At 32.0% G+C, this 72,089-nt stretch overlaps 3 protein-coding genes across 4 annotated transcripts; 2 read left to right on the plus strand and 1 right to left on the minus strand.

Annotated features, from left to right (window-relative positions):
• The first annotated feature begins 40,540 nt into the window (after positions 1 to 40,540).
• Positions 40,541 to 43,168, plus strand: LOC139875977 (carbonic anhydrase Nec1-like). Its single transcript, XM_071863275.1, has 7 exons — positions 40,541 to 40,637; positions 40,733 to 40,950; positions 41,384 to 41,490; positions 42,035 to 42,137; positions 42,551 to 42,718; positions 42,934 to 42,987; positions 43,097 to 43,168. Exons 1-7 carry the CDS (start codon positions 40,541 to 40,543, stop codon positions 43,166 to 43,168), a joined length of 819 nt encoding a protein of 272 aa, XP_071719376.1.
• A 3,564-nt stretch (positions 43,169 to 46,732) lies between these two features.
• Positions 46,733 to 50,731, plus strand: LOC139875978 (carbonic anhydrase Nec1-like). The gene is made up of 6 exons (XM_071863276.1): positions 46,733 to 46,805; positions 47,449 to 47,666; positions 48,392 to 48,613; positions 49,109 to 49,276; positions 49,661 to 49,714; positions 50,651 to 50,731. Exons 1-6 carry the CDS (start codon positions 46,733 to 46,735, stop codon positions 50,729 to 50,731), a joined length of 816 nt encoding a protein of 271 aa, XP_071719377.1.
• Positions 50,732 to 51,546: 815 nt separating this feature from the next.
• Positions 51,547 to 52,633, minus strand: LOC139876263 (aquaporin TIP1-1-like). Of its 2 annotated transcripts, none has more exons than XM_071863565.1 (3): positions 52,483 to 52,633; positions 52,176 to 52,402; positions 51,547 to 51,915 (listed from the first exon to the last, which is right to left on the minus strand). In XM_071863565.1, the coding sequence occupies exons 1-3, from the start codon at positions 52,631 to 52,633 to the stop codon at positions 51,547 to 51,549; spliced, it is 747 nt and encodes a 248-aa protein (XP_071719666.1). The 2 variants fall into 2 exon arrangements, with proteins under 2 accessions (XP_071719666.1, XP_071719665.1); XM_071863564.1 differs by having other exon boundaries at positions 52,465 to 52,633.
• Positions 52,634 to 72,089: the final 19,456 nt, after the last annotated feature.

Consider the following 72,089-nt stretch of genomic DNA (forward strand, 5'->3'; position numbering starts at 1 on the left):
TTGGCATAATTGATAATAAAGTATTAAAACCTTGGGTTACACGCAGTCGATAACCTGGTGTAATTATTAAACAAAGTATTAAAATCTTGTTACAGTTTAAGTCCCCAATTAGTTGAAATATTTAACTTCGGGTATAAGGATAATTTGACTAGGATACTCGCACTTTATATTTAGGACTGATGGACTGTTATGGACAAAAACCAGATGGACATATTAAATAATCCAGGACAAAGGACAATTAACCCATGGGCATAAAACTAAAATCAACACGTCAAACATCATGATTACGGAAGTTTAAATAAGCATAATTCTTTTATTTCATATTTAATTTCCTTTATTTTATATTTAATTGCACTTTTAATTATCGCACTTTTATTTATTGTTATTGTATTTAATTGCACTTTTAATTATCGTACTTTTTAATTATTGCAATTTTATTTTATCGCACTTTTATTTATCGCAATTTCATTATCGTTATTTACTTTACGCTTTAAATTAAGTCTTTTATTTATTTAATATTTTACATTAGGTTTTAACTGCGACTAAAGTTTTAAAATCGACAAACCGGTCATTAAACGGTAAAAACCCCCCTTTATAATAATAATATTACTTATATATTTTTGTTTTTTTATAAATTAAAACTAATATAGCGTTAAGCTTTGTTTAAAAGATTTTCCCTGTGGAACGAACCGGACTTACTAAAAACTACACTACTGTACGATTAGGTACACTACCTATAAGTGTTGTAGCAAGGTTTAAGTATATCCATTCTATAAATAAATAAATATCTTGTGTAAAATTGTATCGTATTTAATAGTTTTTCCTAGTAAAATATAAGCTATTTCATATACACCTCTGCGCACATCACAAGCCATCCAAGATCCTTTGAAGCTAGATCATTTCTTGTCACTTCCAGTAGGTTTACCTACTAAACTTGAGGTAGTAATGATGTTCATAACATCATTCAATTCATATATATAAAACTATCTTATTCGAAGGTTTAAACTCGTAATCACTAGAACATAGTTTAGTAAATTCTAAACTTGTTCGCAAACAAAAGTTAATCCTTCTAACTTGACTTTTAAAATCAACTAAACACATGTTCTATATCTATATGATATGATAACTTAATGATTTAAAACCTGAAAACACGAAAAACACCGTAAAACAGGATATACGCCGTCGTAGTAACATCGCGGGCTGTTTGGGTTTGATAATTAAAAACTATGATACACTTTGATTTAAAAGTTGTTCTTTTGAGAAAATGATTTTTCTTATGAACATGAAACTATATCCAAAAATCATGGTTAAACCCAAAGTGGAAGTATGTTTTTCAAAATGGTCATCAAGACGTCGTTCTTTCGACTGAAATGACTACCTCTTACAAAAATGACTTGTAACTTATATTTCTGACTATAAACCTATACTTTTTCTTTTTAGATTCATAAAATAGAGTTCAATATGAAACCATAGCAATTTCATTCACTCAAAACGGATTTAAAACGAAGAAGTTATGGGTAAAACAAGATTGGATTTTTTTTTATTGTTGTAGCTACGGGAAATATTGTAACAATTCTATACAAATCATAACTTAACAAACTTATATTGTATTATTCATATATTCTAATATATATTATGTAATCTTGGGATACCATAGACACGTATACAATGTTTTGACATATCATATCGACCCATCTATATAATATATTTTGGAACAACCATAGACACTCTATATGCAGTAATGTTGGAGTTAGCTATACAGGGTTGAGGTTGATTCCAAAATAATATATATAGTTTGAGTTGTGATCTAGCCTGAGGCTTGTATACACTGGGTCGTGGATTGATCCAAGATAATATTTTATTTATTTATTTCTGTACATCTAACTGTGGACAACTAGCTGTAGGTTACTAACGAGGACTGCTGACTTAACAAACTCAAATCATTAAAACGTAATAAAAAATGTTGTAAATATATTTTGATCATACTTTGATATATATGTACATATTTGTATAGGTTTGTGAATCGACCAGTGGCCAAGTCTTACTTCCCGACGAAGTAAAAATCTGTGAAAGTGAGTTATAGTCCCACTTTTAAAATCTAATATTTTGGGATGAGAATACATGCAATTTTATAAATGTTTTATGAAATAGACACAAGTAAATGAAACTACATTATATGGGTGAATGATTGAAGCCGAATATGCCCCTTTTTAGCTTGGTAGCCTAAGAATTTGGGAACAGACCCCCAAATTGACGCGGATCCTAAAGATAGATCTATCGGGCCCAACAAGCCCCATTCTGGAATTTGGAATGCTTTAGTACTTCGAAATTATCATGTCCGATGGGTGTCCCGGAATGATGGGGATATTCTATATGCATCTTGTTAATGTCGGTTAACAGGTGTTCACCATATAAATGGATTTTATCTCTATGTATGGGATGTATATTGAAATATGAAATCTTGTGGTCTATTATTATGATTTGATAATATATAGGTTAAACCTATAACTCACCAACATTTTTGTTGACATTTTAAGCATGTTTATTCTCAGGTGATTATTAAGAGCTTTCGATGTTGCATACTAAAATAAGGACAAGATTTGGAGTCCATGCTTGTATGATATTGTGTAAAAACTGCATTCAAGAAACTTATTTTTGATGTAATATATTCTTATTGTAAACCATTATGTAATGGTCGTGTGTAAACAGTATCTTTTAGATTATCATTATTTAATAATCTACGTAATGCTTTTTAAACCTTTATCGATAAAATAAAGGTTATGCTTGTTTTAAAAATGAATGCAGTCTTTGAAAAACGTCTCATATAGAGGTCAAAACCACGCGACGAAATCAATTAATATGGAACGTTTATAATCAATATGAACGGGACATTTCAATCATAGCATATTATTCCATCATTAAAATATATCACTACCATCTATCCATTATACATCATACGATTTCCGTTCAAGTATGGGATTTATAGCGGACGGTATGCGTCTTTTTGAAGTATGTAATAAACTTGAGACATATAACATTACTAATATCCACCTGGACGAAGTCATCAACATTTGGTCCCATTACGATGATCGACTCCAAGTAATGTCCTTAAAATGAGTAAATGCACAGCGGAAGACTTAATTCGTACCTGAGAATAAACATGCTTTAAAACGTCAACATAAAGTTAGTGGGATATAGGTTTGATGCTAGCAGCGTTATAACTATGGACCACAAGATTTCATATTCATAAACATAATACACTCGCAAGTGTATGTAAAGTATTCTAAGTGGTTGAGCACTTGGTAACCATACTTAACATTTAATCAACGTCACATATTCCCTTTATTATGAAATCTCACTACATCGTACCAAGCGTAGTCTACAAAACGAAGTACTGTGCAACCGTTGAATACTGGTCGTCCAGTCCGGTTAGGGTTGTCAGGCCCGATAGATCTATCAACAGGATTCGCGTTTACCATACCTCATGTAAATAGTAGTTACCAAGTTACAGGGAAATATGCCAGTGGTACAACTCAACGTAGAATATATATTTTTAATCACTTATGTCCATGACGTAAATCATAAAATGCATGTATTCTCATCCCGAAATATTTAGAGTTTAAAAGTGGGACTATATACTCACCATACTGTATTTTGTAGTAAAAATACATATAACATCATTGAACAAGTGTAAGGTTGGCCTCGGATTCACGAACCTATCATTCAATCATGTATATTAATACATGTAATGGTAATCGAACAAATACATATTTTATATCCTTAAATTATATACTATGTATATATTTATTTGATTAATATTATATTAAGCACACCTAATTCATTATATCTAATTATTTATACAAAATTTGATAATATTATTAATACATACTTATGTGTAATATAAATATATTCTCACATGTATATTATTCACTTGTCATAAAATTAATAATGATAATAAAATAATTTTTAAATAAAAGGATAGTTTTAATATCATGATAATTTTAGTAATACCAATAATATAAATAATACTACAAATAATAAATTTATTAATGATAATAAAAATGACGATTTTAATACAGTCAGTAAAATGATAAAAATGATATTTGTAAAGATATTAGTAATGTTAATAATAATTATAGTTTTAATAGTAATTTTTAGTAATCGTATTAGTAACAATACTAATAATGGTGTTTAGACGATAATTCTATTACTAGTATTAACAATAATAATAAAAATAATCAATTATGAAACTACCTCATATAAATGGGGTTTAAAAAGAAATGCCACCAGCGGGTCTCGAACTCGAGACCTCTCGATAACCCGACCAACCTCCTAACCATTGATTTGTCACACTTCTTCTTCATCATAACAAGGATTCAAATCAATTTAGAAACTATCCAATTGAGTTACCAGATAACTTTTGATTCTAAAATAGAAACAGAGACATTTAAAACACGTTTAAATAGATTAACAAAAGAGAAAAAAATATAAGAAAATAGATCAAAACAGCCTCCTGCTATGTTCGTCGTGAGTGAATAAAAAAAAATTTGATTTTGTAAATGGTAACGTTATAGATGAAAGCTATAACACGAAAAAGTTTTCTAATCGTATATAGAAACTATTAGGTTCGTTAATTTAACTTAAATCATATCAGAAACTTCAAATTTTTGGATGAACATATTAGTTGACTTTTAAAAACCAAAGTTTGACTCACAAATTGATAACTAATTTGAGGAATTAAAGGTTGTAAATTTGCAGATAGATCGATAGAATAATTCCTAACACTTCTGCAATTATAGATTTCTAAAATTGAAACGAATTCGAGTCTCTGCAAAGCAAATACGCGTATAGAGAAGTTATCTTGTTTTCTCCCTTTTTCAATTACAGATACAATGAATTGTTGTGTATATAATCGACTAATGTTGTTGTTTAGTGAATAAAGTGAAACCGACTGGTGACTAATTCCGACCGAAAACAAAATTTACAACAGGTTGAATGATACGTGAACTTGGATGGATCTCCTTTTTCTGATTTTTAATTAATTAAATACGATTGTGATATATCCTAATCCAAATAAATATATCTGTCATTATATATTTAATTTTATTAATAACAAATAAATATAAATATATTAATAATTAATAATAATAATAGAGTTATTAATATTAGAATTAATAAAGGTACTAAAAATGATAATAATGATAGTAATAGAATTAATAATACTTATAATCAAAATAATATTTAATAATAATATTAATATTAATGATATTAAAAAAAATGATAATTAAATTTTTATTAATGATACTAATAATAATACTGATTATAATAATGATAACAATTTTGTTAGTAATATTAATAATATAACAATTTATATATATCAAATTCCTTATCTATATATTATATATTAAATATTAATATTAATAATACATTGAAGTAATGCCAATAATGATAATGATATTTACTAACAATAAATTTGAAAGTTACAACTAATAACTTTGGTAAAGTTATAAAATCTTAATTTTTAATAATAATAATGTAAGTAATTAATATAGCAACTATATTTTTTTTTACTTATAATAAAATTTAATATATTAATGTTACCTTTTATTAATTATGTATTACTTAATTTATAATAATCTATTTGAATACTTATATATTTATGTATATATATATTACAATTTTACATATAATATTAATTATTTATAGCAGTTATATATATATGAATTCATTTCATCTATAGTTTAATTATTTTGTATATTACTTTATATATTCAATTCAAATGATTATTTTGTATCTTATTAAATCAAATTAATATATATATATATATATATATATATATATATATATATATATACTTATATATATATATATATATATACATATTTATTTACACAATGATTCGTGAATCGTCGGGAATAGTCACAGGTCAAATGAATCCATCTAAACAATTCAAAAATTTTAAGACTCATCATTACAGATTTTGCTTATCGTATCGGAAACATATTAAGATTAAAGTTTAAATTTGGTCGAAAATTTGCGGGTCATTACAGTACCTACCCGTTAAAGAAATTTCGTCCCCGAAATTTGATAGAGGTCGTCATGGATAACAATAAGAATGTTTTCATGACGAATATGAGGTGATAATGGAGTTTTATCATCATTGAGTAATATAGATAAAACAATTTGATTATGCGAAGAGTATAAGTGAAGCTATTGCAAGAGAGTGAGATAGGTAAATGTAAAATCGTTTTAACTGATGACGTAGTTATGATTGATTTCCGGAATTCACGGGATTAAAGCAAATCTTCGAAATCTAAAAGATTTGATTCTTCGGCGAGTAAGGAAATTAAGATTTCTATAATTAAATACGGTGATCTGCTTCGATTACTCCGTCTGATATTTCCATTATAAATTAAACTCTTCTTTCCCATTTTCTCACCATTCCTATACTTTCTTTCTCAGTTCGCATATCCAAAAGATTGTAAAAATGCTTAATCCAGTTCAAATCCTTGTCCTTCTTTTGTCAATCACTTCTGTCTTCCTCATTTTTTTCTACCACCGGAGGAATCTGCTTTCTTCTACTTCGCCCTCGGGGTTATAGTGTTCTTAATTCTCCCGTATCTTTATGTTGCGATAAACATTGATATACACGGTTTGTAATTTATGTGTTGTTATTGGGTTTTATATCTTCTCTTATACTTCAAAGTCCTTGCTTCTGTTTTCTATAATCATTGTCATCCCCAGTTAATACTCCCCCCCCCTATTTGCTGCGATTTATACTCCAATTTCTATTTTGGAGCTTTGTCCCTTCGTTTCTTCTTCTTGCAATTGGCATCTCTTGTAATGGTCCAAAATTCGTAGATATAAGTTTCAGAATGAACATTGTTAATATTCTAAGAAAGAAATGGTAATAGTACAATTTGACTTGTCAAATTACCAGAATATCCGGGAAAAGACCGAATCATCAAGAAAAATATTTTCTTGAAATGTTTAGAGGTTAAATAGAATACAAGAGTCGTGTAACATGGTACATGATGACGGTATTGTGAATCATCACGTTCCATTAGAAACTCAGCATGAATTACTGTAATATAATCACGTTGATCAAGTGTCATTATATTATACTAACTCATGCTTCAGTTCCCAACACTACTTCAAAAGCATTCATATTTTAAATTCGAAGGTTTGCAGAATATAGAAACTAATAGTTTCTCATATGATGTAACACTGATAGCTCAAGAGATAAATGATTTCAGATAAGATTAGTTATGAAAATATATTCAGATATATCGAGGATATTTATAATGAAAGATACGATAATATCTTTGAATATCTAAGATCAGAGGATGATGGAGACTATTGTCCACAAGGGTTTAGAGTAAGGAGTAAGATATTCGCTAAAGACTTTAGCAAGCATTGAATTATTTGGATTCTTTGAAGTCAAACTTATTCTTAGTGATTTGTCCACGGCTTTCTTCATAGTATCGCATAATTCGCTTTTCGGTACTAAATTTTCTATCGAGCGTTCCTAATACTCCTTTCTTTATCAACAAACTTTTGGCCATTAAGATCATCTACAACATGCTGCTTCATCAGCATTTTCAAAGTTAACTGATCTGAGTCATCGGTTATCAAACCGAGGTAGTTTCAGGAGAATTATGTTTTTAGATGATTAAACGCTGATGGTAATATCGGGAAATATAAAAGGTTTCTCAGTAACAATAAAGAGTACGCATATATATCGAGGTTATAATAAGGTTGTTTCGGATGAAAAGTCGGAGTTGACTTGCTGGAGCTGTGACAAAATTGGCTACTTTGGAAAGGGATTGCAAAACGATCTTCGGTAATAATAATGTCAAAGGAACTAGAACAGATATGTGTTAAACGTTTACTCAGGTTTTCAAGTGTTTTCAGGTGCATGACTATATGCATCAATCTTTTCTTCCGTAGATGAAGGTTGGTTCATTCTCTCGATTGAGGTGTTTTCAAGGATCATGAAAGGTTCGAACGCAGATTGTAATCGTCAAGACATAAATGAGGTTTAAGATGAAAACAAGTGGCAAACTTGAAGAATTGTTTAGTTTCATATGTTATAATCAATATTTTAATTTATTTTAATTGTCCAATGTTGATAGTCCAATAATCGATTTATATATATATAATCTTAGAATTACCCAACGACGTATTGTATACGTATTGTCTTTGCATTAACCCAGAGACGTATTGTAGACGTATTGTCTTAGAATTAACTAAGACGTATTGTGTACGTATTGTCTTAAGATTTATCAAAACATATTGTATACTTATTTTGTTAAGATGTACTAAATATTCGAATTAATAAATACGTATCATGACCCGTGTACAACTTATTGTCTCAGAATTAATCTGACGTATTGTGTACATGTGTCCCGATTTATCCGACGATATGTAAAGTACGAAAAATAAATAACAGTATTTAAATGACGGTAAATAAAATTACGAGAATATAAATTGCGATAATTAGATTGCGATAAATTAAATGTAACCAGTTAGCTAGGAACAGTTAGCGTGGATTCTTAACAAAATTCTTTATAATTAATTTGTTGGTTTCTAACAAATTTTATTTTGTCCAATGTTTTCTTCATTATGCCACTTGTTGGATTCTGATAGGTCAAAATCCAAATATAAAAATTGAATTTGAATGAAAATAATTGTTCTTTGGTGAACGGATACGTATATATGTAGATTTGAGCAGTATTGTTAACGACTGCTGAATCTGAATTGAAGAATGTACAGTGTAGCTTATTAATGTGAAATCTAAATATTCCTCGGGTATTACCTACCCGTTAAAATATTTTCACCATTAACAGTTTGTACAAAAGAATTTTTAATCACAATCTTTATGAAAATATATATACATATATATTTTCTTCAGATGTAATTATGGATTTAACGAGTTAATATGCTATTAATCTCATTTGCTTTTCGGTTTGTGCTAGAATAAGTAATCTCTAAAACTATTAGGAACCACATATTCTTCACAGAATATCAATGAAGTTATGGATCAATACTTCATCGTTCATTGTTGCTGGTACTCCTGGGTATCTATGGTGCGTATGACATTGATGTTCAGGGTATAGATTGTGAAATTGAGGTTTGCGGTGCGGATGTGGTTGTTGTGGAAGGTGATACTGGTTATGCTGCTGGTGCTGCTTCTGGCGTTTGTAACCTTTGCACCATATTTTCTAAAGCCACTACCCGAGCGCGAAGCTCGTTGACTTCTTCTATTACACCGGGGTGACTGTCGGTTCGGACGAGCGGATAAATAAAATCTAAAATTTGATGTAATATATAATCGTGATGAGATACTCTAGAAATAAGAGAGAAAATAGTTTCTCGAACAGGTTCGCCGGTAAGTGCTTCAGGTTCATCGCCAAGAGGGCAATTTGGTAGATGGAAGGGATCACCTTCTTCTTGTCTCCAATAATTAAGTAAACTACGAACCCATCCCCAATTCATCCAGAATTGGTGATGGCTAATTGGTTGATCTATTCCGGTTACACTGTCTTCGGAGCTTGAGTCGAAATCCATATCGGAATAGCTGTCGGAATCTAAGGAATTTGAACTGGTTGCGAGTTCCGTCTTGTACGGTTAGATAAAGGATTTTTGGATATGAAATGATTTTCGGATATCGGATGATATTCTAATTGCATAGAATACCTAAATATAGTACAGAAGATCCCGTAAATTACGGAGAAAATTAAGGAAATGTGTCAGACAAGATTTAATGTGATGGGATATGAATTTGTCTGTACACCATCTATGCACTAATTGCAATAAGACGTGTCGAGACTGTAAATGATAAGTAGATATTTTTCGACAAATGGTGGTAAGCAAACACTTTTAACATGCAGACCAGGTTCAAGTCTAGACTCATAAATATAACCTAACAACTACTAGGTCGAAGTCCAGACTCATTAATGTATCCTAACAACTACTAGTTAGACACACTAATGCAAGACCTGGTTCGCTACGACCACCGCTCTGATGCCACCTGTGAGAACCCATCCTAATCCACCTGGACGAAGTCATCAACATTTGGTCCCATTGCGATGATCGACTCCAAGTAATGTCCTTAAAATGAGCAAATGCACAGCGGAAGACTTAATTCGTACCTAAGAATAAACATGCTTTAAAACGTCAACATAAAGTTGGTGAGATATAGGTTTGATGCTAGCAGCGTTATAACTATGGACCACAAGATTTCATATTCATAAACATAATACACTCGCAAGTGTATGTAAAGCATTCTAAGTGGTTGAGCACTTGGTAACCATACTTAACATTTAATCAACGTCGCATATTCCCTTTATTATGAAATCTCACTACACCGTACCAAGTGTAGTCTACAAAATGAAGTACTGTGTAACCGTTGAATACTGGTCGTCCAGTCCGGTTAGGGTTGTCAGGCCCGATAGATCTATCAACAGGATTCGCGTTTACCATACCTCATGTAAATAGTAGTTACCAAGTCACAGGGAAATATGCCAGTGGTACAACTCAACGTAGAATATATGTTTTTAATCACTTGTGTCCATAACGTAAATCATAAAATGCATGTATTCTCATCCCGAAATATTTAGAGTTTAAAAGTGGGACTATATACTCACCATACTGTATTTTGTAGTAAAAATACATATAACATCATTGAACAAGTGTAAGGTTGGCCTCGGATTCATGAACCTATCATTCAATCATGTATATTAATACATGTAATGGTAATCGAACAAATACATATTTTATATCCTTAAATTATATATTATGTATATATTTATTTGATTAATATTATATTAAGATCACCTAATTCATTATATCTAATTATTTATACAAAATTTGATAATATTATTAATACATACTTATGTGTAATATAAATATATTCTCACATGTATATTATTCACTTGTCATAAAATTAATAATGATAATAAAATAATTTTTAAATAAAAGGATAGTTTTAATATCATGATAATTTTAGTAATACCAATAATATAAATAATACTACAAATAATAAATTTATTAATGATAATAAAAATAACGATTTTAATACAGTCGGTAAAATGATGAAAATAATATTTGTAAAGCTATTAGTAATGTTAATAATAATTATAGTTTTAATAGTAATTTTTAGTAATCGTATTAGTAACAATACTAATAATGGTGTTTAGACGATAATTCTATTACTAGTATTAACAATAATAATAATAATAATCAATTATGACACTACCTCATATAAATGGGGTTTAAAAAGAAATGCCACCAGCGGGTCTCGAACTCGAGACCTCTCGATAACCCGACCAACCTCCTAACCATTGATCTGTCACTGCTTTTCTATTTTAAATCGATACCTACTATTCTTATACGGTTTTTCTGTTTCACTCTTCTTCTTCATCATAACAAGGATTCAAATCAATTCAGCAACTATCCAATTGAGTTACCAGATAACTTTTGATTCTAAAATAGAAACAGAGACATTTAAAACACGTTTAAATAGATTAACAAAAGAGAAAAAAATATAAGAAAATAGATCAAAACAGCCTCCTGCTGTGTTCGTCGTGAGTGAATAAAAAAAAATTTAATATTGTAAATGGTAACATTATAGATGAAAGCTATAACACGAAAAAGTTTTCTAATCGTATATAGAAACTATTGGGTTCATTAATTTAACTTAAATCATATCAGAAACTTCAATTTTTTAGATGAACATATTAGTTGACTTTTAAAAACCAAAGTTTGACTCACAAATTGATAACTAATTTGAGGAATTAAAGGTTGTAAATTTGCAGATAGATCGATAGAATAATTCCTAACACTTCTGCAATTATAGATTTCTAAAATTGAAACGAATTCGAGTCTCTGCAAAGCAAATACGCGTATAGAGAAGTTATCTTGTTTCCTCCCTTTTTCAATTACAGATACAATGAATTGTTGTGTATATAATCGACTAATGTTGTTGTTTAGTGAATAAAGTGAAACCGACTGGTGACTAATTCCGACCGAAAACAAAATTTACAACAGGTTGAATGATACGTGAACTTGGATGGATCTCCTTTTTCTGATTTTTAATTAATTAAATACAATTGTGATATATCCTAATCCAAATAAATATATCTGCCATTATATATTTAATTTTATTAATAACAAATAAATATAAATATATTAATAATTAATAATAATAATAATAGAGTTATTAATATTAGAATTAATAAAGGTACTAATAATGATAATAATGATAGTAATAGAATTAATAATACTTATAATCAAAATAATATTTAATAATAATATTAATATTAATGATATTAAAAAAAATGATAATTAAATTTTTATTAATGATACTAATAATAATACTAATTATAATAATGATAACAATTTTGTTAGTAATATTAATAATATAACAATTTATATATATCAAATTCCTTATCTATATATTATATATTAAATATTAATATTAATAATACATCAAAGTAATGCCAATAATGATAATGATATTTACTAACAATAAATTTGAAAGTTACAACTAATAACTTTGGTAAAGTTATAAAATCTTAATTTTTAATAATAATAATGTAAGGAATTAATATAGCAACTATATATATTTTTTTTACTTATAATAAAATTTAATATATTAATGTTACCTTTTATTAATTATGTATTACTTAATTTATAATAATCTATTTGAATACTTATATATTTATGTATATATATATATTACAATTTTACATATAATATTAATTATTTATAGCAGTTATATATATATGAATTCATTTCAATTATAGTTTAATTATTTTGTATATTACTTTATATTCAATTCAAATGATTATTTTGTATCTTATTAATTCAAATTAATATATATATATATATATATATATATATATATACATATTTATTTACACAATGATTCGTGAATCATCGGGAATAGTCACAGGTCAAATGAATCCATCTAAACAATTCAAAAATTTTAAGACTCATCATTACAGATTTTGCTTATCGTATCGGAAACATATAAAGATTAAAGTTTAAATTTGGTCAAAAATTTTCAGGTCATTACAACAGGGTTGCTAGAAACATCGTGAGATGGTTCTGTTCAATCAAATCGAAAGCACATTGATGTGATAACAAACAGCGTCAATATATTTGTGCTCAATTGTTCTACCTGAAAAATCGTGCGATCTCAAATGAGGACTGATTCTATGATCAAAATCTAACATTGAAAAATGTTAAAGTAATTAATTTAACGTGATCATCAAAGTCTAGGATGAAAGTTGGTGAATGTTTGTTAATATGTTTGAAAGTTGTCATGTATATGCTTTACTGAAATGAATTCTGAAATGGCATGTCAAAATAGTTCAGTTCTGATCCCTGAAACAATAGTTGAAACAGTGTGATAATTTAACTCGCAAAAACATGTGAATTGTTATGTTTGTGTTGTTTTTGATAAATGATGACATCTTTGCTTATTGTGATAACGTTTAATTCCTGATTCTCTTAACGGTTAATGAATTAGATGTTGAAAGTTGCATGTGAAGGAATGTTGACACTTTATGTTGAAGCCTAACTGAATATGCTTGATATAATATTGTTTATCATGACACACTGAATCTTGTACAGCATTTTGCTTTGTAGCTTTGCATGTTTATATTTGAAAAATCCAAAAATATCTGCATCATAGTTACTTTGCATTTAGTTACGGTTATATAGCTTCACAGCTCAGTTTTTGAAATGTTCACTGTGTAAGGAACCTTGATAATCTAGATCTGAAATTTAGTTGTTTGAAGCTTAATGGAACTAAGTGTGATTAAATGATACTGGAGAGATCAGTCCCAGGGGGAGTTGTGACGACCCGGAAATTTCCGAACAAATTTAAACTTGATCTTTATATGTTTCTGACACGATAAGCAAAGTGTGTTAAGTTAAATCTCAAGAATTTTAAACTATGTTCTTACATTCATTCAACCTCGACCAAGTTCCGACAATTCACGAACCATTATCTAATTGAATATGAATAGGTATAAGTGTATATATATATGTGTACATATTATAATTTAAAAACGTTAACAAAGTATTAAACGAACGTATTTGTTTCAATATGACTATCTATGGAACTGAAAGATAATACCAAATGATTGATTTATCAGATACATTGTATGATTACAAGTCTCTGTTGTAAGGTCCACTTTGATTCAGAAAATCCTTTCATTTTTAACGATATTAGGAATTAATGATAAAGTCATTTATAGGTAAAATCAAATGTGTCAATTATTGTGGGTTAGACAAAAGTTAGTGGAAAACTGGTTTTCATAATGATCGACTAATCTATTTTTAAATATATGAAAATGCTTTCAAAAAACTGAATTATTATTAATATTGATATTAATATTTGTATCATTAATATTATTAATTTATAAATATGTATATATAAAATTTGAAATGTATAAGTTGTTATATTATTATTAATATCATTATTATCATTAATAATACTAATAGTATTATAACTAATTTTATTAGTATCATTAATTCTATTATTACTATTATTTTTTGTCTCATTAATATTAGATATTATTAGTAGCATTAAGAACTATTATTATTATAAATTGCTATTATCATTAATATTAATGTTTTTATTATTAATAGAAAATAATACCTTTTATCAACATTAATAATATGATTATTACTATTTTATTTATTATTAGTATCATTATTATATATTATTATTATTAATATAATTATTAATAATACTATTATATTTATTAAATAATAAAAACTCGAATCATAATTTCTGATAATATGAATTCAGTATGTTACACATCCCTGTCTAATTCTTATTCTACTGATTCCTAATGCTAGACGATAATCAGAAACATACAAAATCGAGTACCAATCTGTTGCCCATCATATTCAAACTTTTCAATTTTTTATTTTTTTTATCGTCCATCTTGTTGAATTTTACATATGTCCCCATCTAATCTCAGTGCAAACAAATTAGGATCGAATATTAATATTGTAAATTCATTCAGTCACTCACACACTATCAATTATCACTGCAATTCGCAAAATTAAAAATCCAAAATATACAGAGAATGAACCTAGTCCCCTGTACGCGCAGATTTTTATTAAAAGCACATTTGTGAATGAATTTAAAAAATCTATTAATGCAGTTGTGTTTGTAATCTCCATTCCAAACTATTAGCAAAATCTTAAATGTCAATTTTCCATATCGAATGCAAATTGTGAAGTCAAAGTTTATAAAAGAAAAGTCAAACGGTTGTTCTTCCTTCGAATTTATGAATTATACATTGTTTTCAGTTCAATTGTTAGTTCTAGTATGTTTTAATGGCGATTTAGAAAATATTTCATGAAGGGTTGGAGGTCTCAAAACTTCTCTATATTAAAATTCGATTTTTATGTTCTTATTTTCTTTTTTCGTACAGCAAGTTTATTTTATGTTGTTTTGATTTTCTTTCTTTTCTGTTAACCCAATCCAATCTCACATAGAACGTTTTGTTTTCAACCACAAATTTAAATCGAACATATAATTTAGTTGTTAGGTTAAATGGGTTCACGGTTTATTCAGTTTAAAGAGGAAGAGGAAGATGAATGACTGAGAATAATTTAATTAAAATTGGGAATGAAGTTTAATCAGGAAATGGGCAGTTGCTCAGTTGGTTAAGAGTGTTTTGGGTTAAGCGAGAGGTCGAAGGTTCGATTCCGGCTGGTGATAGTTTTTTTTTAAAACCGATTATTTGAGGTAGTTTACATTTTTAATTATTATTATTATTATTATTATTATTATTATTATTATTATTATTGTTGTTGTTGTTGTTGTTGTTGTTGTTGTTGTTGTTGTTGTTGTTGTTGTTGTTGTTGTTGTTGTTGTTGTTGTTGTTAATATAATTGTTATGGTTATTATTATGATTATTACTATTAATATGGTTATTATTAGCATTATTATTATTATCATATTTATATTTATAAGTATAAGTATTGTAATTTTTATTATCATTAGTATTAATAAATATCATTAACATTATTGTTATTATTAATATTATTAATATAGTATTATTATCATTATTAGGACTATGATTATTAGTACTATCATTAATATTTCTATGAAAATAATAAAATTTATTATTAGTTTCATTAAAAAATTAACACTTGTATCATTTTATAATTGATAACATTATTATTAGTATTATTACTAGTATTATAATTATTATTAATTTTACAATTATCATTATAAGTATCATAATAATAATAATAATAATAATTATTATTATTATCATTATTATCATTATGAGTATGATTATTTATATTATAATGAGTACTACTAATATATAATTACTAAAATTATTATCCTAAGTATCATTAACCGAAAATTTTATATTTTTACAGTTATTATTATAAATATCATTATTATTATCATTAATATAATTACTAACAATAATACCTTATTTAGTAATATTAAGTATTATAATTATTATCATTTTTATCGGAATTAATATAATTTTAGTATTACTATAAATACTATTTTTAACAAATAAATGATATATACTTACATAAAAATATATTTAAAACATAAAACATAACAAAATTTCCAGTTTCATATACAAAATGAATATATGAGATGTATATATATTATTAATATAAAAATGATATATTTAGTAAATCATATATATATAAATTTGTTCGATTACCATTACATGTATTAATATACATGATTGAATAATAGGTTCGTGAATCCGAGGCCAACCCTGCATTGTTTAGTTTCATCATATGTATTTTTACTACAAAATATAATACCGTGAGTTCATTTGATTCCCTTTTACTCTTTACATTTTTGGGACTGAGAATATATGCGTTGTTTTTATAACTGTTTCCTAAATGCTTTTGAGATATATTTTTGAACTGAGAATACAATAACTGTTTTTATAAATGATTGACAAAATAGACACAAATATTCAAAACTACATTCTAGGATAGAATTATTTAGATTCAGAGGTTCGATTTAGTAGTTAGTAACGGTGAGATGATTTCGTCATTGCACTACGCGTTAGCTACCGTTTTAACTACCATCGGTGAGATGATTTCGTCATTGCACTACGCGTTAGCTACCGATGTATTGTATTGTATTGTATTGTATTATAGTCGACTTTGTAGTTGGTAACGGAGGGATGATTTTGCATTGCGTACGCATTAGCCCCCGTTTCAGCTACCCTCGAAGGGATGATTTTGCATTGCGTATGCATTAGCCCCCGTTGTAAGAATTATATAGTATTAACTATCACGGTGAGATGATTTCATCATTGCACTACGCGTTAGCTACCGTTGGTTAGTTGTTTGAAAGGTTCCGGTATTCTTCATATGAATGATTTTTACAGCAGTGAGCAGACCTACACAGATTTTTTTCTAAATATGAATATATTGTGGTCTATTATACTATCGAAAATGATTATTTATGATAAACTAATGAACTCACTAACCTTTTGGTTGACACTTTAAAGCATGTTTATTCTCAGGTATGAAAGAAATCTTCCGCTGTGCATTTGCTCATTTTAGAGATATTACTTGGAGTCATTCATGACATATTTCAAAAGACGTTGCATTCGAGTCATTGAGTTCATCAAGATTATTATTAAGTCAATTATAGTTGTATATATTATGAAATGGTATGCATGCCGTCAACTTTCGATGAAATGAAAGTTTGTCTTTTAAAAACGAATGCAATGTTTGTAAAATGTATCATATAGAGGTCAAGTACCTCGCGATGTAACCAATTGTAATGTATTCGTCCAGATGGATTAGGACGGGTCGTTATAGGAGTGGACGTGAAAAGGTATGTGAAAGTTGAAATCGAAAAAGCTTTAATTTTTGAAATTTCAAAAGCAAAGTCTACCGGTGGACAGTCAAGACCACCGGCTGAAGGAAAAGACAATCAACCGATTGTCAAGACCATCGGGCCGTAGGTATAGACCATCGACCGATGGTCACTAAAAGAGTATAAAAAGACCTTGACACAATCGGGTCAGTCACTTGGTGATTTTTGGTGAAATTTTTCTTTGATTTTTGACTGATTGCGAAGCAAGTTTTCGACCAATCACATTGTGCATCTTTTACTTGTGATTACAGCGCCATTATCCTGGTAATATAACTCGTTTTCATATGAGAGATATGATTGATTTTAGGTTTGAAAAGTTAAAAACTCTTTTTGCTTGATTCGTTGTTATTCTGAGTTGTTTGTGCGTATAATTGTCTCCTTAGCGTTAATCGGCATTGTCCGAAACTGATCTGCATGATTTAGGCCAAAATAACATTGAATCTATAATAATTGATGATTTTGGGGTACAGATCTGATGAACTACCATCGGCCGTTGGTCTCTGACCATCGACCGATGGAGCTTATCATCCGGCCGTAGGTCTTTACCTTCGACCATAGGTCCCAAAGTAGAACAGATGGTGTCGTTCAAGAGTTGGTCTAGACTAACTACCCGATGGTCTACATCGTCGGACCGATGGTCCACACCATCGACTGATGGTCATTATTTAGGACCGATGGTGCAGTTTAGTATATTTTTTGTATGATTTTTAGATATCTGCTTGTTTTGTCTTGCTTATCTAATGTTAGTGCTCGTAGTTTAAAAGAATGTCAGGTGGATCATTTTTTGGACAATGGATGTTTAACATCGACCGTAGGAGAATTTTAGCCAGTGAACGACCCATCAGAGTGGAACAAAAGGTCATTGCAACTCACAAGACCTATGACCTTTGGGAGCATATCGGGTGTCAGGCTTTTCTGAATGTCGGGGATTATTACTGTCCCCAATTGGTGCGTGAATTTTATGCTAATGTGACTTTAGAAGATGGTAAAAAGAAGCATGTTCACTCTAGTCTATTTAAACAACAGTATAAGTGGACAATGGAGGAATTTTCAGACCTTTTGAATGTTCCTCACATTGGCGTTAAGCTGTTGTATCCTAGTAAAGATCTAAGAAAGCTTCCCAACAAGTTTAATCTATCTGACATGATTGCAAGGATATGCAAGCCAAGACGAGTAGCTAGTGTTGGTAGGGTTGAGATAAGTGACGATGATGTGTATTATCATCATGAACCTCACTTGAGGATAATCAAATGAAATGTGACCTTTAGGAAAGATGGGGATAATGTTTTGAGTGGTACTGAGGATTTGCTATTGTACTGTCTTCTTGATGGCATTAAGGTGAACATGGGTCACTTCCTGATTAATGTGATGAAAGACTTTCTTGAGTTGGAAGAACCATTTCCTTATGCTGCTCTATTGCATGTTTGATAAACTCGGAGTAGTACAGTACGTCACAAAGCTAGTGCCAGAAGATTCTATTGTGGGATAAGATATCATGTGATGGCTCTTATGTATTTGTTCTTATTTAATGTATTTTCAGCTTGATGTGTAATTTGATAATGCTAGCCTGTTAGCATTAATACACTATTCTGAAGTTGTAATAACTTTATTTAGGACGTGTAATTGTGTGATCATGACTTTAATCTACTATGAATAATGATGTAATATATCTTGTGATGATTACACTGTGTTAACTGCTATGTCCTGAATTTACGATTCTAATTTGAATTGTGTTTTCAGTTGCTATTCATAATGTTAAGTGTAGTAGAACCGGAGCAGGTTATTCATGGATCTGACACTGAATCTTATGGAAGAGGTCCTGAATCTGTTAATCTCCCAGGGTTAAAGGCTTGTGTTGGATCAAATTTGATTGTTTGTTTAAATGATAAGGGTCCAAATGCTAGTAAATACAAGGGAGTGATCCAATTTCTGAAACGATCTCGAGTATATGCTGCTGTTTCTATGTCGTACACTGCTTACTACTCACATCAAAGGGAATTTTGGGAAGATGCAAGAGTTGAAAATGAAAATGACAAGAAAGTGATTGTGAGCTCTATCTCTAATCAAGTGGTGAAGGTGTCTGAGCAGATAATTTGTGACACATTTATGTTTGAAGATGAGGAGGACATGCCAAAGAAACTTTTGAAAACAAAGATTACTGGTTGCATGTTGAGGTGCAAGTACGCTGGTGATATTTCAAAGGCGACTATCAAAAGGAGTGTGGGTTTACTCCTCCATACCGGTATTTATCTCTTGTTATTCTACGATGTTTGCGTCCATTGCAAGGAGGTTTTGATGAGCTGAGTGAGATTTATCAAGGGATGTTTGCTGCGTTGGTGTTGAAAGCTGATTTCAATTTCTCTGGGGTTATATTTGATCTGATGGTTGACAATGTGACAAGCAAGTTATTTTTGGTCTATCCATGGTTCTTGCAGATTATGATAAATAATCAAACTACTAACTTTCCTAGACTGGAGAAGGATGCTATTGAGCAAAAGCATATGACTGATCTTACTTTCAATAAACTTAATTAGAAGAAGTGTGCAAATAAGGGTAAGCTGGTATGTCATCTTGTAAGGGAAGATTATCAATGTCCGCCGGGCAAGAAATAGAGAAATGAAAACAGTGATTCAGATAGAGAGTCTGATTTCGAGGTTGCTAACAGTGATGAATAAGTAGATCAACCGGTAAACACTCAAACAGTTGTTGGTTCTGGTTCTGGTTGTTTGGTTGATGAGATTAGAGATGTTCATCTTGATGCTGGTGATGATGACACGTCTAGAGGTCTAAAGAGAAGATTAGTAGAAGATGAAGGATCTTAGGTGTCGACAAAATTTAAACCAAAAAGGAGGTTTAGACTGTTTCTCAAAGATGGCAGTGTATCATCTACTGGAACTCAACAAGGAACTCAACAACCACCAACTCAAGAACAACAACAACAACAACAACAACAACAACAACTGCAATCAACACATCAATCTCCACCTGTGGTTCAACAAGTATCACAGGAGACTGTGTCAACTCCTACTCCTGATGCACCTTCGCTTGCTGGAACTGAGGGAGGTGTTGGATCTTCAACACTTCGCACATTGAATGATTTATATGTTCAAGCAATGGTCGATAATCTAAGGATGAGAAAGGAGATGAATGAGAAGTAAGGGAAGTTACAGGAAGAGAACAGAGTCAAATCTGAAGATGTTGATCGGTTAACGATGCAGGTTGATTTGCTACAGAAAAAGGTTGGTGATCAATCCTTGTTGCTGACTGATGCTAAGAGAGAAGCTGCAGAGGCTAAGGCTTTGGTAGTATCAGCTATTGAGGTTGAATGCTTGGGATGAAAAGTTTGAGTTAATTGAGATGACTGAGGATGAGCCAGAAAACAGAATTGTGGAGGCTCCTGGAACTTCAAAAGCAACTGCACTGTCAGTAATTCCTCTTAACATTGATTATAGTTGTAGTGAATTCTTTTCTAAATAAGATGAGCTCAAGAATTCTGTTGTTTATGATGATTTAGAGGAGGGAGAAATCCCTCACACCTACACTAGAGCAGAGCTAGAAGAAATGGTGCGTCTAGAGCGAGAAGAGACTGAAGCAGTTGACGCACCGTCCGACGATCCTCCTTTAGAGGATGATTCTTTTGGTCCAGAAGTTACAGAGGGTTTTAGTGATAGAGATATGGATGATCTGGTTGAGGATGTGACTCATGAAGAATTTCCTACTTATCAAAATGATAAGAATGAAGATCTTCCTGGTTTTGATGGGTGGTGTCAAAGCTAAGGGGTATAAAATACTATTAAATTTTAGCAGGAAATACTATTAAATATGATACAATTTTACACAAGATATTTATTTATTTATAGAATGGATATACTTAAACCTTGCTACAACACTTATAGGCAGTGTACCTAATCGTACAGTAGTGTAGTTTTTAGTAAGTCCGGTTTGTTCCACAGGGAAAATCTTTAAACAAAGCTTAACGCTATATTAGTTTACTTTTATAAAAATACTAATATATATATAAGTAATATTATTATTATAAGGGGGGTTTTTACCGTTTAATGACCGGTTTGTTGATTTTAAAACTTTAGTCGCAGTTAAAACCAAATGTAAAATATTAAAAAGACTTAATTTAAAGCGTAAAGTAAATAACGATAATGAAATTGCGAATAATAAAAGTGCGATAAAATAAACTTGCGATAATTAAAAAGTACGATAATTAAAAGTGCAATTAAATACAATAACAATAAATAAAAATGCGATAATTAGAAGTGCAATTAAATATAAAATAAAGGAAAATAAATATGAAATAAAAGAATTATGCTTATTTAAACTTCCGTAATCATGATGTTTGACGTGTTGATTTTAGTTTTATGCCCATGGGTTAATTGTCCTTTGTCCTGGATTATTTAATATGTCCATACGGATTTGTCCATAATAGTCCATCAGTCATAAATATAAAGAGCGAAAGCCTTCGTCAAATTATTCTTATTCTCGAAGTCAAATATTCCAACTAATTGGGGATTCGAATTGTAACAAGGTTTTAATACTTTGTTTAATGAATACACCAGGTTATCGACTGCGTGTAAACCAAGGTTTTACTACTTTGTTAACAATTACACCAATTACCCTTGAATGTAATTCACCCCTGTTTCAACAAGTCTATTAACTATTAATCCAGTTCCGTGTCCGGTAAAATGAATAATTATTGGTATTTATAGATATCCCGCCCACCGTACCCAGTCAAGCGTATGTGGTTATATATAAATACGTCGAATTATAAGTTTATATATTAAATTAACAAGGTATTGTTTAGTTAATATAAAACTCATTAATAACCCATAGTCTAATTTCCACAAGTGTCGTTCTTTTATCCAAACCCCAATTATGGTACAAGGCCCAATTACCCAATTTTAGTAATTAGCCCAACATCATGATTACTTCGGTATTAAATAAGCATAATAATAACTTAGTTACGAGACATTAAATTAAAAAGGTTGAACATAACTTACAATGATTAAAAATAGCGTAGCGTTACACGGACAGAATTTCGACTTACACCCTTACAACATTTGCTAACATACCCTTATTATTAGAATTATAATTAAAATTAAAATTAAAATATAAATATAAATATATTTACGTATACATATATAGAGAGAGATTGAATTATGGATATGAAAATGATCATAATTCGTTTGCTTTTATAGGAATTTTCGTCCAGGTAATCTCCGCGACTCGCGGCATTTTTTGCCTTCAAACTCCGCGAGTCGCGGAGTTTGAAATTCCAGCTCACAAACTTTGGAGTCTTTCTTGCCGACAGATTTTTATTATTTATATAATATATAAATAATTATAAGAATTATTTAAATATTATATTATATTTATGTGCATAGTTGACTTGTAATTTTTAGTCCGTTGCGTCGAGCGTTGAGAGTTGACTCTGGTCCCGGTTCCGGATTTTCGAACGTCCTTGCGTACAATTTAATATCTTGTACTTTGCGTTTTGAATCTTGTACTCTTATAATTTCGAGACGTTTCTTATCAATAATTGGAACCTCTTTGATTGTCTTTTGTACTTTTGAGCTTTTTGGTCGTTTGCGTCTTCAATTTGTCGAATCTGTCTTTTGTCTTCACCTTTTATTATTTAAACGAATATCACTTGTAAATAGAACAATTACAACTAAAAGCTTGTCTTTCTTGGGGAATAATGCTATGAAATATATGTTCGTTTTTAGCATTATCAAATATTCCCACACTTGAGCGTTGCTTGTCCTCAAGCAATATAGTCTTGAAATATTAGAATCACTTCTTTATTCTTCACACTTTGTACATCAGTGATTTTTATATGGCGGTATAAACAATGGTAGTAACGATATGGTTTACAGTCCCACATGACTATAAAAATTTAGATCCATTAAGGAAATTGGATCTTTATGAAAACATTTGATCTTTTGAAAATTAAATCTAGTTTTTACCCTAGATAAGTTTTTCGAAATAACCCTTCACCGGTGTTTGCAAATTATTTTTGTGGGTTTGGTGGGTTTCAGATTTGAAAATTTTAGCTCAAAACTTGCAGTTTTGTGTCACCCACTTGCTAACCTTGTATTAGGAAAGCAACACGTCCAGTTTACTTGTCCCGTATATTACCTTTCGGTAAACTACCGTCCGGTTGTAAAGGAAAGCGATGAACAAGCAACTGTTAAGGCAATGTCCCGTGACTTGCTTTTGATTATGGTCTATAACGTGTCGGACGCAATTACTATCCTTTGTAGGAGCAATAGTAAAGCTCACCCTATGATTTTTCGGTCTGGCACAAGGTCCTGTCTTTGACCATGCTATGCAACCACCGTTCTTACGGTTGACACCCGATTTGGTTCAGGTGACCTAATGAATTCCAGGTGAATTCCTAGGATTTTACGTTCAATGGTAATGAACGCATTGAAAATGGGTTTTCAAAAAACAAATCGGTTTATAATTTGATCAAAATATTTTCTCGTTCAAGCTCGAGTTTAGATATCATTGAATTCCATGAGTTTGAATTCTCAATCTTTAAGGTCAATCTCTAGGATTGAGTAATATCAGGCTTAAAAGCTGATTTTTAATCTTTAAGGAGATTATCCTTTCTGGGGATCTGATTCATTAGTCTTATCCAGCTAATTTGCATGGTGTCCCCCCCATTGTACGAGATAAATCCTTCTCATGGTTAGGATAAATCTGACCACTTGGCGACCCTATTTTATGCTGAGGTCCGTGGATTTCCGGCTAATTTTAGTGATGACTTTTCTAGATTTTTCGTCAACCTACAGCTGGTCTGGACGACAACTTCCTGACCTAAATCAAGAAGCGCGTTTCTTTTTCGGAAGACTTTACTTCCTTTTAATGATGGAATTGATTCATCGTGTAGATCCATCTCTTCTTTTCTTTCATCGGGTAAAACAGTTTAGTTTAGTCCAAAGCAAAAGTATTTTCAGTTATTTGTTACAGATATATGTGACATATGTTTAAGATAACTTGGTAATTTTTCCCACACTTGGCTTTTATTTTCCTTTTTATTGTCCTCTATTCCATTTTAAATGAATTCTAACATTTTGGTTTGTTTCTCAATTTATGTCCTTTCAGTGGTAACAATAATTTCGGTGTTAAAACCTAGTTTTATCATTCATAAATATGTATAAACATGATTTTGAGTTCATTTAATTGAAAATTTTGAAAATTTTTACTAGAATTGGGTAGTCAGTATATAAGTATAAATATGTATAACTTGGTAATTTTTACTAGGGCTGTTCTTTATTATCAGAGAGCACTAGGTTCTAATACAACTACTGCTTTACTAGTATTTTTAATGGTAACCAAGTGTTTAAGATAAAATTTTTAAAAATCCGAAAGAATTTAACCCCTTCCCACACTTAAGATCTTGCAATGCCCTCATTTGCAAGAAATCAGTAACAATTTAAATTATTGAGGGTGATCTGTGTGAAAATGATTAAATTTTACCAAAGTTTCCAAACATATTGGCGTTTGTTTGCTGAATGATAAATGGTGCATATCATTTGTTCATTCCGTCTTGTTGTTATATCACATTTATTTTGCATCTTGTCATCAAAATTAGTTGCTTTTGCTGAACTTAATGCCAGTCTTTGAAAATGCGTTGTTTTACCCTGTTGTGTACATAAGATAAACTGCAAACATATATACATATTTTTGAAGTTTGGTATATTACCCCACATTCAAAAATTATTAAAATCTAATAATAAAATTTAGAAAATAATAAAAACTATTACAATATTAACATAAGTATTAAACGTATCAACATTACAAATTACAAAATAAATAAAACTAAGTAGACTAGGGATGATACTGATACCAGTAAGGGTTCCATGCATAACCATATGTGCTATAAAATGCTTCGGCTGAGTTATACGTAGGATACGGTGGTTGGATCTCTATAGACCAGGGAGGGAATATGGGCGATGGAGTAGGAATATAGTTTCTACCTATATGTTGGCAATAAGCTATGATTTGGTTTTGATGAACTTGCCAATCTTCAAATGCTCTATGTCTAGCATTTTCATACTCTTGTGAAGCTATAAACCTTTGCATTTCTGCCATTTCATTTCCCCCTCCTACATTACCTTGCTGTTGGTTTCTCTCAACCTGTGGATGTCTACCATTATATCGTGTTGCGGTGTTATTTTGCCTCTTCAAAACATTCGCACCATGGTATAAATTTAAACCTATTGTATCTCGGGGTTCTGGTTCTTCGACTAATAATCCCCCCGACTTATATCCACACCGAGATATTCAGCAATCAAAGTAATAAATATACCACCTCCTATTATGCTATGCGGTCTCATCCCCCTAACCATAGCTGATAAATAATAACCCACATAATAAGGTATACTTACAGTGCTTTGTGGGTCTCGAATACACATGTGGTAAAACAAATCCTGTTCATTTACTTTTTCCTTGTTCTTACCTCGTTGTGTAATCGAATTGGCTAAAAACCTATGAATTACTCTTAATTCAGCTCTATCTATATCCAAATAAGAGTAATTTCCCCCTTTAAATCGGTGATGGCTAGTCATTTGACTCCATACACCATGCGTATCAAAATTTTCGTCTATCTTCCTACCGTTCAATATCAACCCTCTACAATCGGCAGATGCTAACTCCTCAGGCGTATATATACGTAAAGCCTGAGCCATGTCTAGTAAAGACATGTGGCGCATCGAACCTCCTAACAAAAATCTAATAAAAGATCGATCGGTTAAACTAGCTACCCGATCATTTAATTCTATACAACACAACAATTCTTCACACCATACTTTATATACAGGTCTACGCATGTTGAATAACCGTACCCAATCGTTAAAAGTAGAATTACCATACCTCTGTGCAAGTAATTCCCTAATTGGCCCGGCTAATTCTACAGCTTCTAATGGTCCCCATTCTATGACCCTAGGTACCTCAACAGCTTTAGAATGAAGAGTATGCAAACCCCTTTGGTATTTTGGATAATCTATCCAAAGTCTGTCAAATCTCAGGTTCGGGTGCAAATCTTCCAAGTGCATATCAGAAAATGTCATGACTGGATGAGGAATATCTTGTTTGTAGTAGTTATCCACCTCCTGTTGTTCTGCATTCTCAGCAGGAGCATTGCGAGCTTGGGATGAAGATTCACCCCTTTCAGTCTGCAAAACACATCAAACACAATTTTTGTGCATCCAAATATGCATTAGTGTCAGCAAAATCATCAATCAAAATAATTACAATGACATGATCTATTTATATCAAACTTAAGCTCATTTTCATATTTTCATCAAATCTACACTTTTTCAAATAAGCATATACGAAAATGTTCGCCAAGTTCATAAGCATTCAACTCAAATAACATGTCAAAATAATCATTACTAGCAATTAAACAAGTTTCAAATGGCATTATCTCTCAAAAATCAAGTTCATGAATTTTAGACTTGAAAAAGTCCACTTTAATTCTCAAAATCATGTTTAGGCTCAAAGTTTGGATCATTTAACTACCTAAACATGTTACACTACTTAATTAGCAACAATTCATGACAAAAATCGGCCATAACCTGTTTATATCAAAAAGCCCCAAATTGCTCAAGAACACAAATCCTAGATTACTCAAGATTTGAAGTTTAAGGCTTCTAATCATGTTAAATAGTATCAATCTAGATTATACAAGCATAATACATAAACAATTTAAGCATAATTACACTAAAAAGTATCAAAATCAAATTGGGTATAAAATTGCTCAAGAACACCAATTTTCAGATTAAATGGTGTTTAGGTGTAGAAATTTACCGTTTTTCTTGAGTAATTCCTTGATAACATCCTACTTAACATGATTTTAGTAAAAGATTTGATGATTATCGGTCAAAAATTGCGAATTTGGGAGGTCTTTTTCGGGTTTTTGCGCAGTATTTTCGGGTTTTATTTCGCAGAATTTGGTGTGGTAGTGTGCAACTGAGCTGTTCTTTACGTTTTATTTTTTTCTGTATTTTGGTCCCTACGCGAGTCGCGGTGTTTGACCCTTCGAACTCCGCGAGTCGCGGAGTTTGTTTTTTTTTTTTTATATATCTTATACTAATTAAAACAATTAAGTAATTAATTTTAAAATTTTGTTTCCCTTGTTATTTAGGACGAGGTCATTTCAGATCGATGTCCTAGTCCGTCCTTCAACAAAATTTTAAAATTTGTCTTTTTCAAGCGATTGTTTTAAAAGCTTAGATTTTTGGTTTGTTTTTTTTTTATGTTTTTGGCATACTTTAATTCAATAAGATTAAAAATAATGATAATAAAAGTTTTCGTCCCCCCCTCGGGTAAAGCAATTTCGGTTCAAAGACCTAGTCTTCAACTTACGACGAATTTTAAAAATCATATTTTTAACTTAATGAGATAAAGTAAATTTTTGTTTTTAAATTCACACCAAACTTAAAATAAAAAATGCATAAAATTAAAAATTCATATTTTAAAAATTAAAAATTCACACCAATACTTAATTTAAAAATTCATATTATAAATTCACACCAAACTTATATTAATTTTTTCAAATATTTACAATTTTAAATATATTGATTTTACAAAGTTTACAATATTAATTAAAGATTTATATATTAATTTTAAAAACATGGTAAAAATAAAATTAAAAATCTTTTTGGCTTTTTATCCCACTTTAATCAATCAAATATTATCAATAATATGCACCCCTCTTTTCGGTAAAGTAATTTCGGTTCCATGACCTAATTTAACTCATGACGAATTTTTAAAATATTTTGGGTTGATTGATTAAAGATAATTATACCTTAAGAATAAACGTTAAATTTCGCAGTGATGTAATAAATTTTTGTATGATATCAATAATTTCGGTAGCCAAACCTAATTTTATTCAATACCAATTTAATACTTTATAGCGAACAAATTAGCGTTTATTATCAAAAGGTTAAAAATAAAAATAAAAGCAAAAAACTGTACAGACTTACCTGTGAGATAGTATTCTTAGTTATACGATCTATCCCATTCATAAGATAGTCGGTTTAATTGGTTTTCCATGGCTACATAGGCGTAACCTCGAGCATTCAGTGTTTTTTCTTCTAAACATATGAACGGTCCGTCTCTGCATAAAGTAACAAATTCGGTGTTTGAATAGGTTTGATTATTTGAACATTTACCTCCATGTGACCATTTTCCGCATTTGTGACATCTTTCTAGGTGTCGTGCTCTTCTTTTCGCTGCGGATTTTGATTTTCCTTTACCAAATTGTGACTTATTATCTTCGCATCTGGATTCTTTTCTTACTTCGTCCAATCTTTCTCTGATTACTGATACTATTTCACTCGGAAGTGTGTCATTATTACGTTTAGTGATCAAAGCGTGTAGCATTAGACCATGGTTTAGTTCACAGGCAGTCTTCATTTCGTAAAAACCTAAAAAAAATAAAAATTCAGAATGGGGGGAGAAGACTAGTTCTTTAGGGTCTACTAGGGAAAGACCATTCGAGTTCCATTTTCGAGAACTACACGAAAACAGACAATCTAACTCTAACAGAAATACATACTATCCTTTAAAGACTTGATTCTCCCCACACTTAGTTAGCTGTGGTATCGAAATTGTGATTAACTTCATTGTCGAATTCCATCGGACCATGTATGTAATGTTTAACTCTGTGACCATTAACTTTAAATTCAATCCCATTTGAATTTATTAATTCTATCGTTCCGTATGGGAAAACTCTTTTGACTATGAATGGTCCAGACCATCTTGATTTCAATTTTCCAGGAAATAGCTTGAATCGTGAATTGAAAAGAAGAACTATGTCTCCTTCTTTAAATTCTTTTGAACTTCTGATTCTTTTATCATGCCATTTCTTCGTTCTTTCTTTATAGATTAACGAATTTTCGTATGCTTCATGTCTTAATTCTTCTAATTCGTTTAGTTGACTTAACCGTAGACGTCCAGCTTCATATAAATCAAGATTACATGTCTTCAAAGCCCAAAATGCTTTGTGTTCAATTTCTACTGGAAGATGACATGCTTTTCCGTAGACGAGTTTAAAAGGTGTGGTTCCAATTGGAGTTTTGTAGGCTGTTCTAAAAGCCCAGAGTGCATCCTCCAACTTAATGGACCATTCCTTCGGATTTGATCCTACGGTTTTCTCTAGAATACGTTTTAAAGCTCGGTTGGTATTTTCAACTTGTCCACTTGTTTGTGGATGATATGCGGTGGAGATTTTATGAGTTACTCCATATCTTTTAAGAACTTTCTCAAGTTGATTATTACAGAAATGAGTTCCCCGATCACTTATTAAAGCTTTTGATGTTCCAAACCTTGCAAAAAGACGTTTTAAAAAGTTGACTACAACTCGTGCATCGTTAGTTGGGAGAGCTTGTGCTTCCGCCCATTTAGATACATAATCAATGGCTACGAGAATATAGAGATTATTATGAGATTTTGGAAATGGACCCATAAAGTCAATACCCCAAATGTCAAATACTTCACATACTTGTATGACATTTTGTGGCATTTCATCACGTTGACTTATTTTTCTGGCCCTTTGACAAGCATCACAGGATTTGCAAAGAAGGTGTGCGTCTTTGTAAATTGTAGGCCAATAGAATCCAGCATCATAAACTTTTCTTGCTGTTAGTTGAGGCCCATAATGCCCTCCTGTTGGTCCTGTGTGACAATGGTTTAAAATTTTACTAGCTTCATCTCCGAATACACATCGGCGTATTATTCCATCTGGACAACTTTTAAACAGATGTGGATCTTCCCAGAAATAGTGTTTTATATCACTGAAGAATTTCTTTCGTTTTTGGTACGATAATCCTTTTTCAAGGAATCCACAAACTAAGTAGTTTGCATAGTCTGCAAACCATGGAATTTCATTATAATCTATCTTCAATAGATATTCATCAGGAAAGTTGTCTTGTATGGCCGATTCATTTAGAACTTCTAATTCGGGATTTTCAAGACGAGAAAGATGATCAGCGGTGAGATTTTCTGCTCCTCTTTTATCTCAGATTTCAATATCAAACTCTTGTAAGAGTAAGATCCAACGGATTAATCTTGGTTTGGCATCTTGTTTCGAAAATAGGTATCTAAGAGCAGAATGATCGGTATAGACCACTGTTTTTGCTAGAACGAGATATGAACGAAATTTGTCAAAAGCAAAGACAATAGCAAGGAGTACTTTTTCAGTAGTTGTATAGTTCGTTTGTACTCCTTGTAACGTCTTACTAGCATAATATATAGGTTGAAATCGTTTTTCAATCCTTTGTCCTAAAACAGCTCCCATTGCAAAATCACTTGCATCGCACATTAGTTCAAATGGTAGATTCCAATTTGGTGTTATCATGATCGGCGCATTAGTGAGTTTCTCTTTAAGAATATTAAAAGATTTGATACATTCATCTGAAAAGATGAATGGAGCATCCTTTTCTAGGAGTTTATTCATAGGAGTGGCAATTTTAGAAAAATCTTTTATGAAACGTCGGTAAAAACCGGCATGCCCTAGAAAACTCCTAACTCCTCTAACATTGGTGGGATGTGGAAGTTTAGCAATTACATCTACTTTAGCTCTATCCACTTCAATTCCTTCTTTTGAAATTTTATGTCCAAGAACGATGCCTTCTTTAACCATGAAATGGCATTTCTCCCAATTAAGTACTAGATTTGATTGTTCGCATCTAATAAGCATTCGTTCCAGATTAACTAGACATGATTCAAATGTATCTCCGAAGACTGAAAAGTCATTCATGAAAACTTCCATGCATTCTTCTATCATGTCATGAAAAATCGCCATCATACACCTTTGAAAGGTTGCAGGGGCGTTGCAAAGTCCAAATGGCATGCGTTTGTAAGCAAAAGTACCATAAGGGCACGTGAACGTGGTTTTCTCTTGGTCTTCGGGTGCTATTGGAATTTGAAAATATCCGAAAAATCCATCAAGAAAACAATAGTAACTATTTTCGGCTAATCTTTCCAACATTTGATCAATGAAAGGTAAGGGAAAGTGATCTTTTCTGGTGGCGTCATTTAATTTTCTATAATCAATACACACACGCCATCCTGTTACAGTCCTAGTAGGAATAAGCTCATTTTTCTCATTTGTAATGACAATCATGCCACCCTTCTTAGGCACGCATTGAACTGGGCTTACCCATGGACTATCAGAAATTGGATATATTAAACCTGCATTTAGCAGTTTAATAATTTCTTTTTTAACTACATCTTGCATATTAGGATTTAGTCTTCGTTGGCGTTGCACATACGTTTTATGACCTTCTTCCATAAGGATTTTATGTGTGCAATACGAAGGACTTATTCCTTTAATATCATGAATCTTCCATGCAATGGCTGGTTTATGAGCTTTCAACACAGAAATGAGTTCTGATTTCTCATTTTCAGTAAGAGAAGACGATATTATTACAGGTAATTCAGATTCACCATGTAAATAAGCGTATTCCAAATGGTTTGGAAGTGGCTTTAACTCTAATTTTGGAGGTTCTTCTATCAATGATTTATATCGATATCTGTCTTCTTCTTTTAGCATTTGAATTTCTTCTGTTGTTAGTTCATATCCATTAGCTATAAGTGTAGCTAACATTTCAACTTCATCAATTGGTTCAGTTCCTTCTCCTAAAGAACATTCTCCTATTCCTTGTAATTCTGGAAATTCTTCTAATAATTCTGCATGTGCATCTATAGTTTGAATATAATAACATGTATCATCTGCAGATTGCGGTTGTTGCATTGCTCTATCAACTGAAAAGGTAACACTCTCGTCCTCTATACTTATGGTCAATTTCTTACCGAACACGTCTATCATTGCTTTAGCCGTGTTTAAGAATGGTCTTCCTAATATGAGAGGAACTTGAGAATCTTTTTCCATGTCCAGAACAACAAAATCTACTGGAAATATTAAAGTACCAACTTTAACTAGCATATTCTCCATTATCCCTCTAGGATATTTTATTGATCGATCGGCTAGTTGTATACTTATTCTTGTTGGTTTCAATTCTCCAAGGTCTAGTTTAGTGTATAGTGAATACGGCATTAAATTTATACTAGCACCTAAGTCTGCCAATGCTTCTATTGAACTAAGACTACCCAGAAAATATGGAATTGTGAAACTTCCTGGATCAGATAATTTTTCTGGTATCTTATTCAACATCACAGCTGAACAATTAGCATTCATGGTAATAGCCGAGAGTTCTTCCATTTTCTTTCTATTTGAGATTAGATCTTTCAAGAATTTAGCATATCTAGGCATTCCTGAAATCACATCAATGAAAGGAAGATTTACATTTATCTGTTTAAACATATCCAAGAATTTGGATTGCTCGGCTTCAAGTTTCTCTTTCTTCATTTTACTCGGGTAAGGAAGTGGTGGTTGGTATGGTTTAACATAAGGTTTAGCCTTAACTGTGTTATCTTCATTTTACTCGGGTAAGGAAGTGGTGGTTTTTCCTTATCTTGATCAGGTTGTGGTTCTTGTGGAGTAGGAATAGCTTCATCAGAAGTTACAGGTATTTCAGGTGGTTTAAGTGTTGTACCACTTCTTGTGGTAATGGCTTTAGCTGTTTCATTGCGGAGGTTAGCATTTGTATCACTAGGTAGACTTCCCGGTTTTCTTTCACCTATTAACCTTGCTAGGTTACTTACTTCTTGTTCCAAGTTTTGAATAGAAGCTTGTTGATTTCTAAATGCTTGAGCATTTTGTTCATTGGTTTGTTTTTGAGATGTGAAAAACTGCGTTTGAGTTTCAACTAGCTTTGTCATCATATCTTCTAAATTTGGCTTTTTATCATCGATTTGTGGTGGTTTGTTTTGAAAATTAGGTCTTTGCTGGTTGTAAGTATTGTTAGATACTTGTTGATTGCTAGGACCTTGTTGGTTGTTGTATGGAATATTTCTATTATAATTCTGGTTTTGATTGTAGATTGGTCTTGGCGGTTGATAATTATTTTGATAATTATTTCCAGGCATTTGGTTTATGTATGAAATATTCTCTCTTTGTTCCATTGTTAATTCAATACTGAGACAATCTTTTGTCAAATGTGGTCCTCCACACTGCTCACAACTAATTCGTATTGAGTGAATATCCTTAGTCATCTTTTCCATTCATCTCTCGACAGCATCTATCTTTGCGGAAATGGAATCTAAGTCATGGCTAGAATCGGCTCTAGCTGCTTTAGATGATCTAACGATATCTTTTCCTTGGTGCCACTCATGTGAGTGGGAAGCAGTGTTATCAATAATTTTGTAAGCATCAGTTTCGGTTTTCTTCATAATGGAACCACCAGCTGCTATATCTATGTCTTTCCTTGTAGTGATGTCGCATCCTTGGTAGAATATTTGTACTATTTGACAGGTGTCTAAACCATGTTGGGACATCCTCTTAATAACTTTCCAAATTTTGTCCACGTCTCATATAGAGTTTCATTTGGCTTCTGTGTGAACGTAACAATTTCTCCTTGAAGTCTTACGGCTTTAGATGCCGGAAAGAATTGTTTAAGAAATTTTTCAACTAAAACGTCCCATGTATCAATCGCCCCTTCAGGTAACGATTCCAACCAATCTTTGGCTTCTCCCTTTAAAGTCCAGGGAAATAACATGAGATATATCTGTTCATCCTCCACTTCTCTTATTTTAAATAGAGTGCAGATCCTATTAAAGGTACGAAGATATTCATTTGGATCTTCCTTCGGTGCACCACTAAATTGGCATTGATTAGTCACCATATGTAGAATTTGTCCTTTGATTTCATAATCTGGCGCATTAATGTCAGGATGATTAATTGCGTGACCTTGGCCAGTGCGTTTAGCTCTCATTCGGTCTTCCATACTTAAAGGTTCCAGATTCTCCATAATTGAATTTGTTGAATCGGAATCACTAGAGGATTCTGATTTAATGGTTCGTTCCTCAACAATCTCTGTTTGAATGATTGGTGGTTCCGGAGGAAAATTTAATGGTTCAGGATCTATGAATCGTCCCTGAATATTCTCCGGATTCTCAATTGTGAGATCGGGTTCAAAAAATGGATTATCGGAAATTTGAACTGGAGTACTTGGTCTACTGGATGACGATTCTAAAGAAAAATCAACGGCGGTAATATTTGCTAAATGTCTTGATCTAGTTACAGGTGGTGAACGTACAAAAGGTGGTGAACGTCTTGCTCGGTGCATTCACTGAATATCCTATTAGTTTTTTAAAAAGGAAAGAAAAATTATATAAGTTATCCAATCAATAGACTTTTCTGATTTTGCCCACGTTTCGAATAGCCAAAAGATGCAGCAGAGGGACAGGATTTGTTTGGTCTCAATATAATTGAGGACTGTTTGGCTCCAATAACCCGGTCCACGTACAAATCCAACTATTACTACGAACCAGAAAATTTTGATGTCTATCAATTTAACCACTTAAAATAAATTTTCGTAATTTTAAGAAATTTAGATAAGAAGTAGAATAAAAATCTATGTCCTAAAAACTAGAATAGCGAGAAATAAGAAAGAAAAAGAGCGTGTCGGAAAAAGATCGAAAAATAAAAATAAGAAAGAAAAAGAGTGACTTATAGAACTTAAAAACATTAGACTAACCCAACCTTATTACTATCACTAACTTAAAATTATAATCGCAAATTGAGATTACTAATTGGAATGATAATTGATACATAGGTGAAAGGTGTCTAAAAATATTAAAGCTTACAAGAAAAACTATATCCCAAATGGCAATATCTTAAAAAGAAACTAAAACTTAAAAAGGCGTCGCAAAATTCTAAAGTACCTAAATCTTAGTCTAAAGAAAAAGCACTTAATGGATTTTACGGCAAAGCCTAAAAATCTATAAATAAAAATAACTATGGCAAAAACTAAGTTTAAAACTAAATACGAGCGAAAAATACAAAAAATTACGCTAAAACAATTAAAAAGGGACAAAATATAAAAATATACAAAAAGTTGTAAAAATTACAATTTTTATAAAAATATTATTTTTATATTATTTAATTTATAAAACTATTAATTTTACAATTTAATTAAACTAAATAAACTAAATATACAAATTAAATAAATAAACTAAACTTAATAATAAATTAACAAAACTAATTAGGGTTTAATTAAAAATTATTAATAATAATTACTCCGTAATAAATGCTGATTAGGGTTTCTGTCGGTGTCAGGGTGGCTCCGCGAGTTGCGGTGCCCGAAGCAGCAAACTCCGCGAGTCAACGGGGTTCCAAAATTCAAATGACAGGTTGATTAAAATTCGACGCGTTTTTATTTTTTAATTTTTTATATTCTGTTTTATATTTTCTGTTTAAATAAAAATATTTATATAATAAAAACTTATATTTAAAAACTAAAATAAAAATAGAACTGCTTTATAATTTTAAAAATATCTTAAAAATAGATTTATATATATATTAATTAATTTTTTTTTCGTTTTTTTCATGTTTTAAATAAAAATATTTAAATAAAACTTATATTTTTATAAAATAAAAATAAAAAAACTTTATAAAACTTAAATATTTAATAAACTCTTAAAAATATTTATATTTTTGTTTTTCTTTTCTATGTTTTCGAATATTTAAAACGTATTTTTACAAAAACGTATTTTTATAAAAGTAAACTAAAAATAAAAATCTTTTTTTTTTAAATATTTAGCGTTGCGCTTTCGGCGTTTAAGACATTCCCCGGCAGCGGCGCCAAAAATACTTGGTGTTAAAGCTAAGGGGTATAAAATACTATTAAATTTTAGCAGGAAATACTATTAAATACGATACAATTTTACACAAGATATTTATTTATTTATAGAATGGATATACTTAAACCTTGCTACAACACTTATAGGCAGTGTACCTAATCGTACAGTAGTGTAGTTTTTAGTAAGTCCGGTTCGTTCTACAGGGAAAATCTTTAAACAAAGCTTAACGATATATTAGTTTACTTTTATAAAAATACTAATATATATATAAGTAATATTATTATTATAAAGGGGGGTTTTTACCGTTTAATGACCAGTTTGTCGATTTTAAAACTTTAGTCGCAGTTAAAACCAAATGTAAAATATTAAAAAGACTTAATTTAAAGCGTAAAGTAAATAACGATAATGAAATTGCGAATAATAAAAGTGCGATAAAATAAACTTGCGATAATTAAAAAGTACGATAATTAAAAGTGCAATTAAATACAATAACAATAAATAAAAATGCGATAATTAGAAGTGCAATTAAATATAAAATAAAGGAAATTAAATATGAAATAAAAGAATTATGCTTATTTAAACTTCCGTAATCATGATGTTTGACGTGTTGATTTTAGTTTTATGCCCATGGGTTAATTGTCCTTTGTCCTGGATTATTTAATATGTCCATACGGATTTGTCCATAATTGTCCATCAGTCATAAATATAAAGAGCGAAAGCCTTCGTCAAATTATTCTTATTCCCGAAGTCAAATATTCCAACTAATTGGGGATTCGAATTGTAACAAGGTTTTAATACTTTGTTTAATGAATACACCAGGTTATCGACTGCGTGTAAACCAAGGTTTTACTACTTTGTTAACAATTACACCAATTACCCTTGAATGTAATTCACCCCTGTTTCAATAAGTCTATTAACTATTAATCCAGTTCCGTGTGCGGTAAAATAAATAATTATTGGTATTTATAGATATCCCGCCCACCGTACCCAGTCAAGCGTATGTGGTTATATATAAATACGTCGAATTATAAGTTTATATATTAAATTAACAAGGTATTGTTTAGTTAATATAAAACCCATTAATAACCCATAGTCTAATTTCTACAAGTGTCGTTCTTTTATCCAAACCCCAATTATGGTACAAGGCCCAATTACCCAATTTTAGTAATTAGCCCAACATCATGATTACTTCGGTATTAAATAAGCATAATAATAACTTAGTTACGAGACATTAAATTAAAAAGGTTGAACATAACTTACAATGATTAAAAATAGCGTAGCGTTACACGGACAGAATTTCGACTTACACCCTTACAACATTTGCTAACATACCCTTATTATTAGAATTATAATTAAAATTAAAATTAAAATATAAATATAAATATATTTACGTATACATATATAGAGAGAGATTGAATTATGGATATGAAAATGATCAGAATTCGTTTGTTTTTATAGGAATTTTCGTCCAGGTAATCTCCGCGACTCGCGGCATTTTTTGCCTTCAAACTCCGCGAGTCGCGGAGTTTGAAATTCCAGCTCACAAACTTTGGAGTCTTTCTTGCCGACGGATTTTTATTATTTATATAATATATAAATAATTATAAGAATTATTTAAATATTATATTATATTTATGTGCATAGTTGACTTGTAATTTTTAGTCCGTTGCGTCGAGCGTTGAGAGTTGACTATGGTCCCGTTCCGGATTTTCGAACGTCCTTGCGTACAATTTAATATCTTGTACTTTGCGTTTTGAATCTTGTACTCTTGTAATTTCGAGACGTTTCTTATCAATAATTGGAACCTCTTTGATTGTCTTTTGTACTTTTGAGCTTTTTGGTCGTTTGCGTCTTCAATTCGTCGAATCTGTCTTTTGTCTTCACATTTTATTATTTAAACGAATATCACTTGTAAATAGAACAATTGCAACTAAAAGCTTGTCTTTCTTGGAGAATAATGCTATGAAATATATGTTCGTTTTTAGCATTATCAATGAGTTGTTTAGAACTGATCATGAGTTGTTGAACCGAAAGTGTAAAGAAAAGGAACAGACTGAAGTTTTGCCTGAAGGTTTCTTGCCGGTTAAGTATACTAAAGAAAAAGTCAAAAATTTGGAAGCCGACTGGAGGGATATTTGGAGAATTCGAAAATATTGTGAAAAACCGAAGCTTAAGCCAAAGTACTTGAAAATGATTAATTTGAGAAAAAGTGCGAAGGGAAGAATTCTAGACTGGGCATACATTGAAGAATTCAACATGTTTGGTGTTAAAAGAGAATTTGGTGCAGATTACATGAAACACGGTCATGAATTCAAGTCGTTACTGTATTTTGAGCTGATGCAAATTGCCAGGTTGAGAATGTTATATTGTAGCATGAATGACTTATCATCGCTTTTGGTAAAGAAAGTTCGAAATGCCTTCAGTCAAAGAATTGGGAAGGATTTCGACCACAGTTTCCAAGGATTAGCTACAAGGTTAATCCTCGAACTGGTGAATCTCGGAGAATTGTCAAGTATAAGCGAGCAAAAACAATGAAGAAGGTACCTTTGAGAAAATTGCCGCAAAATTGGAGTCAGAGATTCAGGTGATGGTTTTATGATGATCGTTCAGAGGAAGCTGTGATTGTGTTGGATAAGGAGAAAGAGAATGATATAGATTGCATTCGTGTGTTGGATCCCATTTCGTTGAGAAACTGTACCGAGGTTGACATTTTCACATTGTGCTACAATCGTATGCTCTATCGCAGAGAAAATAAGGTGCAGGCTGAACAGTATGTTAAGGTTGCAAAGCTGTGCTATTTAAACAATATGGTGATTGATCCTTACGAATGAATCTGATGACTGAAGACTTTTGATATAGAACTAGGTCTTAGGGGGAGTTTGTTGGTGCATGAATCCCAAGTCCTATATTGTAATATGTTCTATTTGTTATGTCGTTTACATTTCAGTCATGTATGAATATTATTGGTTGATATATTGTGTTTGATATAATTGACCAATGCTGAGAAATGGTTTAGAGCTGATTGGTTGGCAGCTCAGACCATCGACCGATGGTAGGGACCATCGGTCGAGGGACGAAGACCATCGGCCGAAGGTCAGAGACCTACGACCGATGGTCACTGCAGATATATATAAATACGGGTGTCGGGGTTCATTGTTAGTCCTACACCCTGTGGCCGACCTATTGCGATTCTGCAATCGTTCCAGACCAAACCCTAACCGAATGCACACCCTTAGGCGTCGATTTCATCAATGTTTTGTTGATTTTCTCGATCCCGAAGCGTAAACGTATTCTACTCGACCTAGATTAGTGAATTCCGCCTCTAATCTGCGTATAGCGATTAATCTAAGATCCGTATAGCGTCTACACCTATCCAAGAAACTAAACCACAACATCAAATGCTGAATGAGCTAACCAATACAAACAAAAGCAAACGACAAACGTACATACCAAACGAGCAAACACAATAAAAACAAACTAACAAAAATCAAACACTTAAATTTATAACTACAGAACAACCGTGTTTATTCAATTTGTTGGTTGTCATATTAAATTCGCGATATGTTCCTCTCTTAAATTTCCCCTACAACTAAGAACCCTACACGAAATTTCCAAGTCACGCGTCACTCTCATGCATCGGTGTTATTTCTTTACTTAAATTTCTAGATATATTACTTTATTTTATATATATTTTATGCAATATATATGCATATATCATCCTTATATACGAGTACAAATTATAAGAGCTACCACCTATATATATATTCATCTCTCTTTCTCAAATATCACACATATCATATCATATCAATTCTATTCTATTTTTCCATTGTATATAAATTTTTTTTTATCAAACTTGAGTTTATACACACATATTTTTGAAAAAACTTCTCTTTATTCGAATTGTGAATCATGAAGAATTTGCAATTTAACTTTTTGACATTATTTGTGTTACTTTTGTTCATGCTTATTTTCTCACATCCATCATCAACACAAGCTCAAGAAGTTGGTATTGCTCTAATTAATTACTTGATCAAACCAATTGATTTAATTATATATATATTTATTAAAAATTTTAATTTTAATTGAAATTTATCTATGTAGAGAATGAGAAGGAATTTGATTATGCAAGAGGAAGTAAGATGGGACCGGAGAGATGGGGGGAGATAAAGGAAGAATGGCGGTTGTGTAGCAACGGAACGATGCAATCTCCGATCGATATGTCGAGTCAAAGGGTGAAGATGGTGGTTAACTCTAACAAGCTTTACAGAAACTATAAGCCTTGTAATTCTACTGTTAACAATAGAGGCCATGATATTATGGTAATTATATATCCTCGTCTGAACAGAAAAAAATTTTCTCTCTTTAATTTGCAGACATATATATAGATTATATATATCAATTAGTTTTTTTAACGGCAGTTAGTAGGCCTCGACGGGTCCTAACGCGGCGTCGGAACCACCCATTCGAATACCGCCCCTCGGAAGAAACCTCCACGGCGAATCCATTCGGGGATCGAGTGTGGTAAAACACATTCAGGTGAGGGTCGAACGCAACATGTCCGAGATCTCCGAGGTCCATGAAAAGGGCGGGTAATCTCAATGAAAAATATTTTGCAGTTCATGTGGTCGAACCCCTAACCACCCTCATGAGCAAATATGTTACCACCAATATACCAACACTTTGACATTATAGATTAAGATTTTATTTATAGTAACTTTGAACTCAATTTAATGATTTGAATATTAATTGTAGCTTCAATGGGAAGGTGATGCGGGATCAATTCGAATCAATGACACCGAGTATGCTTTAAGACAAGCACATTGGCATTCGCCTTCAGAGCACACTATCAATGGCAAAAGGTGCGTAGTACGTACATTAGTACTCCTCCTTCGATAGTTAAAACGATCTATATTATAAACTTTATATATACGATTCGAGAAATGAGTGATCTCAAGAGAAAAATATCATCTCATTGTTTTGATGAAGGTTTTTTTTAATATATTGGTTCCAATTTTGCTGGGAAAAAAAAATCTAATTATTTATTTAGCTTACTAAAAATTATACTCCGTAATATATAAAACTCTTGTCTCCTTCTTGCACCAGATTATTTTTGTCATTTACTATTTTTTTCGTTGTCCTCGGTAAAATAGCTTATTTTCAATCATGATGAATATTAATTTATCGTAATTGATGTTGACGGAGGAAGTATATATTACATCTTTAATTAATTTTTTATAGTAGGATAAAAAATTAGTCATAAGTGTTGAAAAATTGTATATTTTTGGTAGGTTAGATTTCTAATGGACATAATATATTTGAATTTTTCTCGAAAAAAAGTAGTTTTAGAGTTGTTGAGCTAACTTTATAATTTGGTCCTAAAATGACCTGTACATGTTTGAACAGGTATGACATGGAACTCCATATGGTCCACGTCAGCAGAGACGATAAAATTGCTGTCATTGCTGTCCTCTACAATGTTGGCCCACCTGACCATTTTCTTTCAAAGGTTAACTTATATATACCAGTAGTAAAAGTAAATTTATTTATGTTGTTATTATTTTATATTGAAGTAAAGTCATGTTTTTAAAATGTATATAAAAAAAATCAAATATGATAGATAACATGGACTATTAACGTGGTTTGTAAAAGATTACTAGCTAGTTGCATCACTAAATCTTGTTATTTGACGTGGACTATAATAGGGATAATTCAAGTTCATGTGTTTTGTAACAGATTACTAATTGCATTACTAAACCATTTTTAGACGTGGACAATAATTAGGTTTTGTACATGTTGCATTACATGTAATCCTTCTGATTAACAAAGATAACTATAACTATTTCAATTAAACACCATTTAAATCAACTTTAATGAAATTTTGAAACTTTATTGCTCACATTTTTATTCGTTTGTTTGTAGTTGGCCATTAACATAACTTCGATAATCGATCAAAAGGGTGAACACGGACACAGTGGGATTATAGATCCAAGAGAGATTCAAATGAGTAGCAGGAGATATTACCGATATATTGGTTCGCTAACAGTTCCTCCTTGTACCGAACAAGTTGTTTGGACCATTAGTAAGAAGGTAGATATCAATATCTGCACATTTATATAAACATATAATTTTTCTTATGTTCAAACTATTCGAGAAAGGTATGCATTTTTTGATTCTCATGTCAGGTTTGAACCTGATATCAGGACCTCAACTGCTACACTATCTTGGGATAGTTTGTGTGCACATATATAATCGACGGAAAACAACTAAGTTTATAGGCTTAACGATTTTGCATTTTTGTACAGGTGAGAACAGTTTCAGTAGCTCAAGTTAGATTACTTCGAGAGGCGGTACATGATGTAAGTACTAGTACAAACTAACTGATTTATGGATGTTAATGTAAACTTTTTCGTTTTTTTGTTTTCGTTAAGGTGATTAAATGCCAATCGATGTTTTGATTTGTTGCAGTATGCGGAAAGTAATGCACGACCAGTACAAGCAGATAATCAAAGAGACGTTCGCTTCTATGGTCCTCCTTAGAGATATAGTATATATATATATAGAAACCTTTGTGTCAATATAATGAATATTTTTGTTATTTTAATGAGTGTCCATATAAATGTAGTTTAAGTATGTTAAATAGGGTTATTTGATCTATTTTATTTTTTTCGGTAAAAAATAATGTATTATAACAAATACCAAGAGCATACAATGTCATGGCATAGCCTAACCCAGTATTAAAATACAAGCAGCCACACTACAGCTAAAGCAAAATCAGATTATCCATTAAACAACATACCACAATAAACCCATTATGGCACCAATAAATCAAGCTCGTTAGATCAAGTTGTCCCATCTTTCATGACACTCTAATAGTAAGGAGCTAAACCACAAAACAAACAACTATGCTATATCATTGTCAATTCATATTCCAAAGTTCCTCGGCTTTCTTAATTGCCATGATCTTTTGACTTTCAGAGTCAACAGTTTGACTCTAATATATTCTTGAACAACTGAAGTTAATTCATTCTCATTCCTTTTTTCAATAAAGATTCTATTATTTTTCTCATTCTGGATGTAGTATACTGAAGTAGCAATCACCATTCGTGTAATTATACTCCGTATTTGATTCCGGAAAGGATATCTTGCCAAGACTTCAACAATTTCTCAAATCTTATAAGAAAGTCCTCTGAATAGAATCTTTAACTTCATGTTCTCCCAAACTTGTTTCGGATATTTGCACACAAAGAATTTGTGCTTTATAGAATCTGGACGAACTGTGAACTGATGATGTGGTTGTGATTATGATGAATGTATAACGGCGGCGGCGTGATGATGATGATGGATTAGAAGATCTAACTGCGGCGTGATGATGATGATGGATTGAACTTCAGTCATGGTGTTTGTTGAAGAATTTTGTGTAGTTAAGAATTATTTGGTTGAATTTATAGGTAAATCTGGATGCATCTTTAATTTGGATGTGAAAGAAATTAAGATGTGAAAGAAATTAGGGTTCATGATTGCAGGTGAAGAGAAGAAGAAATTAGGGTTCATGATAATTGGAATGAAGATGATAAAGAGGATGTTTGGTGTAATGTTTTAACAAACTTCAGGAACCAACCATGTTTTTTTGACTAACAATCGTTAATGAATTTGACGATGTTACAAATCGTATTCCTTTTCTGTGCAAAACAAAAAACCGTAATTTTTTTCGGGTATTAGAAAATTGGGGGTTACCTTTATTGTCAAATTAGGTAATTTAGGTTACCTTTTCAGGCTATTTTATTATAAAGCAAAATTAGATTAGAGTTTAACAAACTAATCAACTAAGTTTATTTTTTCTCTTTTAGGACCCCGTGATCACTAAATTCAAAAAGAAGTTCGCAACGTGGAAAAGAAGGTGGTTATCCTTCGGTGGTAGACTAGTCGTAATCAATGCCATGTTTTCTAGCTTTCCTCTTCATAACATTGGCGTTGTATAAAGCTCCAAAAGTGGTGATTAGGTAATTAGACGGTATGCAGAGGATTGGTGATTGCAACAAAAGAAGGATGAGCCTCGTGAAATGGGACGTAGTTTGCAAGCTTTTTGGACGCAAGTGGATTGGGTTTTGTCCCTCTTCGGATAAAGAACTTAGTTTTGCTAGCAAAATGGTGGTTAAAGTTAAATGACAAAAAAGAAATACTATGGAAGTCAGTAGTACTCAACTTCTTTGGTCCATTCTGTGGCAAACTATTATTCGACACGGTTAATCTAAGCCATAGAAATCTTTCTTCAATTTGGAGGATATTGGGGCACTTGGTAGTTCAAATAACATGAACTTAATAACTGGCGCATCCTGTTGGAAATGGTCTGTTGGAGATGGTTCCTCCATCGACTTTTGGAATGAAGATTTGTTAAATGGGTTTTCCCGTTTTTTAAATCCTTGTTACAGAAGATTGTAGAGTGGGCATGGTGCTCAAATCTGCCAAATTTTGAAGGTTAATCGATCCCACAAGAATATGATGTATATGGCTTGCTAGGAACAAGGCTTTGTTTAACGAAAAATTCAAGTGTTAGGACAAGTATTGTGAGGAAGATCAAGGCTATGGCATTCGAATGGGCCATTGGAGCTAAACTTTGTCACTTTCACCAATTTTACGTATGGGAAACCGGGATTTGTTAACTTAGCGTTACCCTTACATACTAGTATACTAGTATTTTATCTACTCACTTTTTTTTTTGTTGGCAAAATAACGATAACATTAAACGGATCCGAAGATCAACAAGTACAAAACGATACAAAAGGATATCCAAACAAAGGCTAAAACACGACAAACAAAGTAACCTAAGTAAACGATCCCACCAACAGGGTGAAGACACACTTTACTAGTTTACTAAACTAGTCAAAACACGCCAACGAACACATAAACTAAGGGCCTTATGATATAAGATAACATGAAATCTTTCTTCAATTTGGAAGGATATTGTGGCACTTGGTAGTTCAGATAACATGAACTTGATAACTGGCGCATTCTGTTGGAAATGGTCTGTTGGAGATGGTTCCTCCATCGACTTTTGGAATGAAGATTTGTTAAATGGGTTTTCCCGTTTTTTATATCCTTGTTACAGAAGATTGTAGAGTGGGCATGGTGCTCAAATCTGCCAAATTTTGAAGGTTAATCGATCCCACAAGAATATGATGTATATGGCTTGCTAGGAACAAGGCTTTGTTTAACGAAAAATTCAAGTGTTAGGACGAGTATTGTGAGGAAGATCAAGTCTATGGCATTCGAATGGGCCATTGGAGCTAAACTTTGTCACTTTCACCAGTTTTACGTATGGGAAACCGGGATTTGTTAACTTAGCGCTACCCTTACATACTAGTATACTAGTATTTTATCTACTCACTTTTTTTTTTTGGCAAAATAACGATAACATTAAACGGATCCGAAGATCAACAAGTACAAAACGATACAAAAGGATATCCAAACAAAGGCTAAAACACGACAAACAAAGTAACCTAAGTAAACGATCCCACCAACAGGGTGAAGACACACTTTACTAGTTTACTAAACTAGTCAAAACACGACAACGAACAGATAAACTAAGGGACTTATGATATAAGAAGTATAAAGATCTTAAAGGCACCTTGATTTGTAATTTGGCTAAGCCATAGTTTTGTTGGGCTGGCCTTATTTTATACTCCGCATTCTATTCTCCTTTTTTTTTTTTTTTTTTTTTTTTTTTTTTTTTTTTTTTTGCCAAAAATCAAAAGAAAATAAAGAAACTACTTCAATTCATTATATATAGTTATCGCCAAAAGTATAGAAAATGATAAAATTTACTCCTATATATTAAAAAATAAATACAGTACTCGTAACACTAACTCACAGAAGTTAAAAGGAGGACATAGTAGTTTGTGATTCTTTTCTTTATTGTATCAACAAGTAATACCCCCCATACCTTTTTAATATTTTATATAAATAAAAATGTACACTACACTAGGCAACTACATTTTTCTTTAATTATACTAGTAAATCACCATCACCTAAGACCTCCACCCATCGCCACCGTCGCCACCGGCCACCGTCGTTGTTCCTCCACCTCCATAACCAAAGTACAAAATGCACATTGGTTTTGCAATTGGGTTTCTTCTACTGATCTTGTTTCCCATTTCAATCTTTGCCCAAGAAGTAGGTAAGTTCATGTCTTCTCTCTTTCATATCTTTGTTAGTTTTTTTTCTTAACTATTATGAATTTATATATTGTGGGTTGCTTAACTATGTGGTTAAGATAGAGTGATTAGTGACACCAAGTGTCAATAAAGATAGAAAATGTATCAATAAATGTTACCAGAAATAAAATTGGCCCCAAAAGTGTTCAAGTGTACCACAAAAAGTGGGAACTTGGCATATCCAAATTTGAAAAGCCCTTAAATGAAAATGTGACTATAAGGTTCAATTTTCACTTGAGTGAAATAATACTCTCAGTGTGTGTATAATAATGTTTGGCTGTAAATACATATGTTTCATTCGTCCCACAGTTCAATTTTAACTTTTGAAAGTATTCTTTTAATTCTGACTTTAACTTCTTTAATATAAAATACCCGATAAAAATTATACAAATGAAAATATATCTAAAAGCCGGTCTATTCATATAGTAACTTTTTTCAAATACTCTACCATATAACAACAAAAAAATGTTTAAAATCGAAGTTAAAACGGAAAATTCTCAAAAGTTAAAATGGAATACTTATTATGATACCAATGTAGTAAATGAATTGACACTAACATTATCTATTGATAGTAATAAATTGTATATGTAAACTAACTGTGTACAGAAAATGAGAGGGAATTCGACTATATCAACGGGAGTGATAAAGGGCCAAGTAAATGGGGAAATTTACACAAAGAATGGTCTGCTTGTAACAACGGAAAATTGCAGTCTCCAATTGACTTGTCAAATACTCGAGTTAATGTCATCCTCAAATCAAAGAAGTTATATAGGAACTACAAACAGAGCATCGCGAATATAACTAATCGTGGCCATGACATAGCGGTATGTGACAAATCTATTAACAATTTTTTGTCTAACAATGTATGTTAATTTAACATACATTGTTAGACAAAATTAGGTTAATTTGGTTTAAAGTCTCATTAAAATATACTTTTTATTCTTTATCGTTTTTGATTGATAGTTATATTTATATTTATATTTGTTTATACCTATTATCACGTTAGTTATTTTTCATTTCAATACTTTTATTTTTTTCGAACATGAGAACACATATAAGTCTTTTTTAACGGTGGTATTAAAGTCACTAACAAGATCATTAGCCACTCACTCAATCATATTTAGAAAGTCACGGGAAAAAACCTCAAGATACTGCACCCAAAATAAATTTCCCTTTTCATCCAATTTTTTCTATTATATAATATTGATAATGATAATTTTATATTTATTACGGAGTATTATATTAGCAATTACAGAGTAATCACTTATATTTTATTTGTTTATTATTATTAAAATAGAAAGTAGCCGTTACACCAAACGACGTGCATATATTAAAAAGTATTTCTATACCAGCTACTATTATAAGTGATCATCTCGATCTAAGAATATATTTTTTGACTCAATAATTTCACCGTTTATAAACATATATTTAAATTAAGTTTAACCGAATATATTTAACAAATAAATGATCAAGATTCAAGAGTAATAGATGTGTCGCATTGTAAAACTCGAATGATGGGTCATATGTTGATTTTATTTACGCATTTCAGATTCATTGGGAAGGCAATGCAGGTTCGATCGAAATAAATAGAACGATATACGAGTTAAAGCAAGCACATTGGCACTCACCTTCCGAGCATACTATAAATAGCAAAACGTACTCGTTGGAATTACATATGGTTCATAGGAGCACGGATCCAACGTCCAAGTACCAAATCGCGGTCATTGGCGTCCTTTACAAGATTGGAAAACCTAATCCTTTTCTCACTAAGGTAACAAAATTCCAAATTTACAAAAACTAAGGTGTTTTTGTTTTATAAGATGTTTTTAACTGAAGATTTGCTGACAATGTTTGTAAAGATGATCTGACATAAAGGTCTTTATGCTAAATAGTGAAGACTGCTTGTTTTTATGTCTGCAAAAAAACTTAATCATGCCTGAAATACTTAAAAGCATATTTCTAAGTTTGCGAGTTTACAGACAATTTTTTGTTATGTCTTCTCAGAAAAAAACAAACAGTTTACAGTAAAAACGTCTACAACTAAGATATGTATACTGAGAAATAAATAACACCTAAAAAGATGTTTTACAGCTAGTTATAAATGTGTCATATATTTTGATGAAGGTGATAGTGAAATTAGAATGAAACTATTAATGTTTGCTATTTATGTGACATTGTGATTTTGATAGTATATATAAACATATAGTATTATTTTTAGAAGGTTGAAACCAAACTGATTATGTTTTATTGATCGATATATTTACAGTTATATGAAAACATAACATCGTTGGTAAACCAAGATAATGAACACAGGCATCTAGGTGTGATTGATCCTCGAGAAATCAAAATGAGCTGCAGACGTTACTACAACTATATTGGCTCACTTACTGTTCCTCCATGTACCGAAGGTGTCGTTTGGATCATTAGCAAAAAGGTATAGTAGTAATGTGACGTGTTTTCTTTCAAACTAATCAGTAAACGGTTCAACGGATAAGGTTTTTCTAGTTAAAGCTAACCATATACGGGTAAACAGATAACGTTTTCGCAATTCAGGTTGAGTAGGAAGAGGTTTATTTTTTACTCAGATGTACGTGGTCTATCTGGATATCCTGTGACTGTTTCGACCTTTTTCTCAAGCCACCCTAAAATAATATTTCTAATAAGCTTTGAACCTAACACCTTTTGGTAGGAACTGTGGGTCCCAACCATTAGGCTCTCTCGGGATGATTAACTTATTTTCAAATTAATGCCACAAATATTTTAAGTTGGGAGTGTTAAACTGTATTGATGTTTAGGGAGTTTATTAATTATAATGCAGGTGAGGACTGTATCACTTGATCAAGTCAAACTGCTTCGAGAAGCTGTTCACGATGTAAGTACATTATGTTTTTTGCGCTTGGTAGAAAAAATACGGGTTGGGTGCCGAGTCAAATAATTTAGATCACGTCAGTGGCGGTCTAGAATTGGTGATCACTGGTGTCACCAGTTAAAACTCCAAAAGTTATTCTACTAGATGGTTAATTTCAATGGTGTCACACAAAAAAATTTACACTATCTAGTGATATCACTAATTAAAAACCCCAATAATTTTCCATTACATCGCGTATTTCAGTGGTGTCCCGTGCAACCACTCACAATACACTAGATCCGCCCTTGGATCACGTTATAGTATTTTTGTATATGTATACTAGATCAGTTACATTATGAATATGACAACAATCTATCTTGAGGTTGCCAACAATGAACTAAAGTTTGGGCTAGTTTTGACCCATTTGACATGTTTCTATATTTAACCACAGTTTTAATTATATTTGTTACATAACAAAAGCAGGGGCGAAAGTGTTAAGGGGCAAGGGGGGGCGGCCGCCCCCGGTGGATTTTTTTTTTTCAGTGTAAAAATTTTGGGTTTTTCGACTTTGCCCCCGGTGGATTTTATTTTTTGCCCTCAAACCTACATATTTTGCCCCAAAACCTTCAAATTTTGCCCCAAAATTTTCAAATTTTGCCTCAAAATATCCAACTTTTGTCCCAAAATCTTTAAATTTTATCCAAAAAAATTGCTACGGTTAAAAAAAATTTTTTTGCCCCCGGTGAAAGAAATCCTAGTTTCGCCACTGAACAAAAGTGACCCATTTTAGGTAAATGGGTCGAGATTACCTCCTCTAACATAACAATAACACTATTGTAATGATATCTTTATTCGAAAAATTATGCATAGTAGTTCAGCTAAAAAAATGAAGTACTAATATTGAATAACAGTAACATGTTTATGACTATTTAGGATACTTTTGTATGTATTACATTGCAGCATGCAGCAAAAAATGCAAGACCACTGCAACCAGATCATCATAGAGACATACAACTGATCGGTCCAGAAAAAGGAAACTAATACTACGAGGATCATCATAATTTCATATGATTCTGTATAAATGTACTCTGTATAGACCATGAGTTCTTTAACTAATATGCAGCTGCATGCATCGTTTATCAGTATATATAACTCTCGATGGTTTACCTTTTTGGTTTATAAAATTTATATTTTGGACAACAAATCTAAAATTCGACAAATAAAATTGATTTTGGACGACAAATCAAAAATTCTAATGCAAATTCTGATTTTCTGTTTACAGACTATTTAATTTTCGTTTCGAAAGCATGTGGTGGTCCTTGCACTCGGATTTACGATTAGTTCATAACAATGTTAGTGCATAATCAAAACTCGAACTACTTTTTAAAATTGTATGTGAAATGTAATTGTGTAGTTAACTTAGCCCGCTATCTGGCCCATTGGATAGTCGGCCCTAGGTTTTTAATGTTTCTTTAGAAAATAGAAAACCCACGGCCCAACGTCGTTCCATATATTGAGTAGCGCTAATGATACATTATTAGATCCAATTCAATATTATTAGATTTTAGAGTTGCAAATTTCTTTCTAAGTAAACACAATAAAATGCTTTTCAAACATTCTTCTCATTCATTTACTCGGAAAAACATTTATCCCGATAAAAAAAACAAATATACAACAGAAACATCGAAAACTTTTACAGAACATCAACTGACATGTTCAATTCACAATTCAATATCAACAAGTTACGATCCGTCTAACATACAGTCGGCCACACACAATCGAAATGTACAACGAACTATAAATCATTTTTTTACCAAAAAAATAATTTATATTTTTGAAAAGTTCTTTTTATGAACTTAGGCGGATGTGGGCAAATGATCATGAGTTTGGTTGATGAACAAGAGTTCATAGATAAGTCCAGCAAGCCCACCACCAACCAAAGGCCCAACCCAATAGATCCAGTGGTTGCACCAAGTCCAACTCACCAAAGCTGGCCCAAATGCCACAGCAGGGTTCATTGATGCACCAGTGAATGCACCGCCAGCCAAAATATTTGCACCAACAATGAAACCAATTGCAATTGGTGCAATTGTTCCCAAACTACCCTTTTTCGGGTCAACCGCGGTTGTGTAGACTGTGTACACGAGCCCGAAAGTCATTACTATCTCGAAGACCAACGCGTTTGATACTCCAACTCCTCCCGACAACGCGAATGCACCCACAACCTGAAAAATAACACCACACAATTATTTAGCAAAAATAAAAAAATATAATATAATTCCATTTCATTTTATTTTTCTAAAAGAATGTTTTTTAATTAATCATTCCACTTCATTTTAATTAAGCTATCTGAAACGTGATAGATCAAACTTTACATAAGTAGATTCAAATTAGTGGATCCCAATTCCCAATTTTTCTAACTTATTAAACAATGTTTAAATAAGAACTTAATATGAATTAAAAATAAGTGTTCAAATGATCATACCAAATCATTGGTGACAAATTTGAGTAGCAAGCAAGCAACAGTTGATCCAAGAAGCTGAGCAATAATATAAACAACACCACGTAACAAAGTAATATTACCACCAACAAACGCGCCAAAAGTAACAGCAGGGTTAACATGACCACCCGAAATATTAGCACCAATCGAAACCGCAACAAATAGTCCAAAAGCATGGGCTATAGCCGCGGCTAATAGACCAGTAGGGTTGGCTTACCAGTCGAAACCGCAACAAATAGTCCAAAAGCATGGGCTATAGCCGCGGCTAATAGACCAGTAGGGTTGGCTTCACCGTTATGAGTCAACTTACTAAAAGCCATACCTGATCCTGATCCTGCAAACACAAAAACGAGAGTTGAGATGAACTCAGCCACCCCGGCCTTGATGGTGTCGGGTTGTCTAAGCTCATCGTGGCGACCCACAGCGATTGATCGAATCGGCATGGTTATGAAGATTGGATTGAAGTATGTAGAAGGTGGGATTGAAATTTGGAGTTTATGGTTTAAACTGGTTTTCACGAATGATACAAATGAGATGATTTTATAGTGGCTTAAATGATCATTGTTTACCTGCTATAGCCGGTTCACCTGTTACAAAGTTTTCAACTATTGTTATTAATTATTTTTTATTTTATTTTATATAGGTTTTTGAATTTTCAAAGTATCATAATACAACTAACGGTTAAGGCTACTCAATGATCATATACTTTTTTATTTATTCCGATGTAGGCCATATAATAAAAAAAAAAAAAAAATACTATTATAGGCCATAAACTTTAAAAAATGTGTTAATGTAAACCAACTTAACTTGTTGACCTGATAAATAAGGTTGTTCGTTTGACTTTTTTTCGAAGCTTTGACTTCGAAATTCGGATTCATTTCTTCGATTTAAGAGCTGTAAATTTACAGATAGTTTCACGAAGAGATTTCGATCACATATGTAATTTTACATTTCGCTATAACCTCTCAGATTGATCCGGTGCTCAAATCAGGCAAGGTTTTCGATGAAGGATGAACTCGAGATCAAACTCTATGAATTTGTTATTGATTATCAGTTCTGATGATGTGCGAAACTTCGTTTGATGTTATGATTCACTAATCTGAAGTCAATTTGTTAAGAGAATCATGCTTGATCGTTTTTGTAGATTTATTTTCAAAAAAAGTATACTTTTTTTTTATTCCAATGTAAGCTATATACCCAAAATAATAATAATGTAGGTTACATACTTTCAAAAAGTGTATCAATGTAAACAAAATGTGACTTGTTTAGCCGGTAACAGGTTACCTTTTGTTTACATCGAAACACTTTTTGAAAGTATGTGATCTACATTAGTATTTTTTTGGGTACATGGCCTATATCGGGACAAAAAAAAAAGTATATAACCCTTGAGTAGCCTTAACCCTACAACTAAATCATAACACAATAACACGAAGCTTATACCTCCACTTTCATATTTACTTTTTCCACTATCATTTAGTGCATTTCTTCTAAAAATAACCCCGTATAAATTAAAATAAAAAGTTTATGTAAAGCTATCATTAAAGGCATTTTAATATAGTTAGTTGGAACAAGTAATTCTAATGGTGAAAATATTAATCCCCTGACAGAAGTTCTCTAGATTACAATTGGATGACGGATTTGACTCTCAACTGTCACACACTTCTTCACCCTCATATATTCCTTATTATATTTCATTTTAGTTACATTTATATTTATATTTCTAATTATTATTTTATTAAAACATATAACAAAACAATTATCAAAAAATTAAAATAATGTCATAAATTAAAATAACATTACATTTAAAATAAAACTAAATAGAAACATTACAATAATAATTTTAAAATACGATGTAATTAAAAAACGAGAAATTAAATAAATCATAAAACCATTCTTCGTAGTCGGAATCTTCAAACTCTGTGATCGACATATATATTTTTAAGTTTCGCCCTAGCTTACATTACCATTCGGTATTCGTCGAGAAGCAAATCAGTTGATACCAGTTGGGAGAAAAGTTTTAAACATTTTAACATCTTACACGTATAGCTTTCATCGTATAGCTTATCCATAGGTCATTTGGTAGCTTCCGCAAAATAAAAAATCTTTTGTCGAGCTTCTTCGGCCGAAAAGGGATGCCACATTTGCCGAACTCAATCTCCTTTGTCTTTTAGAACGACTCAGTGGACGACATCTTGGGTCTTCTCTGAATAGAGGCTCAAATAGACTCGAGATTAGAACGACGATTGGATTTGGGTTGTCATCCTCTAAACTTGTAAGTTAGGATTGAAAGAAATCTTGATCGATAGGTGTTTTTAGTTTGCTGGCTAAGACACCTTCAATACCTAAAAATTACATACAATCCTTTAAAATGTGGCACGCCTACTCGTAGACAAACATACATTTAGCCTATTTCTTGAAGTTCCTACGTGCATGTAACATAATATCCACAACCGATGCCCCGCTTTGTCAGCGTTCTTCAAGTTTGGAGTATAAATCAATAATCTGTTTGACATCTTTCCATTTTAATCCATTTTCCACTATTTGATCTGCTTGCGGGGCTCACTCACTAGTGCATTCTAATCTCTTCTAATGGTGCACCAAAATGAATCCCTTGAATGTTAATTTCCAATGTCTGATTTTCATAAATAGACCTCAAGCTCGGTAAAATCGCAACTTTCCACATCAATCCAAGGTTGTTTTCGATTGACTCATTTTTCGGATCTTTATGTTCTATAGATTCAGGCTGGGTTTTGTAGGGTTTATTTTGGGCTCGGCCTAAGAGGCATAAACCCTAGTTCACTTTAACCCTAGTTTTCACTTATAAATGTAGGGTTATACCCTATACAAAAGGCACCTAAAAGGTCATCCCTTGATACGGTCATGTGAAATGCTCTGCGCCTTGTACAACATTCCATACAGTTTTTATGTCTCCTGCTTTCCGCCGCTACGACCTTCTTCTCAATGATCGTCTACACGATTAACGGACTTATGTTCTAATGAACTACTAACGGCCGTCATATTGACATACTCGATGACTGTGGACATACATCTAACCACCCTCCCGAGATTATAAACAAATTTCAGTTGGGGTTATCTACGGTACTAGACCGGAGAGTTAAAATTTAATAACCTTAAACCCCCATCTTTTGCACTCAAGCGTATCTTTGCCCTAGCTGTGAAAATATATATTTGAACATATTGCTCCATCTGTGGGACCTGTTGCAATGCAATGATGAGTGCAGTATGATACTTGACAAAGTTATTATGCCGAACTAGTGACTTAATTATTAAGTCTAAACCCTAAATTACGCTAACCCTACTTTTCCCTTATAAATACAGGGTTCAACCCTACATAAAAGGCACCTAATACAAAATCCTTTGATACAATCAAGCAATATTGTAACACGCCGAATTCTGAAAAAAGTGGGGTCGCGCGGCGACCCTTAGATGTCGCGGCGCGACAGTGAGCTGGCGGGACTGTTTTGTTATTCTTTTAAAATAAAGAAGGCAAATGGGTCTTTTTGCGTGGGTGCTGGATTTTAGTCTTCATGACTGGTCCATTACTCAATCTTATCCTCATTTCACCATCCTCACACATTACCACTTAGAGAGAAAGAGGATAAGAGTTTAGAGAGAGAAAGCTTGGAAACTTGAGGAAGGAAGTTGATTCTCAAAAAAGTCCAAGTGTTAAAGTCGTTCATCTCATACTTAGCTACCTTTTGGTAGTGGTGGTAAGTCCTAACTCTGAATTTCATTTAATTTGATGTTAGGGTGAGCTTGCATGTTCTTGAGAAAACCCATCTAGCTCACAAATGGGTGTTTGAAGCTAGTTGATGGTGTTGTTGACCCTTGTTGGTAGGTTTTGGGTTGAAAAACGTTTTGGCCATGTTAGGGCTTGTAAGTTGGGTAGAATCACTAGGATTAGTGATTATGTTGGTGTTGGAACTCATGATTGGGTGCTTGAAAGCCTAATTTTGAAACGGCTTAAATTAGGGTTTGTATGTTGCTTTGGGGAAGACAAGTACTAAGTACTTGAGATTTGGTTTAGAAGGTTGTTTTAGAACCATTTTCACTAGTGTTAGTGATTATTGGTGAGTTTGGGCATGAGTTGTCCTTGAAAGTGCAATTGGGTCATAATTGCACTAAGTGTCAATTTGGGTGTTGGTAATCCACCCTAATTGTGTTATTTGTTTATGTGATAAACGGAATAGGTACGTTCCATTGAAGGATTATGGATTTGGCAAATTGCATACTTCAAGGTGTTAAGGTGAGTGTAAATATATTATATGCATATGTATGCGTAGGGTGGGTGCGGGTGTGGTAGAGTGAGTCTCGTGTGTTTGGGTTCACTTTATATGTGTGTGGGAGAGTGAACCTCGTGTGTTCGGGTTCATTTTGCTCAGGTGAGTGTTTGGGTGACCACCCTTGGGGTAGTGAATCGCGTGTGTATTCGGATTCACTATGGCACGTGAATGTTCAGACGGCTCCATTGTTGTTGTGAGGTGAATCGCGTGAGTATTCGTATTCACAATGACGCGTGAGTTTTTGGTCATTCCAGTGGTTGTGTGGATTAGGGTAGTGTATCGCGTGAGTATTCAGATCCACTATGGCGTGTGTGTGTTCGGCCATTCCCATTGTCGTTGCAATGGAGGCAGTGAATCACGTGAGTTTCCGGGTTCACTAGGGCGCGTGAGTATATTTGTTTGTGTGTGTGTGTGTGTGTGTGTGTGTGTATATATATATATATATATATATATATATATATATATATATATATATATATATATATATATATATATATATATATATAGCTAATCTTGTAGTTTTGACATGGAGGTATGTTGTGTATGGCTTGCTTAGTTATACTCGAGGTTGGTATATGTTTATTAATTGTTGTTGGTGATACGTATTCATTCTATGCATATGTATGGATATAGTATGTTTACATACACTAAGCTTTATAGCTTACCCTCTCGCTGTTTAAATTTTTATAGATTCGCAAGGTGGAGGTGGCAAGGGTAAGTATGGGGACTAGTGGACGATCACATGTTGCTTTAGAAGACATTGCTTTCAGATTTGACTTAGGATTGGGTAGTACAATCCCAATCACCATGCTCGACCTTTTGTTGTAATTAAACGAAATGGGTCGAAATTGTCATGTTCTTGTATTTATTGGTCGTTGGAGTCCCGAGGGGCGAAATACTTTGTTTGATGTTGATAATGCTAAAAACGAACATATATTTCATAGCATTATTCCTCAAGAAAGACAAGCTTTTAGTTGCAATTGTTCTATTTACAAGTGATATTCGTTTAAATAATAAAAGGTGAAGACAAAAGATAGATTCGACGAATTGAAGACGCAAACGACCAAAAAGCTCAAAAGTACAAAATACAATCAATGAGGTTCCAATTATTAATAAGAAACGTCTCAAAATTACAAGAGTACAAGATTCAAAACGCAAAGTACAAGATATTAAATTATTCGCAAGGACGTTCGAAAATCCGGAACCGGGACCAGAGTCAACTCTCAACGCTCGATGCAACGGACTAAAAATTACAAGTCAACTATGCACATAAATATAATATAATATTTAAATAATTACTAAAATTATTTATATATTATATTTATTTATATAATCGTCGGCAAACAAAGAGCCAAAGTTGAGTGAGCTGTAAAATGGAACTCCGCGACTTGCGGAGTTCGAAGACCAAATGGGTCGCGACTCGCGGAGCCCCCAATTTTGAAACAGCCTATAAAAGCAACGCAGTTCGACGAGTAAAAACATCCATAATAATCTATCTCTCTCTCAATATATACGTAAATATATATATAATTTATATTTTAATTTTAATTTTAATTTTAAATTCTAATAATAAGGGTATGTTAGCGAATGTTGTAAGGGTGTAAGTCAAAATTCTGTCCGTGTAACGCTACGCTATTTTTAATCATTGTAAGTTATGTTCAACCTTTTTAATTTAATGTCTCGTAGCTAAGTTATTATTATGCTTATTTAAAACAAAGTAATCATGATGTTGGGCTAATTACTAAAATTGGGTAATTGGGCTTTGTACCATAATTGAGGTTTGGACAAAAGAACGACACTTGTGGAAATTAGACTATGGGCTATTAATGGGCTTTATATTTGTTTAACTAAATGATAGTTTGTTAATGTTAATATAAAGATTTACAATTGGGCGTCCCTATAAATAACCATTTACACTCGATCGGACACGATGGGCGGGATATTTATATGTACGAATAATCGTTCATTTAACCGGACACGGGAATGGATTAATAGCCACTAGAATTATTAAAACAGGGGTGAAATTATGTACAAGGACACTTGGCATAATTGTTAACAAAGTATTAAAACCTTGGGTTACACTCAGTCGACATCCTGGTGTAATTATTAAACAAAGTATTAAAATCTTGTTACAGTTTAAGTCCCCAATTAGTTGGAATATTTGACTTCGGGTATAAGGATAATTTGACGAGGACACTCGCACTTTATATTTATGACTGATGGACTGTTATGGACAAAAACCAGACGGACATATTAAATAATCCAGGACAAAGGACAATTAACCCATGGGCATAAAACTAAAATCAACACGTCAAACATCATGATTACGGAAGTTTAAATAAGCATAATTCTTTTATTTCATATTTAATTTCCTTTATTTTATATTTAATTGCACTTTTAATTATCGCATTTTTATTTATTGTTATTGTATTTAATTGCACTTTTAATTATCGTACTTTTTAATTATCGCAAGTTTATTTTATCGCACTTTTATTATTCGCAATTTCATTATCGTTATTTACTTTACGCTTTAAATTAAGTCTTTTATTTATTTAATATTTTACATTTGGTTTTAACTGCGACTAAAGTTTTAAAATCGACAAACCGGTCATTAAACGGTAAAAATCCCCTTTATAATAATAATATTACTTATATATATATTTGTATTTTTATAAATTAAACTAATATAGCGTTAAGCTTTGATTAAAAGATTTTCCCTGTGGAACGAACCGGACTTACTAAAAACTACACTACTGTACGATTAGGTACACTGCCTATAAGTATTGTAGCAAGGTTTAAGTATATCCATTTTTTAAATAAATAAATATCTTGTGTAAAATTGTATCGTATTTAATAGTATTTCCTAGTAAAATTTAAGCTATTTTATATACACCTCGCAAAAACATCAAGTATTTTTGGCGCCGCTGCCGGAGAACAATCTAGCTTAAAAGCCGGAAACGCAACGCTAATTATAAAAAAAAAGATTTTTATTTTTAGTTTACTTTTATAAAAATACGTTTTTGTAAAAATAAGTTTTAAATATTCGAAAACATAGAAAAGAAAAACAAAAATATAAATATTTTTAAGAGTTTATTAAATATTTAAGTTTTATAAAGTTTCTTTATTTTTATTTTATAAAAATATAAGTTTTATTTAAATATTTTGTGTTTATTTAGAACATAAAATTAAAAACTGAAAAAAATAAATAAATAAATATATAAATCTAGTTTTAAGATTTTTATTATAAAGTATTTCTATTTTTATTTTAGTTTTTAAAACATAAGTTTTAATTTAGTTTTTATAAATATTTTATTTAAATATTTAAACAGAAAATATATAAAAAAAAGTAAAACGTCGAATTTAAATCAGCCTGTCAACTGAAATTCCAAACCCCGCGACTTGCGGTGTTTGTAGCCACGAGGCACTGCGACTCGCGGAGCCGTCTGACACGGGCCACACAGAAGCCCTAATTCACATTAATACGGATAATTATTAATTATAATTAATTTTAAACCCTAATTAGGTTTAGATTTTAATATTATTTAGTTTTATTTTTTATTTAATTTGTATTTTAGTTTATTTAGATTATTTAAATTACAAAATTAATAGTTTTATAAAATAAATAATATAAAAATAATATTTTTATAAAAATTGTACTTTTTACAACTTTTAGTATATTTTTATATTTTGTCCCTTTTTAATTGTTTTAGCGTAATTTTTGTATTTTTCGCTCGTTTTTAGTTTTAAACTTGGTTTTTGCCATAGTTATTTTTACTTCTAGATTTTTAGGCTTTGCTGTAAAATCCCTTAAGTGCTTTTTCTTTAGACTAAGATTTAGGTGCTTTAGAATTTTGCGACGCCTTTTTAAGTTTTAGTACCTTTTTAAGTTATTGCCATTTGGGATATAGTTTTACTTGTAAGCTTTAATATTTTTAGACGCCTTTTACCTATGTATCAATTATCATTCCAATTAGTAATCTCAATTTGCGATTATAATTTTAAGTTAGTGATAGTAATAAGGTTGGGTTAGTCGAGTGTTTTTAAGTTCTATAAGTCATTTCTTTTTATTTCTTATTTTTCGACGCCTTTTATTTTTCAACCCTTTTCTTTTTCTTTTTCGACGCACTCTTTTTCTTTCTTATTTCTCGCTATTCTAGTTTTAGGACATAGATTTTTTTTTTCTACTTCTTATCTAAATTTCTTAAAATTACGAAAATTTATTTTAAGTGGTTAAATTGATAGACATCAAAATTTTTTGGTTCGTAGTAATAGTTGGATTTGTACGTGGACCGGGTTATTGGAGCTAAACAGTCCTCAATTATATTGAGACCAAACGAATCCTGCCCCTCTGCTGCATCTTTTGGCCATTCGAAACGTGGGCAAAATCAGAAAAGTCTATTAATTGGATAACTTATATAATTTTTCTTTCCTTTTAAAAACTAATAGGATATTCAGTGAATGCACCGAGCAAAACGTTCACCACCTTTTGTACGTTCACCACCTGTAACTAGATCAAGACATTTAGCAAATATTACCGCCGTTGATTTTTCTTTAGAATCGTCATCCAGTCGACCAAGTACTCCAATTCAAATTTTCGATAATCCATTTTTTGAACCCGACCTCACAATTGAGAATCCGGAGAATATTCAGGGACGATTCGTAGATCCTGAACCATTAATTTTTCCTCCGGAACCACCAATCATTCAAACAGATATTGTTGAGGAACGAACCATTAAATCAGAATCCTCTAGTGATTCCGATTCAACAAATTCAATTATGGAGAATCTAGAACCTTTAAGTATGGAAGACTGAATGAGAGCTAAACGCACTGGCCAAGGTCACGCAATTACTCATCCAGACATTAATGCGCCAGATTATGAAATCAAAGGACAAATTCTACATATGGTGACTAATCAATGCCAATTTAGTGGTGCGCCGAAGGAAGATCCAAATGAACATCTTCGTACCTTTAATAGGATCTGCACACTATTTAAAATAAGAGAAGTGGAGGATGAACAGATATATCTCATGTTATTTCCCTGGACTTTAAAGGGAGAAGCCAAAGATTGGTTGGAATCGTTACCTGAAGGGGCGATTGATACATGGGACGTTTTAGTTGAAAAATTTCTTAAACAATTCTTTCCGGCATCTAAAGCCGTAAGACTTCAAGCAGAAATTGTTACGTTCACACAGAAATCGAATGAAACTCTATATGAGGCGTGGACAAGATTTGGAAAGTTATTAAGAGGATGTCCGCAACATGGTTTAGACACCTGTCAAATAGTACAAATATTCTACCAAGGATGCGACATCACTACAAGAAAAGACATCGATATAGCAGCTGGTGGTTCTATTATGAAGAAAACCGAAACTGATGCTTATAAAATTATTGATGTTAAAGCTAAGGGGTATAAAATACTATTAAATTTTACAAGGAAATACTATTAAATACGATACAATTTTACACAAGATATTTATTTATTTATAGAATGGATATACTTAAACCTTGCTACAACACTTATAGGCAGTGTACCTAATCGTACAGTAGTGTAGTTTTTAGTAAGTCCGGTTCGTTCCACAGGGAAAGCTAGTGAAGTTTAACGCTATATTTTTAAAACTATATTTGTATAAATATATATATATATATAGGTAGTAGTAGTATTATTATTATTATAAAAGGGGGTTTTTACCGTTTAATGACCGGTTTGTCGATTTTAAAACTTAGTCGCAGTTAAAACCTAATGTAAAATATTAAATAAATAAAAGACTTAATTTAAAGCGTAAAGTAAATAACGATAAATAAAAGTGCGATAAAATAAAATTGCGATAATTAAAAAGTACGATAATTAAAAGTGTAATTAAATACAATAACAATAAATAAAAGTGCGATAATTAAAAGTGCAATTAAATATAAAATAAAGGAAATTAAATATGAAATAAAAGAATTATGCTTATTTAAACTTCCGTAATCATGATGTTTGACGTGTTGATTTTAGTTTTATGCCCATGGGTTAATTGTCCTTTGTCCTGGATTATTTAATATGTCCGTCTGGTTTTTGTCCATAACAGTCCATCAGTCATAAATATAAAGTGCGAGTGTCCTCGTCAAATTATTCTTATACCCGAAGTTAAATATTCCAACTAATTGGGGATTCGAATTGTAACAAGGTTTTAATACTTTGTTTAATGAATACACCAGGTTATCGACTGCGTGTAAACCAAGGTTTTACTACTTTGTTAACAATTACACCAATTACCCTTGAATGTAATTCACCCCTGTTTCAATAAGTTTATTAACTATTAATCCAGTTCCGTATCCGGTTAAATGAACGATTATTCGTACATATAAATACCCCGCCCATCGTGTCCGATTGAGTGTATATGGTAATTTATAGGGACGCCCAATTGTAAATCTTTATATTAACATTAACAAACTATCATTTAGTTAAACAAATATAAAGCCCATTAATAGCTCATAGTCTAATTTCCACAAGTGTCGTTCTTTTGTCCAAACCCCAATTATGGTACAAAGCCCAATTACCCAATTTTAGTAATTAGCCCAACATCATGATTACTTCGGATTAAATAAGCATAATAATAACTTAGCTACGAGACATTAATGTAAAAAGGTTGAACATAACTTACAATGATTAAAAATAGCGTAGCGTTACACGGACAGAATTTCGACTTACACCCTTACAATATTCGCTAACATACCCTTATTATTAGGATTAAAATTAAAATTAAAATTAAAATATAAATTATATATATATTTTACGTATATATGAGAGAAGAGAAAGATGGATTTAGGATAGAAAAAGGTGTGTCCTATATCGATCAAATACACTGCCTTTTATAGGCGAATTCTGAAATTGAATTTTCATTTACGACCCCTGAACTATGCTCAATTAACAACTTTTTATTATTTAATATTATTCTTATTATGAATTATTTAAATATTATATTTTATTCTTGTGCATAGTTGACTCGTAATTTTTACACCGTTGCGTCGAGCGTTGAGAGTTGACTCATGTCCTGGTTCCGGATTTTCGAACGTCCTTTCGTACAATTTTATATCGTGTACTTTGCGTTTTGTAACTTGTACTCTTGTCATTTTTAGACATTCTTCATCAATAATTTGAACCTTTTTGATTGTATCTTGTACTTTTGAGCTTTTTGGACCTTTGTGTCTTCAATTCGTCATTTTCGCCTTTTATCTTCGCACTTATTTAATATAAACGAATATTACTTGAAAATGGAACAATTGCAACTAAAATCTTGTCTTTCTTGGGGGATAATGCTATGAAATATATGTTCCTTTTTAGCCTTATCAATAATCCCACACTTAAGCGTTGCTTGTCCTCAAGCAATATAGTCTTGAAAAACACTTGAATCACTTCTTTATTCTTCACACTTTGTACATCAGTGACTTCAATACGGCGGTATAAACAATGGTAGTAACGATGTGGTTAAAGGTGGGTGTGTCTTTTATAGTTGCCTCGGGTTTAGGTCAACGACACTGGCAATCAAATAGCCGATTTACTTTCGGTTTCCAAAGCAAAGTGCACATTTGAAAGGCGGTTTACAGTCCCACATGACTATAAAAATTTAGATCCTTTAAGGAAATTGGATCTTTATGAAAACATTTGATCTTTTGAAAATTCAAGCTAGATTTTACCCTAGACAAGTTTTCTGATTTGATCCATCATTGGTGTTGCAAAATATATTTGTGGATCAATATTTTGGCTAAAACTTTTAGGCTCGTGTAATCCACTGCTATCCCGGTATCGAATAGCACACATCCAGTTTACTTGTTCCGTATATTACCTTTCGGTAAACTACCGTCCGGTTGTAAAGGAAAGCGATGAACAAGAAACTGTTAAGGCAATGTCTAATGACATGCATTTGTTCATGGTCTAATTACGTGTCGGATGCTAGTACTATCCTTGGTAGGAGCAATAGTAAAGATCATCCTATGATTTTTCGGTCTGGCACAAGGTCCTGTCTCCGACCATGCTATGCAACCACCGTTCTTACGGTTGACACCCGATTTGGTTCAGGTGACCTAATGAATTCCCGGTGAATTCCTAGGATTTTACGTTCAATGGTAATGAACGCATTGAAAATGGGTTTTTAGAAAACAAATCAGTTTGTATTTTTGATCAAAATATTTTCTCGTTCAAGCTCGAGTTTAGATATCATCGAATTCCATGAGTTTGAATTCTTAATCTTTAAGGTCAATCTCAAGGATTGAGTAATATCAGTCTTAAAAGCTGATTTTTAATCTTTAAGGAGATTATTCTTTTCTGGGGATCTGATTCATTAGTCTTATCAAGCTAATTTGCACGGTGCCCCCCATTGTACGAGATAAATCCTTCTCATGGTTAGGATAAATCTGACCACCTGGCGACCCTGTTTGATGCTGAGGTCCGTGGATTTCCAGCCGATTTTAGTGATGACTTTTCTAAATTTTTCGTCAACCTACAGCTGGTCTGGACGACAACTTCATGACCTAAATCAAGAAGCGCGTGTCTTTTTCGGAAGACTTTACTTCCTTTTAATGATGGAATTGATTCATCGTGTAGATCCATCTCTTCTTTTCTTTCCTCGGATAAAACAGTTGATTATTGATTATTGTTCAAAACAAAAGTATTTTCAATTGTTTGTACAAAAATATGTGATATATTTTGAATAACTTGGTAAAGTTTTCCCACACTTGGCTTTTATTTATGTTTTTCTTTGCCTTTTTCTCCTCTATTCCATTCTTAAATGAATTCTAACATTTTGGGTTGTTTCTCAATTTATGTCCTTTTCGAGGTAACGATAATTTCGGCTCAATGACCTAGTTTTCATCGTTCATAAATATGTATAAACATGATTTTGAATTCATTTTGTTGAAAATTTTGAAAATTTTTACTAGAAGTGGGTAGTCAGTATATAAGACTAGGGCTGTTCCTTGTTATCGGAGAGCACTAGATTCTAATACAACTACTGCGTTACTAGTATTTTTAATGGTAACCAAGTGTTTAAATCAAAAATTTTTAAAATCCGAAAGAATTTAACCCCTTCCCATACTTAAGATCTTGCAATGCCCTCATTTGCAAGAAATCAGTAACAATTTAAATTATTGAGGGTGATTAGCGTAGAAAAATGATTAAATTTTACCAACGTTTTCAAACATATTGGCGTTTGTTTGTTGAATGATAAATGGTGCACGTCATTTGTTCATTCCGTCTTGTTGTTATTTCACATATATTTTGCATCTTGTCGTCAAAATTACTTGCTTTTGCTGAACTTAATGTCAGTCTTTGAAAATGCGCTTGTTTTACCCTGTTGTGTACATAAGATAAACTGCAAACATATATACATATTTTTGAAGTTTGGTATATTACCCCACATTCAAAAATTATTAAAATCTAATATATATGTTTTTTTTTATAAAACCTTTACTTAATAAAACAAATAAGTAATAATTTTAAAATTTGTTTCTTTTTAGACTGAGGGCGTTTCGGTACGTTGACCTAGTTCGTCCCCCAACAAAATTTTAAAATTTGTCTTTCTTTAATTGATTAAATGTTTTTTTTTAAAAGCAATTAAAAATAATTCAAAGATTTTTTAAAAGCAAAGATTTTTGGGTTTTTTAAAATATTTTTGGCATACTTTAATTCAATAAGTTTAAAAATAATGATAATAAAAACTCTCGTCCCGCCCTCGGGTAAAGCAATTTCGGTTCAAAGACCTAGTCTTCAACTTACGACGAATTTTAAAAATCATATTTTTAACTTAATGAGATAAAGTAAATTTTTGTTTTTTAAATTCACACAACTTAAATATGAAATTCAAAATTAATATTAAAAATTCATACCAAACTTAAAATTTAAAATGCATAAAATTAAAAATTCATATTTTAAAAATTCACACCAAACTTAATTTAAAAATTCATATTATAAATTCACACCAAGCTTATATTAATTTTTCAAATATTTACAATTTTAAATATATTGTTTTTACAAAGTTTACAATATTAATTTAAGATTTAAATATTAATTTTAAAAACATGGAAAAAAAATAAAATTAAAAATCTTTTTGGCTTTTTATCCCACTTTAATCAATCAAATATTATCAAAAATATACGCCCCTCTTTTCGGTAAAGTAATTTCGGTTTCAAAACCTAATTTAACTCATGACGACTTTTTGAAATATTTTGGGTTGATTGATTAAAGATATTTATACCTTAAGAATAAACGTTAAATTTCGCAGTGATGTAATAAATTTTTGAATGATATCAATAATTTCGGTCGCTAAGCCTAATTTTATTTAATACCAATTTAATACTTTTTAGCGAACAAATTAGCGTTTATTATCAAAAGGTTAAAAATAAAAATAAAAACTGTACAGACATACCTGTGAAATAGATTTCTTAGTTATATGATCTATCCCATTCATAAGATAGTCGGTTTAATTGATTTTCCATAGCTACATAGGCGTAACCTCGAGCATTCAGTGTCTTTTCTTCTAAACATATGAACGGTCCATCTCTGCATAAAGTAACAAATTCGGTATTTGAATAGGTTTGATTATTTGAACATTTACCTCCATGTGACCATTTTCCGCATTTGTGACATCTTTCTAGGTGTCGTGCTCTTCTTTTCGCTGCAGATTTTGATTTTCCTTTACCAAATTGTAACTTATTATCTTCGCATCTGGATTCTTTTCTAACTCCGTCCATTCTTTCTCTGATTACTGATACTAATTCACTCGGTAGTATGTCATTATTACGTTTAGTGATCAAAGCGTGTAGCATTAGACCATGGTTTAGTTCACAGGCCGTCTTCATTTTGCAAAAACCTAAAAAAAAAATAAAAATTCAGAATGGGGGGAGAAGACTAGTTCTTTAAGGTCTGCTAGGGAAAGACCATTCGGGTTCCATTTTCGAGATTTACACGAAAACAGACAATCTAACTCTAACAGAAATACATATTATCCTTTAAAGACTTGATTCTCCCCACACTTAGTTAGCTGTGGTGTCGAAATTGTGATTAACTTCGTTGTCGACTTCCATCGAACCATGTATGTAATGTTTAACTCTGTGACCATTAACTTTAAATTCAATCCCATTTGAATTTATTAATTCTATCGTGCCGTATGGGAAAACTCTTTTAACTATGAATGGTCCAGACCATCTTGATTTCAATTTTCCAGGAAATAGCTTGAATCGTGAATTGAAAAGAAGAACTCTGTCTCCTTCTTTAAATTCTTTTGAACTTCTGATTCTTTTATCATGCCATTTCTTCGTTCTTTCTTTATAGATTAACGAATTTTCGTATGCTTCATGTCTTAATTCTTCTAATTCATTTAGTTGACTTAATCGTAGACGTCCAGCTTCATGTAAATCAAGATTACATGTCTTCAAAGCCCAAAATGCTTTGTGTTCAATTTCTACTGGAAGATGACATGCTTTTCCATAAACAAGTCTAAAAGGTGTGGTACCAATTGGAGTTTTGTAGGCTGTTCTAAAAGCCCAGAGTGCATCCTCCAATTTCATGGACCATTCCTTCGAATTTGATCCTACGGTTTTCTCTAGAATTCTTTTTAATGCTCGGTTAGTATTTTCAACTTGTCCACTTGTTTGTGGATGATATGCGGTGGAGATTTTATGAGTTACTCCATATCTTTTAAGAACTTTCTCAAGTTGATTATTACAGAAATGAGTACCCCGATCACTTATTAAAGCTTTCGGTGTTCCAAACCTTGCAAAAAGACGTTTTAAAAAGTTGACTACAACTCGTGCATCGTTAGTTGGGAGAGCTTGTGCTTCCGCCCATTTAGATACATAATCAATGGCTACGAGTATATATAGATTATTATGAGATTTTGGAAATGGACCCATAAAGTCAATACCCCAAATGTCAAATACTTCACATACTTGGATGACATTTTGTGGCATTTCATCACGTTGACTTATTTTTCTGGCCCTTTGACAAGCATCACAGGATTTGCAAAGAAGGTGTGTATCTTTGTAAATTGTAGGCCAATAGAATCCAGCATCATAAACTTTTCTTGCTGTTAGTTGAGGCCCATAATGCCCTCCTGTTGGTCCTGTGTGACAATGGTTTAATATTTTACTAGCTTCATCTCCAAATACACATCGGCGTATTATTCCATCGGGACAACTTTTAAACAGATGTGGATCTTCCCAGAAATAGTGTTTTATATCACTGAAGAATTTCTTTCGTCTTTGGTACGATAATCCTTTTTCAAGGAATCCACATACTAAATAATTTGCATAGTCTGCAAACCATGGGATTTCTTTATAATCTATCTTCAATAGATATTCATCAGGAAAGTTGTCTTGTATGGCTGATTCATTTAGAACTTCTAAATCGGGATTTTCAAGACGAGAAAGATGATCGGCTGCGAGATTTTCTGCTCCCTTCTTGTCTCTGATTTCAATATCGAAATCTTGTAAGAGTAAGATCCAACGAATTAATCTTGGTTTGGCATCTTGTTTCGAAAATAGGTATCTAAGAGCAGAATGGTCGGTATAGACCACCGTTTTTGCTAGAACGAGATATGATCGAAATTTGTCAAAAGCAAAGACAATAGCAAGGAGTTCTTTTTCAGTAGTTGTATAGTTCGTTTGTGCTCCTTGTAACGTCTTACTAGCATAATATATAGGTTGAAATCGTTTTTCATTCCTTTGTCCTAAAACGGCTCCCATTGCAAAATCACTTGCATCGCACATTAGTTCAAATGGTAGATTCCAATTTGGTGTTATCATGATCGGTGCATTAGTGAGATGTGGAAGTTTAGCAATTACATTTACTTTAGCTCTATCCACTTCAATTCTTTCTTTTAAAATTTTATGACCAAGAACGATGCCTTCTTTAACCATGAAATGACATTTCTCCCAATTAAGTACTAGATTTGATTGTTCGCATCTAAGAAGCATTCGTTCAAGATTAGCTAGACATGATTCAAATGTATCACCGAAGACTGAAAAGTCATCCATGAAAACTTCCATGCATTCTTCTATCATGTCGTGAAAAATCGCCATCATACACCTTTGAAAGGTTGCAGGGGCGTTGCAAAGTCCAAATGGCATGTGTTTGTAAGCAAAAGTACCATAAGGGCACGTGAATGTGGTTTTCTCTTGATCTTCGGGTGCTATTGGAATTTGAAAATATCCGGAAAATCCATCTAGAAAACAATAGTAACTATTTCCGGCTAATCTTTCCAACATTTGATCTATGAAAGGTAAGGGAAAGTGATCTTTTCTGGTGGCGTCATTTAATTTTCTATAATCAATACACACACGCCATCCTGTTACAGTCCTAGTAGGAATAAGCTCATTTTTCTCATTTGTAATGACAGTCATGCCACCCTTCTTAGGCACGCATTGAACTGGGCTTACCCATGGACTATCAGAGATTGGATAAATTAGACCTGCGTCTAGCAGTTTAATAATCTCTTTCTTAACTACATCTTGCATATTAGGATTTAGTCTTCGTTGGCGTTGCACATACGTTTTATGACCTTCTTCCATAAGGATTTTATGTGTGCAATACGAAGGACTTATTCCTTTAATATCATGAATCTTCCATGCAATGGCTGGTTTATGAGCTTTCAACACAGAAATGAGTTGTGATTTCTCATTTTCAGTAAGAGAAGACGATATTATTACAAGTAATTCAGATTCACCATGTAAATAAGCGTATTCCAAATGGTTTGGAAGTGGCTTTAATTCTAATTTCGGAGGTTCTTCTATCGATGATTTATATCGATATCTGTCTTCTTCTTTTAACATTTGAATTTCTTCTGTTGTTGGTTCATATCCATTAGCTATAAGTGTAGCTAACATTTCAGCTTCATCAATTGGTTCATTACCTTCTCCTAAAGAACATTCTCCTGTTCCTTGTAATTCTGGAAATTCTTCTAATAATTCTGCATGTGCATCTATAGTTTGAATATAATAACATGTATCATCTGCAGATTGTGGTTGTTGAATTGCTCTATCAACTGAAAAGGTAACACTCTCATCCTCTATACTTAGGGTCAGTTTCTTACCGAACACGTCTATCATTGCTTTAGCCGTGTTTAAGAATGGTCTTCCTAATATGAGAGGAACTTGAGAATCTTCTTTCATGTCCAAAACAACAAAATCTACTGGAAATACTAAAGTACCAACTTTAACTAGCATGTTCTCCATTATCCCTCTAGGATATTTTATTGATCTATCGGCTAGTTGTATGCTTATTCTGGTTGGTTTCAATTCTCCAAGGTCTAGTTTAGTGTATAGTGAATATGGCATTAGATTTATACTAGCACCTAAGTCTGCCAATGCTTCTATTGAACTAAGACTACCCAGAAAACATGGAATTGTGAAACTTCCTGGATCAGATAGTTTTTCTGGTATCTTATTCAATAGCACTGCTGAACAATTAGCATTCATAGTAACAGCCGAGAGTTCTTCCATTTTCTTTCTATTTGAGATTAGATCTTTCAAGAATTTAGCATATCTAGGCATTCCTGAAATCACATCAATGAAAGGAAGATTTACATTTATCTGTTTAAACATATCCGAAAATTTGGATTGCTCGGCTTCAAGTTTCTCTTTCTTCATTTTACTCGGGTAAGGAAGTGGTGGTTGGTATGGTTTAACATAAGGTTTATCCTTAGCTGTGTTATCTTCATTAACCTTTTCAACTACCGGTTCTTTTTCCTTATCTTGATCAGGTTGTGGTTCTTGTGGAGTAGGAATAGCTTCATCTGAAATTACAGGTATTTCAGGTGGTTTAAGTGTAATACCACTTCTTGTGGTAATGGTTTTGGCTGTTTCATTCCGGGGGTTAGCATTTGTATCACTAGGTAGACTTCCCGGTTTTCTTTCACCTATTAAACTTGCTAGGTTACTTACTTCTTGTTCCAGATTTTGAATAGAAGCTTGTTGATTTCTAAATGCTTGAGCATTTTGTTCATTAGTTTGTTTCTGAGATGTGAAAAACTGCGTTTGAGTTTCAACTAGCTTCGTCATCATATCTTCTAAATTCGGCTTTTTATCATCGGTTTGTTGTGGTGGTTTGTTTTGAAAATTAGGTCTTTGCTGATTGTAAGTATTATTGGATACTTGTTGATTGCTAGGACCTTGTTGGTTGTTGTATGGAATATTTCTGTTATAATTCTGGTTTTGATTGTAAATCGGTCTTGGCGGTTGATAATTATTCTGATAATTATTTCCGGGCCTTTGGTTTATGTATGAAATATTCTCTCTTTGTTCCATTGTTAATTCAATACTGAGACAATCTTTTGTAAAATGTGGTCCTCCACACTGCTCACAACTAATTCGTATTGAGTGAATATCCTTAGTCATCTTTTCCATTCGTCTCTCCACAGCATCTATCTTTGCGGAAATGGAATCTAAGTCATGGCTAGAATCGGCTCTAGCTGCTTTAGATGATCTAATGATATCTTTTTCTTGGTGCCACTCATGTGAGTGGGAAGCAGTGTTATCAATAATTTTGTAAGCATCAGTTTCGGTTTTCTTCATAATAGAACCACCAGCTGCTATATCTATGTCTTTCCTTGTAGTGATGTC

Source organism: Rutidosis leptorrhynchoides, chromosome 11 (genome assembly GCF_046630445.1).
Source record: "Rutidosis leptorrhynchoides isolate AG116_Rl617_1_P2 chromosome 11, CSIRO_AGI_Rlap_v1, whole genome shotgun sequence".
NCBI lineage: Eukaryota > Viridiplantae > Streptophyta > Magnoliopsida > Asterales > Asteraceae > Rutidosis > Rutidosis leptorrhynchoides.

What these genes read in the sequence shown, in the direction of transcription:
- LOC139875978 (XM_071863276.1), top strand. Translation starts at nt 46,733, where the DNA reads ATGCACATTGGTTTTGCAATTGGGTTTCTTCTACTGATCTTGTTTCCC. An exon ending in CTAATCCTTTTCTCACTAAG is followed by an intron (nt 48,614 to 49,108) that starts GTAACAAAATTC and finishes ATATATTTACAG; the next exon opens with TTATATGAAAACATAACATC. An exon ending in TTCGAGAAGCTGTTCACGAT is followed by an intron (nt 49,715 to 50,650) that starts GTAAGTACATTA and finishes ATTACATTGCAG; the next exon opens with CATGCAGCAAAAAATGCAAG.
- LOC139876263 (XM_071863564.1), bottom strand. Translation starts at nt 52,633, where the DNA reads ATGCCGATTCGATCAATCGCTGTGGGTCGCCACGATGAGCTTAGACAA. An exon ending in CGGTGAAGCCAACCCTACTG is followed by an intron (nt 52,403 to 52,464) that starts GTCTATTAGCCG and finishes TCGACTGGTAAG; the next exon opens with CCAACCCTACTGGTCTATTA. An exon ending in AATTTGTCACCAATGATTTG is followed by an intron (nt 51,916 to 52,175) that starts GTATGATCATTT and finishes GTTATTTTTCAG; the next exon opens with GTTGTGGGTGCATTCGCGTT.
- LOC139875977 (XM_071863275.1), top strand. Translation starts at nt 40,541, where the DNA reads ATGAAGAATTTGCAATTTAACTTTTTGACATTATTTGTGTTACTTTTG. An exon ending in CACACTATCAATGGCAAAAG is followed by an intron (nt 41,491 to 42,034) that starts GTGCGTAGTACG and finishes ATGTTTGAACAG; the next exon opens with GTATGACATGGAACTCCATA. An exon ending in TTTGGACCATTAGTAAGAAG is followed by an intron (nt 42,719 to 42,933) that starts GTAGATATCAAT and finishes ATTTTTGTACAG; the next exon opens with GTGAGAACAGTTTCAGTAGC.